The sequence below is a fragment of the Ruditapes philippinarum genome, unplaced genomic scaffold (assembly GCF_026571515.1).
Source record: "Ruditapes philippinarum isolate M1 unplaced genomic scaffold, ASM2657151v2 ctg3351_1_1_1_1, whole genome shotgun sequence".
Lineage (NCBI taxonomy): Eukaryota > Metazoa > Mollusca > Bivalvia > Venerida > Veneridae > Ruditapes > Ruditapes philippinarum.
The window spans coordinates 5,737-77,825 of NW_026852378.1; the positions used below are offsets into that span (position 1 = coordinate 5,737).

Genomic DNA, 72,089 nt, shown 5'->3' on the forward strand with positions numbered 1-72,089 from the left:
CGTTTTGGATTATAAATGAAACTTCCCTCACCCGTGTACGAGTTTTACAGTGCCGTTCTCTCACCCGTTACGACAGATAATGACTTCGCTCTGAATCTTTGTGATAATATATGACACTTCTCTCACTCATTTTGTGTTTTATAGTGCCCTTCCCTCACCCGTTACGACAAATAATGACTTCTCTGTCAACTTTTTGGATTATATATGAAACTTCCCTCACCCGTGTACGAGTTTTATAGTGCCCTTCTCTCACCCGTTACGACAAAAAATAACTTCTCTTTCAGCCCTAATATGACATTTCTCTCACTCATTATGTGTTTTATTGTGGCCTTCTCTCACCCGTTAGGACAAACAATAAGTTCTTTGTCAACTTTTTGGATTATAAACGAAACTTCCCTCACCCGTGTACGAGTTTTACAGTGCCCTTCTCTCACCCGTTACGACAGATAATGACTTCGCTCACAATCTTTATGATAATAAATGACACTTCTCTCACTCATTATGTGTTTTATAGTGCCCTTCCCTCACCCGTTACGACAAATAATGACTTCTCTGTCAACTTTTTAACTTCCCTCACCCGTGTACGAGTTTTACAGTGCCCTTCTCTCACCCGTTACGACAGATAATGACTTCGCTCTCAATCTTTGTGATAATATATGACACTTTTCTCACTCAAAATGTGTTTTATATTGCCCTACTCTCGCCCATTAGGAAAAATAACGACTTCTCTCTCAACCATTATAATAATATATAATGATTTTCTCGCTCATTGTGTGTTTTATAGTGCTCTACTCTCACCCATTAGGAAAATAATGACATCTCCCTTAAGCCTTAAGATAATATATAAGTGTTCTCTCAGTCAATTTGTGTTTAACAGAGCTCTTCTCTCACTTATTAGGAAAATGCAAAGTCAGGAAAATAATGACATCTCTCTCAACCCTTAGGATTAAATATATTAGTTCTGTCAGTCATTTTTTGTAATATGGTGCTCTTCTCTAATGCATTAGGAACATAATTACATGTCTCTCAACCCTTAAGATAATATAAATGTATAGTAGTTCTCTCAGTCATTATGTGTAATATGGTGTTTTTCTCTCACCAAATAAGACAAAATAATGACTTCTCACTCATCCCATAGGATAACATATGATATTTCTTTTATTTAGTATGAACATCACTAAACAATTGTAGGCAAATGCGGCAATTACTGTTTGGTTCGGTGGCGACTGTTATAGTCTGCACTGTATTGGGTGGTACCGTAACGTACGCTTATCAGGGTAAATTCACGGATACGGCTATGTTTGTATCTCGTGCAATTTTGTGATTTTTTTTTGTTTGTTCAGTCGTTTCGTACATTGAATGAAAGGGATTTGAGAGAAAGTTTTACTTTTTTTGACATGTTATTTTTCTACCATATGACATATCTAAACTCTTGGTCAACACATCTTAGCTTTAACATTGTGGAATGGTCAAATACGTCACATCTATCTTTTTAATAATTATTATTTGTTGCACTATAATCATCACATGTGTATTATGATAATTATCTAGCAAAAATCTGTAATGATAAACATGAAGTACACATGGTATTTTTCAGCAATTCAGAAATTTATTGTGTTAAAGATATTTTTATTATTATTATTTTCATCTTTGAGAATAAAAATTATTTCAGAAATTTCTTGAATTATACAAAAATTCTGACTTAATAATGTCTAATTTTAAAAACGATATGCAAAAAACTGAGAATGTGAAGCTTCATTCAATGGTCAAGTAAATAAGTAATTTTTTTAAAAGAAAAAAAGACGTATTCATACTGTAATTATAGTTATTTATTAACATCATTAGTCTTTGTCAATGTGCATCTCAAAAGATATTGTGGGTTAGTTATTTGTTGAGGTTTTTTACAAATTCTATTTCTTTTATGTGTTGTCATTTAAATGCGTTTGTTGAATGCATATAGTTACTAGTCCTTTTTTAATTGTGCTATCAAATCAGAATTAGCTTATGTTATCTTATAATTGTTTTGTTTATGTACATTGACATTTAATGTTCTGATATTTTATGTAATTGTATGCCTGAGAAGGCCCATGATTGGTAATAAAACATTATTCTATTCTAATCTATTCTACTGTGCTCACCTGGTGTTCAAAAGGTGATACAACTACTTATATGTGTTTACACAAATCATGTTTATTTTACCTTTGATAACAGACTATGTAGTGATAATTATCAATATATTTCAAAGATGACCATAATTTACATCTTTGAAAAGTAATCAAATCTAAAATGTTTTATTTTCTGATTGGATACATGTCTGCATTATTTCTGGCCTTACTGTATGGAAGTTTCTCTATTTTTTAAAGAATTATTTCTAAAAGAAATGTCATCTTTTTCTTTCATTAAACCTGAAGAAAAGAAAGAATCTAGAATAAAATGCATTGAAGATGATTTAGCTCATTTAGAAAAGAATATCTATAAGCATTGCCACGGATTTACATTACATAAATCCGTGGCATTGCCTAGGAACACGGACTGACAGTCAGTCTGTAATTAAAATACTAGTTACACATAGTTTGTCCACGGAACTAAATATATATAGATATATCTGTGGTTTGACCAAACAATATAATTTCCCGATAACTATTGTGACATTTTTTAAAGTCATTATAATCAGTATTGAAGTGAAATTGATTATAGTTGGTCTGGTTCCCTTCCCTCCGTCAGTGAAGACTATAAATGCTAGCATACAGAGCATCATAATAAATTTGGCGACAAAAGAAGGCAGAGCCGTACTGCAACAGAGGCGGAGCAAATGAAGTGATTGACACTCTCTCAACCGTTATCTCTCTCAACCGTTAACTTTTAGAACGATCGGGAGAGCGCAAGCGGAAAAGAATCATTTTGTAATAAGTTGAGTATTCGATTTGGAATTTGCTTATGCATTCATTTAAACCTGTTTATAATTGCTGAATCCTTCTAAGCAAAGATCTACATACATTTATTTATCATCTGAGAGACGAATTTTATTGATTTTATGTGAAAGTTTGTCATTTTTTCTTGTCGTCTGCAAAATAGCTAGAAGGACTGTATCATGGTTTGACCGGTTTTCGATACCATAAGGTTTTAACTAAGTATTTTGTAAATAAAACTAACTCGAAAAATAAATCAAGAAGATAACCTTTTATTTATGCCTATTTAAACTTCAATAAGACTGATTTATAATCAAAATAACATTTAATCAATCCAACATTTAAACTTTTATAGTCCCTATCAAACTACGTCGCCATTTGCAATATTTACATGTTTTCGATACTTTTTCTACCTTCATAACAAAGAGTACTAGTATACAGTCACTGTCCAAAAATATATTCCAATCTTAGAAAAAACAACACTGGCACTTCATAGGCCTATCCTGATAGCTTACATGTTAGCTTACTCTTCTGTAAAACTGTTTTCATGGCATGGGCAAATAAATTCATCATGGAGTCTGACTACTGACTGCTTACAGCAATACTTTAAGTGTGTCCAATGACCACATTCTGGATAGTCACACTGAGCCCATTTAGTAAACACAACTGATATACAATTTCTAAGTTCTATTGGCTGAAACCTAGAGCAAACACAACACTTTTCTTCTTCTGTATTTTCTTCTTCTGAAGAGTAGTTAGAGACAACATATGGAGACGTGATTTTTGATTTCCTTGAGGAACAAGGCTCAGTTCACGTTTCCTTTTATTGCTGGTTGAAGTAAGTGATACACACTTTTGCTTTTTCCCACTGACACTTTTTAATGATGATTTATTTTTCATTTCAGATTTATGAGCAATAATTTGTTGCCGGACAGTGGGTGAAGAAATGCATTTACCAGAAACTAAACCACTGATAGTTTTGTTCTGTTTTTTATGTTCAAATGTTTGTTTATCTGAAATAAATTTTTCAGCATTTTTGAAAAATTCAGTAGGCAATGGAACATCTTTTGCTGGAACAAGTTCAGTTGTTACAGATTCTGGAGCTGTGTAAGCCTTTGAAGGAGCAAGTTGTGAATCCAAAATGGCATCCGGGTTAAATGGGTATATCCCTGTTCGCTTAAAAGATGACCTCAAGTTAACCACTGATAAAGCAGAGTTGTATACATTACATGCCAGTGAGCATACATTGTACCTGTTAATCTTGGAGGCTGGATTTTCTCTAAGAAACTTGTGGCACTGAGCATTATAAATGTGCTGCATGGGCCCAAAGCAGCCTACATCAAGAGGTTGAAGCACATGGCTTGTGTGGGCAGGCAATACAAACAAATCAACATTATGATCCTTTGCCCAAGCCATGACTGGTTCAGTAACATGTGATTTATGTCCATCAAATATAAGTAATAATGGCTGGTCTTCAGTTGAACGTTGCACATATTTCAGAAAATGGGTATCTAAGTACTCTAAAAACACATCTGAATTAGACCACCCACTTTCTGTTACTGTTCCTTTTGTTCCAGGACTTGCTCCCTCTAAGAGTTCATTCCTCATGCGCTTGCCTTTGAAGACAAAAAAGGAGGTATCTGTGTGCCTATTGCATTGCCACAACCTAGTATTGTTGTAATACTAGTTCTTGCAGACGTGATTGCAGGTGTTGATTGCTCTGCACAAATAACATATGGAGGGTTATGTTCAGTTTGCACACCCTTTTCGTCAACATTATATATAAGCTCAGGTTTGTCCATCAAATTGTCTTTTAGTAATGCAGATTTTAAGTTATTGAAGTAGTCAGATACCTTTTCTTTCGAAGTAGCTTGTGCCCTATAATTCACAAGTGCCCTTGGTTTTACTTTTTTAAGTTCAGGCCAGGCCACCTGGCCATGAAAGACCTGTACCATCTGTCACTCAATGGATGTTCCTTATCTCGTTTACCAAGGAATGTAGCATAGTTAGAGGCTTGGTCAATCAACTCACTACGTGAATAGCCATAACCCAACTGAGCCATACCCTTTATATGTTCAACAAATATGGCCTCTTCATATTGACTTAAAAGTGACTGGGGTCCTGACGATGTTGTTTCAGGATCAATTCTACCAAGGACTCTATCATGCAAGGTTGTCTGGGGAATACCAAATTGCCGTGCAGCACTCTTAATTGGCATCTTCATTTCTTTTACTGCTTGATAAGCATTTTTCATGGCTGTAGGTGAGTACATCCTATACTTTGAGGCAGAAGAAGTAGGATTTACCTGAAAGAGAAGAAAAAAAACTGATTTAATATTGCAGATCTCAGTATTGTGGAGAGAAAAACAATAAATTGATAATCAATAATTTATTTCATATGAGATCAGGCACTTTTTTATTAAAAAAGATATACAGTAAAGGAATTTTTGAAAACACCCTGTAGCAAAAATTTGACGTCATGGTCACATGACAGTCACGTGACTTTGAAGAGCAGACGAACGGGGATTTCCCCCACCAGTAGGATTTATTTTGATGATTTTATAATAACATTAATGCTGAATAATCTAAAACTATGAAAAAGTAATAGCAAAAAACATAAATTTCATCATCAATATAAAAAAAGAAAGTTTACTTACTTGTTTTTGTCGCATTTTTAAAAAGTTTCACGGTGGCTCGAAAGAAGTCAAGTACGTTATGTTCTGTAAACAACAAATGACGTATTTCGTCTTCCGGTTCAAAGAGCATGCGCAGAAAAGTGAAAGTATCGAAAACCTGTACGTATCGAAAACATAGCAAACCACGATACTATACATGAATTTCATTTCAAACATGTTCTCATATTATAAATAAAAATTGAATTTGACCGATTTTGAATTTCTAGTTTCTGAAATTAGATTTATTTCAAAGCATTGAATTTGCTGAACTTTACATCTATTTCCCCACCCACTGCCAGTCCCTTCCTAACGTCAAGTGGAAGTGTGCGACAACATTAGAATGTAACAAGATTTGGGATAAAACTCTTATTATATTTAACGGTAACCTTTTTTGCTTACTGCTCACATAAATATAGAAATAAATAAAATCTAATTAAATATCATATAAAAAAAGAAACATTAGACATATGATGATATGGAAAATTGGAAGTGATGTTTAAACTTTATTTTTTTTTTTACATAGCAGTTGTGCTGCTGCAATTGATTGACAAATATCTTTACAATTCCCATTTCATAATATTTCTAAATTTCATATTTTTGCCAGAAATTCTTGATTCAAAATAGGCATGCTTCTGTTTATAAATTTAAACATATCCTAGCCCACCGGAAGTTCGTGACCATAAGCGCATAACAAGAAATAAATAAATAAATAACAGATATATAACCAAACTTGTACACTAACCTGTTAAAATAATGTATTTTCTTCCATCAAGTCCAATTATTAACAAGCAGCATTTTTCAAAACATATTCAATTTCATTTTAAAGTAGGTCATCATCCGCCATATTGAATTCAAATTTTCCCCCTAACTTCGTGACATGTAGAGTAGTCTCCCTTGATAGGCCACAGTACACTAATTCAGTGTTTTTCAGTGAGTTTGTTAAAAAATTACAACAGTTAATAAATTTAACTAAATAACAGTAACTGTCAAAACTTGTTAACTATATTTATTTTATTGTGTGTTTCAGTCAATTACTCTTCATGTCTAGAAGAGCAGTGAGGACAGAAGAATTTTTCTGTTTTATCAACACTTTTTTTATTGGTACAGAATCCCAGATGAGTCCAGTGCTTACATGGGACATGGTTTTTGATACCATCACACTGTGCCCACTGTACAAATGTTACAGATTTCTTTTTAGCCAGGCCAACAGGCTCAAAGTTACTACAAACACAGCAGACTTCACTGTCAATAATTGTTTCTGTATCAGAGTCTGAAGATATACTAGCATTTACTGTTATATGGGAAGGGCCAGGCTGAGGTTCATTATCCATCTGAGCATGCATGACACTTTTTTTAATTTTGAATGATTTACTTCCCTTTTTTGAAGTTGATTTTTTATGACCTTTCTGATTTATTTCATGTTGTTTCATAGAGTCAAGAACAGACTTAGCTGATAGATCCTTCCCTGAGACAATTCTACTCATGGTATTCCTAACCTTTTGCTTTGGTTTCTCACTCTTCACCTTCCTCAAAGTCATCTCCCTTTCCAATAAAAAATCCCCAGATGCATCCTTATCCACTACAATACCCCCTTCAACAGTAGCCTGACTATCTGCATCAGTACATTCAGCCATATCAATATCTTGAAATACTACTGCTGGAACAAGACTCTCCTGAGGTATAGCAAATTTGTCAAATGGACATATTCCAGTCTTCTTGAAAGCTGACTGAAGATTTTCACTGGAAAGTGATTTTGTATAAGCCCTACATGCCAGTTGACAGACATTGTACCTTGTGATATTGGTAGAATTCATGCGCATGAACTTATGACACTCATTGTTATATATCTTCTGGAATGGACCAAAAACAGCTACATCTAGGGGCTGTAAGATATGTGAGGTGTGGGCTTGAAGAACAAATATTATAATATTTTGACTCTTAGCCCATTCTACCAAGTCTACAGAGACATGAGACTTGTGGCCATCAAGGAGAAGTAAAACAGGCTCTGCAGTACCACCAGGTAAGTACTTGATAAAATGCTCCTCAAGGTAAGTCCTAAATATTGCACTGTTAGACCAACCTGAATCACTTACAGTCCCACTTGCACCTGGAGAAGAACCTTCTAGTAACTCTGGGAGCATACGCTTACCCGGAAAAACAAAATACGGTGGAATAGCAATACCACCAGCACTACCACAACCTAAAATAGTTATAGTTTTACTTTTCCCAGTAGTCACAGCAGGTGGACCAGTAGAACATGAAACAATGTGAGGGGGCTTATGATTAAGTGAAATTCCCTTCTCATCCACATTAAATATTCTATGTGGTTTGTCAAGTAAATCATTCTTTGTGAGAGTAATAAGTAAATTACTGAAGTAAGCATTGACTGTTGCTTCACTTGTCATTTTAGCTCTAACATGTTCAATACTTCTGGGATTTGAAACTTTCACTTCCGGCCAACGTTTACGAAATCCATCCATCCACCTTAATGTCAATGGATTGTCTCTGGTTCTTTTACCAACACTAACTGCATACTCAGTTGCAATGTCTACACACTCTTGCATGGTGTAACCATAACCATAATTAGCCATAGTTTTAATATGCTGTACAATTTTGGCCTCTTCAAACATATTCAAAACAGGTTCTCTTCCAGTAGTGATACATTCAGGGTCTATCTTTCCTAACACCCTGTCTCTTAAAGTTTGTTGAGGCACCCCAAATAATTTACTAGCCCTGAGAACAGGTGTTCCACTTTCAACAACAGACTTGTATGCATTTTGCAAGGCTGAGGGTGAATATGATCTGTACTTGGCCTTCAAATGCACAGGCTTTGCCTACAACAACAAGAAAAAAACACTTAATTTTTCTGCTTGTTGATAAGAGACATGGGGTACAATTGATCAATATTTTTTTAGTTAGCCTTAGAGTAAACATTTTTTCAAAACGAGGCTGTCAAATCTAAAATGTAAATACAGCAGACGGATAACTTTTTAAAACTTGAAATGTTATTTTTCATGGAAAAAAATACTTTTTAAGAGAGGACATTTTTGGGAATAACAGAAAATACATTTTTACTACTGGTATGTGTATAAAGGTTGGTTTTTACCTGTTTAAAGCGCATTTTGGCATATAAATATCACGATGACATTTGTGACGACATGACCTAGTTACATACAGTTGTTTACATCTCGCAGGTGCGCGCGTGATTTCACTGGATTGGTTTACAAAAAAGTCACGAACTTCCGGTAGTCACGAAGTTAGGGGGAATGACGATATTGTATGTTGCAAAATGGCATCCAGGCATTTTAATCAAAATATTTCACAAATATGCATTTTTGTTAAGCCATAATGAATAAAAAAAAAATTAAAAATCATGGAAGTAGAGTCAGAATTTCCCTGCAACATGTGTTGTTTTATTGGTCATTCTTTCAACACTTTTCGCAATCATACTGTACGGAACCATAAAAATGATCCAAATTTTTCAGTAACATGCTGCATAGGTGCCTGCTCATTTACAACTGGCAAATGGAATACATTTCGTTCCCATTTATCTAGAAAGCACCCAAGCATTGAATTATCTCCATCAACTGATATTGGCAGTAGCCTTTCACAAAACAATTACTTTCCTGATACAAATATTCAGAGTTCATTTAGCAGTTCAGAAGAACTGAAATATCAAAATGCTTTATATACTGATTACTCTTTCAATGCAAGTTAGCCATAATATGGCAGATTCTGCAATTGACAATGTAATTTCCTCAACCAAATTGTTACTTGAAAATAATACAAAGTATGTAAAGCAAAAAATTGCACAAAAACTGGCAAGCAAGAATATTTCTTCAGATTTTCTTGAAGACATTGTCATTGATGACATGTTACATGACCTGGATACAGCTGCAAAGCGGCATAAATTCTATTCATCACATGATCGCTTGGGTTATGTTAAACCTGAACAAATTATTCTAGGAACTTACTTCACCAAAAGAGCTGGTGTAATAACTGAGAAAGAAAAATGTGGGTATTATGTGCCCTTTCAGAAGTCTGTTTGTAACATGCTTAATCTATCTGAAGTGTGGCATTTTATTCAAAATCCACACTTTTCTGATGATGAATTCATGCATGACATCAGTGATGGTGAATATGTACGCAGTAATTCACTTTTTCAACAAAATCAGCGTTACAGATAGTTCTGAATACTGATGACCTTGAAATTGTTAATCCACTGGGTACCCACACCAAGAAACATAAATTAACACTCTTTTATTACCATCTAGCAAACATTCCACCTCAATACAGGTCAAAACTTTCATCAATACAGTTGTTAGCCATTGCAAAGACATCTGATGTCAGGGAAAAAAATGGATTAAATCTTCTCCTCAAAGATTTCATTTCTGTAGTAAATAGGATGTCTGCTGAGGGCATATACATGAAAGTTGAAGGTGTTTTTCAAAAGGTTTGTGGCGCATTAGTGCTTGTTCCAGCAGACACACTAGCTTCTAACTGGCTAGGTCAGTTTAAAGAAGGTGTTGGCTTTGCTTTTAAAAATTGCCGAATGTGTGAAATAGCTGCAGTAGATGTTAAAAACAGGCTTGTAGACCATAATTTACAATTACGAACAGATGAAAGTCATAAAGGTAGATGCACAGCACTCTTATCATTGTCCGCAGGTGCCCGAAAGTATTGGAGTAAAATGTGGGGGATAAATGGAAGTAGTTGTCTATTAGATTTGTCCAACTTTTCCATTACTACTTGCCTTGTTCAAGATCCCATGCACATTTTACTTGAGGGTATAGTTCCGGGTGACCTATCTTGTCTTCTTTACTACCTTGTCCACACAAAAAAGTTGATAACACTACAGTGGCTCAACAGCAAGCTTAAAGCATTTCCTTATTCTTACTTACATGCAAGTTGTAAGCCTGAGACTACATTTTCTAAATCAAGTTTAGATGAGAGCACCACTGTAAAACAGTCTTCTTCATCAATGCTTACTCTGTGTCAGATATTGCCGCTTATTCTTGGACCTAAAGTTCCAGAAAATGACCAACACTGGATGAACTTTCTTAGGCTTACTCAAGTCCTTCTATTGTGTACTAGTTCATATTGCCATAGAGAAACTCCAACAATTTTACGGGTTATTCTTGGCATTTACCTATCAACAAGCAAAGAATTGTATCCAAAATCTTCATTCATTCCCAAAAAACATTTTGCAACTCATTTCCCTAGGCAAATGTTGTTGTTTGGACCATTGCGACATCACTGGTGTATGCGTTTTGAGGGAAAGCATGGCTTCTTCAAAAACAAAAAACTTAAAAATTTCAAGAATATTCCCTATTCACTTAGTAAACATCATCAACTCTACATGTGTTTGCAACAGTCTGGTTCACTTAGTGAAAGATCAAACAATTTCTTGTATGATGGAGATGTAGTTGCAGATGGTGAAGAGTTTGATTTTGCATCCAAGTATCCTGAAATGAGAGAAGAATTGAATTATCTCTGTTCAATAAATGCAGAGGAACAATGTATATTGTACAGGACAAATTCTGTTACTATTCATGGATTACAGTATCAAGTTGGTTGTTGCATAGTTACTGATTACATTGATGATACTCCAGAGTTTGGTATTCTAAGAGATATTGTCATAGTCAAGAAAGAAAAATTTTTTGTTCTTGAACAAACACAGTCCCCAGCTTTTTTCAATCAGCACATTCTCCATTACACTTTGTATCAAACTGGAATTTTGAAGATTAGACCATTTAATGCTCTCAAATTTAAATGGCCTTTAAGTCTATACAGGTATGAGGGAATGCTTGTAGTAATGAACAGAAACAGTCATACTTGTGAAATATTTTAAACAAGCAATAAGTTGTTATTCATTCAAAACTATGGGGGCTCCCTGCTAATTAGTGTGTTTTTGCTTCAAGCCCCGCCATTTTTATTTTGTTTATTCTCAACTTTCCGTTTCGTGGGGTTGCGGGGCAAAAACACTTTAATAAGCGGGGGCGTTGCAAAGTTTTATTTATTTAATTTCACTCCTTAGAACCTTAGAATTATTCAATATGACAAGTGTTTTTGCAGAGGTTCTGACAACTTTAGTAATTAAATAATTCATTAAAGGCCCATTATGCCTCGGAAAAGCTGTATTATATTTTTTCCAAAAACTTGTTAAATAATGTTGGTGTACTTTTATAGTTATAGCTTATTATACATTTAACTGTACAATACTGAAATAAAGTTGCTTAAAAATTCATATTGGATGATTGGTTAGATTTATTAAATATATTATAATAATATCCAAAATGGTACTCATTGACAAATTACCTGGACAATATTTTTCACCTGTTGTTTTTTAGATTAAAAGTCAAAATAATACTTTGTTTACAGTTTGCTACTCTTTTACATTCTTCGCTACTTTCTTCAGGTGACAACAAGCATCTAATTTTTTTTTTCAAAACCATTATTATTATTTAAACATTATAAAATTCATGTTTGCCTTTTGGAAAGAAGTGAAAATAATTTGTTTCTGAGACATTATGTGTCAGTGATTTTTTTTTTTCTCTTTCCAAAATTCTTACTGACGGCAAGATACATCAATTGTTTCTTGTTTTTAAGTTAACCAATATGCTGTACAGTGTTCCCTGACTGGGTCATTATTTCATAGTATGAAATACTTTAGCAATGTTTAATTCTAATGTTACCTTGACCTTTGAAGGACCTTTAGCAATGTTTAATTCTAATGTTACCTTGACCTTTGAAGGACCTTCACTGTCAAATCAAGTATGGAATTTGAACTTAATCCTTAACAAAAAAAAATAAAAATTCTAGGAGGACTCTTTAACAATAACTATGATATTTTTCCATTGATGTATTTAACTTTACAAACAGAAAAAGTTGAGTGTGTCAGAATGACTTTGTATGAATGGAATATAATGGATTTATATTTTGTCCCGACTACTTGTAATACTAAACAAGTTGTATGTAATTTGACAGGATTGTTTGGTACCCCAAGCCCTCATGAATACTTAACAGGTTTTCTGTTTGAATATTTTTAGGCTGAGTTACTGAGACCCTTAAAAAAAAAAAACTTCTCTAAAAGTACCATGTTCAGCATCATTACTTGGATAAATTCTTACTTCCTACACATTACATAAAACACTTAAACATTCATACAGTCAAATTATATAAATTGCCAAAAACACTGATTAATCACCCCTCAATACTATAAAGGATCATACACTGGCTGCCGGTACGTACCAAAATTTCTGGCTTGAGGGTAACTGTTTATGGCGGTAACGAGGCTCTGCCCAGTAACCGCTTAACAGTTACCCCAAGAGCTAGATATTCCGGTCTGTACCGACAGCCGGTGTTTGATAGTTTTTTCTTGCATGTTACAAATTAATGGTATTTTGAAAAGAAATTATAATAACTATAGTACTTTCATTTTTAACTTTTTTCTTTTAGTAACGTATGAATTTAGAACTTCATAACGGCAAAATGATGTCATATTAAGAATGCAATTCATTCATAAAAGGTGGGTTTGAATGACGTCATTTAAAACAGTCGACTTGTCTTACATTGGTGTTGTAAGACAGGTTTTTCTAGCACTGGTGTAGACAGTAGATAACCCAGTGTTTCATATGCAAGAAAACTGCTAAATTGCATAAGATAATTGATAGTTCTTGCTACAATTACATACAGTGTACATTGATTTAACATCATAATACATAAATATAATATCCAGATAGTATTTTTTGCATGTAAAGATATATAAATCAATTTTCAACTATTTCTTTGAAATGAAAATTCCCTTTGACTGTGAAAGAGCCTCAAGATGTTATTGAATAGACTTTTGTTTTATGAGTGCATAGTATCTTATTATAAACTATTTTTCAGAAAATCATTACAGTTATACACAGAGGCTGATCATTCTATAGCCTGTATAGAGCCACTTGAGATGCCGGTATTCAAAGTAACGAACAAAGACCGCTCTCTAAAGAAGAGCTTAATTGCAGAAAACTTAACCAACTTAAAATGTTATGGTAAGTACGAATGTTTATCAAAGGTTATCCTTGACTAGTATTTAAAGCCCCTCAACATAATTATCTGCCTGGATTTAATTAGGGATCAGTTGTTTATAATATTTTATTATTATGCACATTTTACACACAATGTCCTGGGGGACATTGATTTTCCTTTTATGTGTATAGCAAAAACTTAAAAATCTTCTTTGAAAAAACCCAAATAGCTAGAGTTTAGATATTATTAATTAAGCATGAAACATCTTCTAGTAAGTGTCTACAAAGTTTGATCAAATAAAAGCCCTTGGGTCAAAATTGGTCCCGCCCAGGGGTGTCATTGCTTTTAACTATAATTATTATGTGTATAGTCAAAACTTAAAAAATGTTTTAAAAAAAAACTCAACGAGCTAGACGTTAGATGTTTAGCATAAAACATCTTCTAATGGGTGTCTACCAAGTTTGTTCAAATAAAAGCCCTGGGGTTTAAACTGGCCCCACCCTGGGGGCCTATATATGGTCAAGGTAGCTAGTATATAAAAGAAATAACAGATCCATTTTGAAATTATAGCTTCAAAAAAACTAGAGATCACAACTGATCCACACACATGCACAGTTGTTTTGGAATCAGATGGGACAGAAATAGAGGATGATGAGGTTCTAAATGAGTTCAAGAAAGACATGTTAATGCTATAAGAACCTGGTGAATTATGGAGTGTCAGCCTTGAATTGCCAATGCCAACAATAGAACAACCAAATTCTGACCTGCTACTGGAAAAGACAGAAAACAAAGAAAATCTTGGTATAAACAGCCTTACAGTTCCAAAAAGTAAGTTAATTGATCATCTGGATTATTTACTTCGTGTAAAGTAACATTCATTTTCTTTGAATAAGTGATTAACATTAATGGTCATAGGTAATGAATAATTATAGTTTACGAACAACTGGTCTACTTTTATTATCGATAACTGCATTGTAAGCATTGCGATGTGCAATGTAGTCATCTTGTCTCATTTGTTTTTGCGTTTCAGAAGCTGCTGATTTACAATTACCACAGTTTTCTTCATTAGTTACAACACATTTGATTGAGGGAAATGTTGAGCTAATATGGAACAAATTAGTCACTGAAACAGCAAACTTTTATTTTGACAAACTAATTGACAGCCACCAATACCAAGTAATTGGCGAAAGAATTTATAGTAAGTTCCCATGTATAAAGATGGAAACCGGTGCTCAACCCTGGGTAAGTACATTTATACATCCCCAAGTGATTTGCATAGATTTATATAAAACTATAAAGCTTGTCTTAAGCATCATTTTGCCCGAAGCAACAATGCCCTAGGCTTATATATATATATATATATATATATATATATACTGAGACAGAGAAGCCTGGGGATATTAGTGTCCTTTGTTTGTTTCTTTTGGGTTTTACGTCACATCGACATAGTATAGGTCATATCGCGACATTCCAGCTTTACTGGTGGAGGAAGACCTCAGGTGCCGTCTGTGCATTATTTCAGGCATAAACGGGTAACTGAGTAGAACCACCGACGTTCCGTAAGCTAGCTGGATAGCTTCCTCTCATAAAGGAATCCAAAGTCCCTGTCGGGATTCGAACCCACAACGGTTAGGGGCAAGTGGTTTGAAGTCAACAACCTTAACCACTCGGCCACAGACTGTCCTTTGGACACACATTTCTAGTTAAAAAGTGAGAAATCAATATTCATATTTGTTTACTCAGATTATGATACACAAATCTGAGGGCAGTCAGACAGGAACTATTCCTGATTCAGTGTCTAAAATCTTAGTAACATGGTAAAGTTTACTCAATGGGCTGGCATGATCTAGTTATTACATAATCACTATCAAGCATTGCATGAGACTCAGTGTTTTTTTCCCTCTAATTTGGGAATGGTGCCAGTACCGGTCAGATTGGGGAAAAAAATCCATCGGTTTGACTCAAATTGGGAATTTTACATAACATACAAAATATTCTTTGGGAATTTCTTTTATCCAGGCATGAAAATTATGCATAGTAAACACTTTAAAACCATGTATTATTGACTTAATGATTATTTTTGCTTCTTGAGGTTGAAAAAAAAAAATTGATTATCAAAATAATTGTACATAAATAATGTTTAGGTATGAAACACTAAAAGTACAAAATTTTTAAACTGGGTACAAATATCACTCATGCAGTTAAACTTGGTTTTAATCACATATAATTTTTTTCTTTTTTTTTTTCAGTGTTACTTTGGGAATTTATAATTTTTTTTTTTTTTTTTTTTTTTTTCAGTGTTACTTTGGGAATTTATCAGTCATGAATTGGGAAATTTGCTGTCTATTATCTTTTGGTAATGGTGCTGTTTTCCGGTAGCAGTTATATAAGGAAAAAAACACTGAGACTACTGACAGATCTATCTTTTTTTTAAATTGTATTTTTTGTTGTTTTGTTTTTAGTCTTTCTTCACCAAATGTGTATCACAAAAAATTAGACATATGGCCAGAAATTCACTGTCCAGGAATTTTTGTTACATCCAGAACTTTTTGGTTTAAAATGACCAAAATACTCCCATTTAATATTTAAACTCATTTCTTATCTAGAATTCAATATTTCTGGATAACTTTTCATGTGGGCTGAATGCATGAACAATAGTATAATGAAAATGTTAATCATTTTTAGCTCGACTTTTTTTTTTTGAAAAAAAAAGTAGAGGTATTGTTATAGTCAGGTCGGCGTTGCCGTTGCCGTTCCCGTTGCCGTTGCCGTCCGAAAACTTGTACCTGGATCATAACTTTTTTATTTCTTGGTGTATTGTCTTCATACTTGGCCACAACAACCCTTGGGACAAGACCTTTCAGTAGACCACACTAACCTTGACCTTCATCCATAAATGACATTGACCTTCAAGGTTAAAAGTCCAATTTTTGCTTGTTCATGCTGTTATTGGCTGTTACTTTGTTATTTTTGAATGGATTGTCTTCAAACTTGAACATAATAATCTTCAAGGATATCCCTTAAAAATAACCAGTCAGACCTTGACATTCACTCATCAATGACCTTGACTTTGAAGGTCAAATTATTGAAATTTTCATTTTTTTGGCTATTATTGGCTGTAACTTTGTTATTTTTGAATGGATTGTCTTCAAACTTGAACATAATAATCTTCAAAGATAACTGTTAAAAATATTCCGAAAGACCTTGACCTTCACTCATTAATGACATTGCCTTTGAAGGTCAAATTATTGAAATTTTCATTGTTTTGGTAGTAACTGACTTTAACTTTGCTATTTTTGAAGGGATAAACTTCATATTATAACAGAACATTCTTAAGGACCAGACCTTGTTGTTTATCAAACCCAATTTTGCTTGGGCTCTTTAATGACCTTGACCTTGAAGGTTATATTACTGAATTTTCTCAGATTGTGCATTTATTGGTGTATATATAAATATATATATATAAGTATATGCATATATATATATATATATATATATATATATATATATATATATATATATATATATATATATATATATATATATATATATATACATATATATATATATAATATATATATATCAAATAAATATATATATATATATATATATATACATGTATATGTATACATGTATATATATCAAATATATATATATCAAATATATATATACAATATATATACATGTATATATATATAAATAAATAAATATATATATATATATATATATATATAATAATTTTTTTTTTTGAATATATACATGCATATATATATATATATATATATATATATATAATATATATATATATATATATATATATATATATATATATATATGCATGTATATATATACACACACATACACATATATATACTATATATATATATATATATATATAAATTCCGTCATTTTTTCTATTTTTAGAAATTGCGTCATTTTTTTCTATTTTTAGAAATTGCGGCATGCTTTTCTATTTTTAAAAATTGCGTCAATTTTTTCTATTTTTAGAAATTGCGTCATTTTTTTTGCTATTTTTAGAAATTGCGTCATTTTTTTTTTTATTTTTAGAAATTGCGCGTCATTGTTGCTATTTTTAGAAATTGCGTCATTTTTTTCTATGTTTAGAAATTGCGTCATTTTTTTTCTATTTTTTAGAAATTGCGCCATTTTTTCCTATGTTTAGAAATTGCGTCATTTTTTTCTATTTTTAGAAATTGCGCCATTTTTTCTATTTTTAGAAATAGCGTCATTTTTTCTATATTTAGAAATTGCGTCATTTTTTTCTAATTTAGAAATTACGTCATTTTTTTTTTCTATTTTTAGAAATTGCGTCATTGTTTCTATTTTTAGAAATTGCGTCATTTTTTTCTATTTTTAGAAATTGCGTCATTGTTTCTATTTTTTAGAAATTGGGTCATTTTTTCCTATTTTTAGAAATTGCATTATTGTTTCTATTTTTAGAAATTGCGTCATTGTTGCTATTTTTAGAAAATAAGTCATTTTTTTCTATTTTTAGAAATTGCGTCATTTTTTTTCTTTTTTTAGAAATTGCGTCATTTTTTTTTTTTTTTTTTTTTTTTTAGAAATTGCGTTATTTTTTTCTATTTTTAGAAATTGCGTCATTGCTGCTATTTTTAGAAATTGCGTCATTGTTGCTATTTTTTAGAAATTGCGTCATTGTTGCTATTTTTTAGAAATTGCATCAATTTTGCTATTTTTAGAAATTGCATCATTGTTGCTATTTTTAGAAATTGCGTCATTTTTTTATTTTTAGAAATTATGTCATTTCTTTATATTTTTAGAAATTGCGACATTTTTTCTATTTTTAGAAATTGCGTCATGTTGCTATTTTAAGAAATTGCTTACTGTTGCTATTTTTAGAAATATGCTTAATGTTTCTATTCATATATATATACAAAATATATATACAAAACTAATGTGACAAGATAGACCAACTAAATTTATAAAAAGGAAACGTCAATATATGTTCAAACCTTTCTTTATTTTATGCTTTTCAGTGGATTACTGATTTATCCGTGAAAATTATATTTGATAATTTCACAGTGAAAATTATCAAAATATAATTTCACTTTTTTCAATGACGAAACTACTTTTTTAAGATTTTCCCCATGTTGTACCTCAATTTTATTTTTACTGACAATTCTGACAATGTCAGGCTGTTAAAAGAAATAGCAAAGCTGAAATAGATAAATAACTTAAATGTCAAAAGTAACACAGAGAGAAAACTTACTTCTATTCCTTCAAATTCCAATCACCAAATTTCGACTCTAAATTTTTTTTTTTTCGTTTTTACAGTCTGAAAAAATACATTCCTTCCCCATGCAAAACTGCTCTTGATGACATTTGGGCATATTAAAGTATCCTACAAGCAATAACTGCCGTATGCTTTATGAAAAAATTGAAAAGCATTGACAGCCATCACTCGTAAAATAAGTAAAATAACCCAGCGTTCCTTCAGCAAGCTTCCAAGTTTTCCGTTTTCCTAGCTCCTTTTCTGAAAGTTTTCACTTCTGTCAACACTTATTTTTTGTCTGTTACAATCCTCAAATAAGTTTTCTTTCTTTTAAAAAGGTGTATGACTAACAAATCCAAATTATATCCTTCTGAATCTTACACAATTATTTTCCTCCCATGAAATACACAACTTTAAAAAATGGCTGCCGTTTACATTTTAGAAAAGCCAGGTCTAATATAAATTCGCAGTAAGTAACAGAAATTTGGATGGATGGTTGGAATTTTCTCCTGCAAGAATTTTTTGTCTTTATTTATTAAAACAAGCGATCATTCATATTTTTTTTAATAAAATGAATACATATCACCGTCATTTAACCTTGATTGGCGGACTTCTTTTTCAGCTCAAGACTTCTTGTTTTAAATGAGAAATTCCGTCTAAATGGGGCTCTCAATGGGGGAAACAGATTTTAATATTAACGTTAAAATTATGGAAATTTCGTTTTAACTTGTTTTTAAGCATAAAATAAAAAGAAAATTTGTCTGTTTGTTGTGTAAGATGTAATTGTATTTCATCTCGTGAACTTTAAAAACAGTATTCTCACTCGTGGCTACGCCACTCGTGAGAATACTGTTTTTAAAGCTCACTCGATGAAATAAAATTTCATCTGACACACAAACAAACAAATATCCTCTATATGTTTGCGTTTAGAAAAAGTAAAAAGTCGAGCGTTGCCCCCGCCCGGCGGTGGCTCTTGTTATACAATATTGTTGGACAAAATGACCACAGAGAAATGACTGTTGGTAATTTCATGCAATCAGTGAATTTGTGTTATTGTTATTTTGATGCACATGCTGGATTTTTTCTAATTGTAATTGATCAATAATTACAATAAACTTAAAACATACTGAAATTTTAAATGAATAGATAAAAAAATACAATATAAGTTAATGCTTGGTAAAGCGTAACATTTCGTGTCAAAGTAAGTTACGACCGTAACCACTGGTTTTTCTGGTGTTTTTTCTTACAATAATACATTTTTGTCTATTAACTTACTACCATATATTATAAGAATGTTCTAGGAGGGATTTGAAGGTCCTTTGTGCCTCCCTAGCAGTTGTTAGTGCATCTGAGCAGTCCTTAGCTGTCCGACAACTCTTCAAAAACATGAATTTTATCACTATAATGATATTTTTCCTTAAAATTATACATTTTTTGTCACTAAACATACTACCATGAATTATAAGAATGCCCCAACAGTTATTTTAAGGTCCTTTGTGCCTCCCCTAGGAAATATTTATAGGTCTTTGTGCCTGCCTAGCCGTCCTTTTTGCCACCTGAGCAGTCCTTAGCGGTCCTGCAACTCATCGAAAGCATAAATTCTATCACCAGAATTATATTTTTTTTTTTTACAATAATACATTTTTTTCTATTAACTTACTACCATATATTATAAGAATGTTCTAGGAGGGATTTGAAGGTACTTTGTGCCTCCCTAGCAGTTGTTAGTGCACCTGAGCAGTCCTTAGCGGTCCGACAACTCTTCAAAAACATAAATTTTATCACTAAAATGATATTTTTTCTTAAAATAATACATTTTTTGTCACTAAACATACTACCTTGTATTATAAGAATGCCCTTACAGGTATCTTAAGGTCCTTTGTGCCTCCTTAGCAGTCTTTTGTGTATCTGAGCAGTCCTTAGCGGTCCGACAACTCATAAAATTTTCACCAAAATCATATTTTTTCTTAAAATTATAAATTTTTTTTCACTTAAAATAATACCATGTAATATAAGAATGGCCTAGGAGGTATTTTAAGGTCCTTTGTGCCTCTTTAGTAGTCCTTTGTGGCTCCTTAGCAGTCCTTAGCGGTCCTTAGCAGTCCTTAGCAGTATTTAGTAGGACCCTGGTAAAGCTGGAGATGTCAAATCTCTCAAAGTTGAGTAAGTTTTAGACCCTACCAGGGCCAGGAGAGCTGGTACCCTTTTGTCATCAGCAACATCATTAATTATGAAATATTGATCTAGTCTTTCCATATAACAAGTCCAGGATTCGCCACTAAAGTCGAATGGATCAATTTTGCCAATTAAAGATGACATGATTTCTGATAATCAATTTCGGATACAACAAAGTTAAGTAATTTTCGTTGCATATAATGTTCTTAAACCACAAACCATTTAGCAGATAATTTGCTATAACGTTTTTCCTCGTCGCCACTGTAGAATTCAGGGGTCAATAAGGTTCTAAGGGGATTGAACATTCGTTTTTACTCTGAATTGAGAAACACGTATTGTTGTTGTTGTACTAGTTTTTATTATATAGGCACAAGACCACTATATTTTTAGGTAACAACATTAGGTTACAAAACACTAAATCAATTACAACAGTGAATACCTAACACTTTCAACTAAAAATATTTCCACTAAAAAGAGTAATTTTAAAACAAAAATACTTTTACCATATAAATGTATACGTTCTGAATGCGAATGAAATATAGAAAAGAAATATTTCATATACAAATGCGGAATTTTATCACATTAATTAATATCTATTTTTACAGCATACATGTAAAGGTATAGAATCATAAATTTTTTTTTTAATTTTGGAACGTTCCACGCGCCATATTATGTGACATATGTGACAAAAAGAACACATCTAAAATGTTTAATCGTTTCTACTGTAATTGCAGGCAGCCAAGCGAGGCATTGGGCCACTGCGAGAAGCAGCCCAAGTAGAATCGCTTCTTCTTGGAGATGACTTCTTGTGCGACCATACAGCAAAAGACGCAGTCTCCATATTAGAATCGGACATAGACCCGATCGCTAAGATGATCTTACAAAATTTCACTGGCGAACACGGAAATCCCCTAAAAACAAGTGGCAACGGTGATTGTTTGTTCAATGCGGCTTCTTTATATCTTGTTGGAAACGAAACAAAGTCAGTTGAACTCAGGTATAAAACAGCTCTCATGTTAATAAATGAGGAGAATGTTATTCGCAATCACAAGGACAAAGCCAGTCTGAAGGATCTGTCACCAAGTTACGACAGTGCTGTGCGTGATTGTGCCCAGATAGGAAAATATTCTTCCCAGTGGACAATAATTGCACTAGCAAAAGTGTTAAATATGCCAATTAAAGTGATTTACCCGTCTGTGGGTGGACATAAAGGGCTTGCCCACAGAACGTTGAATGCGGTCTATAACGTAGGATCGTCAGAAAGTGCATTGCTAACAATAATGTGGACTTCGATGAAGGGCCCCCAAACCCCTTTAAATTTAAATAATTGGGCCAAAAGGGGTTTGGTTTCCCCAAATCCCCTTTGTTCCTGTCTTTTCAGCAATGGAATTTTAATTTTGTCATAAAACAAAAAGATGAAAATTAGTGCCCCCGGGGAAAGAGTTGTCCACCTCAAGTGTTGAGCACCTTTCTTCTAGCACCGACGTGCACTACAGCCCCTCACTACCTTCACTGAACGAACCTGAGTGCAAACACGGAACAAGTGATAACATCGCTGCTGCGAAAGGGTTAAACACAACAAGCATTCCACACCTGGCTTCTAGCCCCGACATGTGCTGCACCACATCGCACCAAAGTAGCCCGGACTGCGTCGACCCACCTAGTAAACCGCCCCAGACATCAACGCCTAATGAATGGCACAAGTTAATGCGGAAGAGGCGTTCAAATGTCAGTGAACTTAACTATGAACCAATCAAATTGTGCAACAGATTTACAAGTCTCTCGGATTTATGTGTCAGTGATATTTCAGATTCACCTTCAACTGCGCCTTCCCCAAAGCGTCACAAAACAACAAAACGAGTCCGCGTGCGACCTGTGGACACGTCAGAGAATAGTTCTAATGGAATAGTTGGTTTAATTGAAAGTGATGTTGATACTCATTGTAGTGTTAATGAGGCAGGTCATGACTGTGCCAAGAGAGGGACCGTTCAGAGGACCTTTAATCAACGGAAAATTTTTGACCTCAAATATACTCATGGACATGTTTAGAAATCACGAAGGTACGTTGGATGCTGTTCCGGCGGGCATCAAAGAAGACATTTACTTCATTATTGACAAAACCTCCATGGACGAACGTGAACGTGCAGGTTTAAAACGTGAGTTCTGGGACGATTGTGGTGCATGGGCAAAAAGCGCAGCTCCAGCACAATACTGCTTGCCTACTGATGGAAAGCTTTTGTTTCTTACAAAAAGACATGGACAGTTTTGTGTAGAAAAACCCGGAAAAAAATTTGAAATTTTGAGCCCTCAACCACAGGCTAAGGACTTACTTGTGATCAATAGGTCATATAACAAACTTAAAGCAAGTGCTGAATACAAACGACGTATCTCGTGGATTGGAAATGTTCCATCTGGCTATGAAGACTTACGTACAAACTGTGTCATCTATGAGTATTCAGGACGTTTCCCAGACAGAAGGGTGCATGAATTAACTAAATCTAAGAACAATTACCAACCCTACATTCGAGCAAAGCCAGCTCTGAAAGTAAAAGCAAAGGCGATGCTAAAAACAGACAGCGCAAAAAATGTACATGACCATCTGAACAACGGCAATGATATCCACGAATTGCCTAGGAACTTGAAACAAATGCAGAACATGAAATATAGTGAAAATCGTAAAGCTAGAAATGAAAAGGACACTCTACACCTACGAAACATTGCTGATCACATATTAAACATTGAAAATAAAGTTTACTTGGGACATAGCTTCATTAGGTCAGTGATACATTCACCGCCAGGGCCATCCGTTGTACTTTACACGGATGAGCAGATTCAGGACATTAAAAGATTTTGTTGTAAAGAAAACGGATCTATACTTGGTGTTGATAAGACATACAATTTAGGACAATTATTTTTGACTACAACCGTATTTAAAAACTTGTCTGTGGTTAGGTGTGATACAGGCGCACCACCAATATTCTTAGGACCTTCATTTTTACATAGAAAATCTGACTTCGAAACTTTTAATGTATTTTTCTCTAATGTGGCCTCGAAATTCAGTGACGCGGAATTAGATAAATTAATAATAGGATCAGACGACGAGACTGCGTTACGGAAGAGTCTAAAAAGGTCCTTTGTTGGTGCGACCAAGTAATCTGTACACGGCATCTTCGGCAAAATGTTAAAGAATATCTGATAAAAAAAGTAGGCGTCGACGAAAAAGAACGTAAATTACTTATAAATGAACTGTTCGGAGAAGACGGCGTAGCAAATGCTAGCGACACTATAGTTTATAACCAGAAAATGGATAATTTATGGGGCATCGTAGATACGATGGCCCTAGGTTCAAGCCGTATCTTCAAACTCGCATTGAAGCCTTTGATACGTGAATACGTCAATCTTTCCGGGAGATTAAGACATATCGAAAAACAGTGGTCTAACAATAATGCCGAAAGCATGAATAATATACTTAAAATCTCGGCACTAAACCACAAATTGGAAGATTTAACAACTCTTATTGAGACAATTCAAACGATTTTGTCAACTCTATGTACAAAGACGTGGGAAAAAGCACTTGTAAGTGTAGGCAATTTGAAATTGCTCAAAGAAATTTTGAACACCATTGTTTAAGTGTTGATGTGTGGGTTAATAAAACCACATGAGGAACGGAACACACTGCTTTGAATAAATTCTACCGAGATAAAGGGCGCTCTAATACTGTAACATCAACTAATGGATGGCTTACTTTACCAAAACACACCGAGTGCAGGAAAAAAACCGCATTCAACGGCGAAGAACGCGCAGCTGAAAGAGCAACAAACCATAAGTAATGGACAATGTATAAAATAGTCAATATATATATATGAATTAAACGTAATATATACTGTTTATTTGTTATGATTGAAAATGATATTTATTTTTTGAGGCAATGTTCTCATATGTTTTAAAAGAAAATTCATTAAATTCTAAAAATTGTCATATTGAAAAAATAAGATAATACTATGTTCAAATGTGATATTAGAAAACTATTGATAATTGATACACATTCTCTTTGAATTATATAAAAAAACATGTAGGTATGTGGTGTTTAAAACTCTACACACTATAGATGGTCAAACTATGAATATATAGTGATCAAACGTACTTGACCTGCAATAGGGAATGCAGCTTTTCATTTTACATTCATTCTTTTTTCAAACTAGACATATTAAGCAAGAATTTCATACGATTTCAATACATTTTTGCTATTAAAAATATTTTACTTAATGATGAGCATAGTATATCTTTAATATAGCTATAATTCTATGAATTGAAAGAATGTTGTCAAAAATGCTCATTAAATTAATTATTATTTCCTTTACTTTGTTTCCCTTTATAATTTTTAAACGTCCATTTTCAGAATACCATTCATATGCCAATAAGATGTTCAGTTACATTGATACATATGCGTATCAGCTTCACTTGTGTATTTGTTTTATGTGGTCATTTCCTTGTTCAATGTTCTATTTTTAAAGATGCTAACAATTTTTTGTTTCCCTATTAGTAATATAGGAAATCTACTCAATTGTCGGGATAATGTTAATTATTCTATAAACATCTTTTCAGTTAGACATTCCAGAATACATTAGAAACATAGTCATTTTTTGAAATTATCTATAAGTATATCACAAATCATTATTATACAGTTGATGGTTTTGGTAAATAACTTTTTTTAACCTTCCCTTTTTAATCCTATTTGGTTTGAGGATTCTTTGATAATGTGATAATTTTATGCTGATATGACAATCATTTTAATTTCGAAATTAACAAATAAGCCATACAAACACGAACATTGCAAAAGTTGTAGCACACTTTTTTTATTTTGTGCATTTAAAGAACGTCTTTGTAAAATTTATTGTATTATCTAAAGATATATACTTATACATGCTTTGAATTTGTGTTGTGTTGTACACTGTAATTGTATCTTACATGCCTTATAATAAATGTTACTATTAAACCTGCATACATGTTTTTGTATGTGACTTAATCTTATGTAGTGAAACATGTGACAAGCTAGTTGTAATCTTAGCAATAAGCTGTTAATATATAGTAACATGTTAAATCACCAGGTCTATATTGTCGGTCTTTAGTTTCGAAATTTTCGAAAGGCTGAGCGATTATGTCGAAATACAGTAATGTTTCATATCTTAAAAGACCTTAATTTTTTCGATCTGTTGTCGTCAACATGCCCCAGAATAAATCATTATATGAATTTAAGTCCTTACATACGCTCTGTATGGCTTTAGATAAAGTTATTAAATAAATTAATTGTAATAGCTGCACATAATATTTCCCGATACTAGTTGGGCACACGTTTCACGCATAGATATTCAATTTTGCCAGGGAAGGGAAACGATTCGCACACTTGCAGAGTTCTCTCCCTAAATACATTTCTGATTATTATGCACACTGATTTTGTTATCTAAATATTAGTATGAATGCTATCATATATTATTTTTATGTGATTGGCATTCCTCGGGCAGAGAACTTCTCAGTTCGAAATATATATGTATAAATGTATGTACTTCTAGGTTATGAAATCCTGTGTCTCACTTTGCACTGTAAATCGACTATGAATTTGTTGTTACTATTTTATTGTTGAATAAAAGTTATGTTATGTCAAGTTATATTATGTTATGTTATGTATAACTGAGATAAAAATGAAAACATTTCCTCAATGCCGTGTCCTAGAGTATTCCGGCCTCCCCTACTTTTTTATTGTTTTTGATAAGAGTTAAGTATGTAAAAAGAATCCTTTAATCCAAGTGATTACCTATTATTATTTATTTTAAATAATTAAGCGTTTTCTTTTACCGAAATAAACACTTTATATTTACTTTACGCCACTTTACGCTTCTTTACGCCACTTTACGCCCCTTTACGCCACTTTACGTATTTTAGGCACACCGCACTCCCCTGTACTTGACAGGTAAATAACAGTAAACATTCCAGGTATGTGTATATACACGTTTTATTTTTGCTAAGTTAAATTCCCTTTAAGCCCCATTTTTAGGCTTAAATTAAGGGTCATATGATTTAAGGTTCATATACTGATACTGTCAAATGAAAATCGAAACCAGTTGAACACATGCATTCATGTTTTATTGGCATACATACATGTATAATCAACATTGCACAATTTCCTGATCTGCTGTCATTTATATGAAAAATAATTACTTTGATCTTTTTAGAATTAGCAAAATCTCAGTTATTATTATACATGTTATGCATTCATTTGTTATTGTTTGAACTTATCAGTCATAATTTCCTGATAAGCAAATTCATGAACAGACTTAATCAAACCAAGTCTGCAATTTTCATGTAATTTTGTTGTTTTCATTACTTCTGAGCTATAACCACTTTTTCAGATTTCTTATGCTTGACACCACATGAATATAATGTACAGTGGCTGTGCCATGTGGCAGCTATAACATATTGCCTCCTACTTCACTTTGAAAAGCTGTTGAACAGTGCTGTTATATTTTTTCTGGTCCTTTGGGATCATTGGTTCTAGCACATAAAGTGTTGAAGATTGAATACCGCTTCACAATATCCCGCACAATATCCATGAACTCACCAGGTGCATGCTGTCATATAGCAACAACTCTTTTCTTCATTATTTTTAAGTATGTCCAATATTTACTGCATGTGGTGTTAACTATTGCCCATAAGTGAATACTGTTTTGGATACAAGTTTGAACTGATACATGTGATATCTAGTGTGATGGTTTTTGTCGATGCAATTTAAAGAACTGTTTTTGAACAGGGAACTGTACTCCTGCAATGTCCCTCGAAACCAACGTTGGTCAAGTGCCAGCATCTCAGTGTAGTGATTTTTTTTTTCAATTTCCAAAACAATCTGCAGCTTCCTGTCAGGGGTAAATTTAGCACAATATATCTCAAAGGGGGGGGGGGGGAACCAGAAATCAAATTCCAACAATTGAGAATGGAGTTTATCTACACATTTGGTGAAAAATTTCAATTCAATTTAACATGCATGGTACATAGCAGAGGCTATTTTAGGGGAAAATATAGCATTTTTATGGGGAAATATATCTATTTTGGACTAGATTAATCAGCCTTTATTTGGCTATTAAATGTAGGAAAATATCACTGATCTATTTGTGTTTTTTCCAAGTGTGTGGCCGGAATTTTTAAATTTGTTTGTCTTAGTTTTTGCTCTAAACACTAAACATTTATCTAATATTATGTCATTTGAATTACAGTTAATGGGCCATCGTGTTGGAAAAATAGTCTTCAAGGGTTGTGTAAGACAATCAGCTGTAAGATCGTCAATAACGTCCAGTGCCAAAGTGAACACAAAAGGTCGTACAGCAAGTCAGCCACCAACATATCTCAGCCAACCACAACAGCAAATTTCATGTGCTAGAAACTTAAGTACAAAACAATTCATAATGAGTTTACATATGAAAGCTAGATGTAAAATTTATCCTCGAGAAAAAGAGGTTTTTCGATGTCCAGTTCCTGATGATAAAGTGCCATGGAGTGTTGATTTTCTAGACTATGAACCTGTAAACTTCACAAGTAAGAGTGTATTATCACAGCCTGTGTGGGCAGACCCTCCAGATCCAAGGTATATTTTTAGTTAACTAATGTTGATCTTAAAGTTAAGATAAGTTTTATGATATATGAAGTATTGATACTGTCATCATACATCAAACATGAATAACGCAGTTCTTTCAATGAAGCGACATCACTGAAATATGAAGTGTTTTATGAATAACTAGGGAATCGAGAAAATGGGATGGCGTTGCAATGAGGCAATGTTAAACTTTTGCTAGCATCTGAGTGTCCTTGCCGTTAATTTTGTTTTTGTGACTTATCAGTTTAAGATATCTAAGTTTTCTAATCAGTATTCCTGAAATGGTATAAGAAATTAAGAATTGATCAACTGATTTCTTTAGCTATAAATTATAAATGGTGACATTAACACATTGCAGATTATATAGCAAAATAATAATTGTGATAAACATGAACAATCCGTTGAAGTACAGGACAGAAGTACATATTTGAAAGCATTGCAGTGATTATTGTCATGCGGAATGAGAGGGTGCTCTGTGACTGTCCTGCTGCTTTTTTCAGTCAGCCCTTTTTGTCCCAAGAAAAAACACCATGCACACTGCTGTCCCCTCCATGTTAATATTATGAATTATCCCAGTCTCAAAAGTAAATATTATAATATATAAAATATGTATACTTTATTTTATAGTGAAATTCAGGCTTTCAATACAGTGGATACATCATGCAATGTGAATAGAAAAACTTACGAGGGAAAGGGCTATGAGGTGGTTGATGGATATCCAAGGTAAAGAAGGTTTTTTTCTTTAAAAAAGCTCCAATGAGGTCAAAAAGCAAAAAAAACCCATAAAATTAGAATTTCTTACACAGATGAGCTGGGGCACTGAAATACACCACCAACTTAACCACTGATACAGTAAATTGAAGTTTACTTCAGTGAAAAAATATATTCTTAGACTTTACTTTACTTTAATAGATTACTATTGCATAGTATTACATGATTGTGAACTCTCCTGCTTTGAGCAGGAGACTCCCACTTTCTGCAGCCATGTTTTTTGAAGACTTCTCGTAAAATAAGGGATATTTTCAAAAATTAAAAAAGTCTCCCTCTTTTTGATGTCAGAACTTCCTTCTTTGTTTATTGCAAATTCTAAAATCTCCCTTTTTTTGAAGAAATATCTCCCACTTTATCAGCTAAAAAAGTTCACATGTATGCTATTCCTAGATATTTTTTGTTTTGTTTATGGTTTATTTCAAAATGTCATGTTTGATGTCAAGTCAAGTTTGATTCATTCACTGTATATCAATGTTTGTAGAAATCCTCGAGGTCGCACAGGCGTTACTGGGCGTGGATGTCTTGGACGTTGGGGACCAAATCATGCTGCAGATCCCATTGTAACTAGGTAAGAGATATCGTTTTGGCTCAATTATTCTAAAAACAGGGAGAGCTATTGTACTCACACATGTGTTCATTCATGCAAGGCCAATTACATGGTTTCTGAAAGAATTATGGCCTTTTTTTTACTTAGAAAATTATACATTATCTAGGCTTTTGTTGTATTATCTAGCACTGAGAATAGTCTAGCACGCTCTCCTACCAACAGCTCTTATTTTGTCATAAATATAAGTCATTGTGGTTAGCCGAGTAGAGAGAGTATTCTGTCTAAAGGGGTCAAGTTATTGAGTGTCCATGGCATGTAGGTCAATCATGCATGGATCAATAAGAAGGGGGTCGGGGGTTAAGCCCTCACTGAGATTTAGCTTGGGGTGGGGGGGGCAAAGGGTGAAAATCAAGTTCCAGATCCCCCCTGGAAAACTAGTACTGATGCCTAACTAAACAGGTTTTTAGTGAAACATGATGTAGTAAAACTACTTGGGTAAATATGTATCATAATAAAATAACCTAAATACTGGCCAACTGTTGAACTTTCTTTGAATTGTAAATCTAATGATTTTGAAAACAAATTTTAGGATTAATCAACCATCATCGTACAATTTGGTCAGAGTTTACTTACACTAGAATGAAGCTGAAGCAAATTATTTTGCAGCTAGCCAAAACATTGTTTTTATTGTATTGCAGATGGAAGAGGGATGAGAATAATGAAATTGTGATCGGAGGTGACGGGAAACCTGTCCTTCAGTTTGTGTCCGTACAGAGAAGGGACAATGGTGAATGGGCTTTACCAGGGGTAACATTTTCTTTTGTGTCACATGACTTCTTTTGTTTTCAAAGTTATAGAATCATTAAGCATTTCTTTATATTACACATTATATAAAATAAATGAAACCCTTATACAATAAAAAATATTCTGTTCAGTGTCTTGTTTATAAATGACCATTGCATGATTTTTTCCTGTCTGTAATTATTTGTCATCATGGCTATGAAATATTGCCTTTATGTAAGTATAGGTTATATACAGAGTTTTAAGAAATTAATTTTCGAGCGAACAAAGTGAAGCGAGAAAATTAGTTTCTTAAAACTCTGTATATAACCTATAACCGACTTACAGTAAGCCCGCCTATTCAAACCATGTGCACTATGTAAATAGGCGAGGTTCATTAAATCGGCTCATTTAATGTATTTAATACATACAGTCGAGTTACAGCACTGTATGGAAAATACTTCGGCAAAATTTAAACAAAATGGAGCAATTTCATTGGTAGACAAACTTTGGCGAACTGTAACAACAGCGTAGTGTTAGACTTTGAACACCTGCCTGCTTCTGTATATGTTTTGTCTGATTTTTCATAATTTCTAAACGTCTAATTAATTAGTCAAAGTTAAAGACTTTTTAGAATGTGTATCAAATTATTGATTGACAGAAATAAATCAACAATACATTGATATTGTTTCTATCGATGGCAGCTCTATTTTTATTTATTGTGTTTTAGGGAATGGTTGATCCCGGTGAGAACAGAACGGCGACCTTGATACGTGAGTTTGGCGAAGAAGCTCTCAACTCGTTAGAAAAGACAGATGAAGAAAAACAAAAAATTAAGAGAATGCTCACAGATTTATTTGTTAATAAAGGAGAAGTGGTATATATTATTAGTTTATTACTGTTGCTTCAGATCTTGCAATTGGTATACTGATTCTGAAGTTTCAGATTTTAATTTTGTCATTACTTGCATTATTGCCGGTGAAAGGTCCATGTAAGGGCTATCCAATGTAAGGAAAATCCGATGTAAATATTAGTCTTGCTATCCTTTATTGTGTTTAATGGGGTAAATTCATATCACATAACAGTTGTTCTATGAATTGCGGGGGATGTTTCAAAAAATTTAAATATACTTTGCAAATTTAAATACACTTTTAAGATATACTAGAGGATATGTTGAATGACCCTCGTAACACGGACAATTCATGGATGGAGACGAAGGCCATTAACTTCCATGATGATGATGGCACTGGGGTGGGAGCTTTCCAGTTACATGCAGGTAATTTACCTTAACACTGCTGATTTCGCGTAACAAATTTGCCCTGCTTTGAATTTGGAACAGTCCATTTAAAGTTGAAAGAATTTTCATATCATAATATAAAAGTGGGCTACCAACAGTAGAGAGCTTGGTAAGGATAAACAGATGTGCATGCTGGCCTGGCTCTATACTAGTGCCAAAGGCTTATCTCTTCAAGATCCAGCAGGTCAAGAGTCAATCCAAACAAAGTCTCTGTGATACATTTTAAGCTTGATTATTCTAAGAATAAGCACAGCTACCAGGTATTGTAGTTGCTCCTGCATGGGCAACATACTTTTGTTAAGTTTTTACGTGCAAGTTAGTATTTCAAAAACTACTGAAGGGAATTGGTTGAAAATTTACACACTTATTTGAAAGCACAATAGGAGGTCACCGTCCAAGGTACATAACTATTACATGGATTTTGACAAAATTATAGCTCTTTTTTTAACTTTCTATAATCAAGGCCCTTGTTTTACTATCCAGCACTTTGAATAGTCAAGCGTGCTGTCCCACTGACAGACCTTGTTTCATACATAAGTTGGAAAGGAAATAATAGTCATGTGCCTTTAGTTTTGTATTTAGGTCATGTGACCATAGTGACTCTTTTAGGTCATGTGACCGCAGTGTTTTTTCAAACTGTCTATTTAGAACAACTGTTTGGTGAATTTCTGTTTTTAAAAGGATAAGTTTTTGAAAGGGGTTAATAACATAAACTGTATATAAGATATCTGTGTATACAAAGCCATTCTTAATTTTGAATAGTGTTATACTCTTAATTTATATTGCAAATCCTTTTCTCTTGATGGGTTGCAAATCCATTCAAATATTCAATGTCTGTAAAAATACTTTTCCTTCATCTGCTGATAGTGAGACTTTTAACATTAAAACAATGATTGCCTTTGTCAATCAACAAGATATTGGTGTATGTTTTGAAGGTCAAAGGTGAATGTCATATTGGTGAAGGTCATACTAAATTTTATGTCTGCTCTTGTTTTAACAGGTGATGACGCCCAAGCAGTTCAGTGGAAGGACATAGATAGTGGTCTAGAACTTTACGCAAGCCATAAAGATTTCATCAAAGAAACGGTCAAACGAAGAAATGCCCACTGGGATAGCAGTCCGGTTTAACAAAAAATATAAGCTATACATTTATTGAATTCCATTTTTAGATATCAGACCATGTGACCCCCACCTTACAGTTTATTTTGGGCTGGTGGCAGTGCTCTAAGAGTTTTCCATATCGTTATATTGTTGTGAAACTTGTCATAGTCTGCAATAACAAATCAAGTTCGCACATAGATATTAAAATTGTTATCATGATTATTATTATTTTATATATATTATAGAACATTTTTTATGAAAATAGAGTTTTATTATACATATATATTCATGTTTAGATTTCAAACCTACTCAAAAGCTTTTTGACTTCACATGACTGTAAAAAAATTCAAAAATTTATACATTGTACTTCCAGAATGATATTGATTTAACAGTTGAAATAAAGTGATGTGGCATTATTGTTTTTTTATACTAGAATAGAAATATAAACAGGATTAGGTGAATGAAAGTTTCAAATTTTGAACTAAAAACGCCAGCACTAAAAACTGGTTTTCATCAGAAAATTTGGTGATTATCGTTTGTATGTAAAACATAATTAATACAACATTGTACTGTCCATGAGTAATGATTAATGTTATTTTTTCTCTCTGAGTCTGAGTGACTGATAATCAATTGAAGAAATCACTATAAATGATACACTTTATCATATATTTGTTTATATATATCAACATTACAGTGCTATGGCCTTTAGTAAAATTTTCATTATATCATCATTAAAAAGTTGTACAATGTTGTTAAATGCACCATTAATATAAATGTTGTCCTTTCACCAGGTAAATTTATATAGGAAAATACATACTTGTGTTATTCTAACATTTTTCACAAGGAAAAATACCTTGTGTTTTTGTAACATTTTTTACAAGGAAAAATACCTTTTCTTTTTGTAACATTTTTCACAAGGAAAAATACATTGTGCTCTTGTAATGTAGAATTCATATTGAACAATACAATGTGGTCTTGTAACACAGAGTTTACAAAGTATAATATACAATATAATTATTATGTGTTTAAACAGAGAATTTTTAACATGCACTTGTAAAATATATTTTACTGTGTCTAAAGGACGTGAAAACATTGGATGTGTCTGTGGATACTCTAGAATTTGTTTGATGAAGCTCCCTAGACAAACAGTCATAGTTTTTTTTAATTTTTAGCTCGACTATTTGCAGAATAATCGAGCTAATGCAGTCACCCATTTGTCGGCGTCGGTGTCCCTGTGGTTAAGTTTTTGTATGTAAGCTGGTATCTCCATAACTACTGAAGGGAATGGATTGAAACTTCACACACTTGTTCTCTGTGATTATCTAAGATGATTGGCACAAGTCCCATAACTCTGATTTGCTTTTTGTCATAATTATGCCCCTTTTTCGACTTAGAAATTCTTGGTTAAGTTTTTGTATGTAAGCTTGTATCTCTATAACTACCGAAGGGAATGGATTGAAACTTCACACACTTGTTCTCTGTGATAATCTAAGATGATTGGCACAAGTCCATAACTCTGATTTGCTTTAATTCATAATTATGCCCCTTTTTCGACTTAGAAATACTTGGTTAAGTTTTTGTATGTAAGCTGGTATCTCCATAACTACTGAAGGGAATGGATTGAAACTTCACACACTTGTTCTCTGTGATTATCTAAGATGATTGGCACAAGTCCCATAACTCTGATTTGCTTTTTTTCATAATTATGCCCCTTTTTCGACTTAGAAATTCTTGGTTAAGTTTTTGCGTGTAAGCTGGTATCTCCATAACTACTGAATGGAATGGATTGAAACTTCACACACTTGTTGTCTGTGATTATCTAAGATGATTAGCACAAGTCCCATAACTCTGATTTGCTTTTTTACATAATTATGCCCCTTTTTCGACTTAGAATTTCTTGGTTAAGTTTTTGCGTGTAAGCTGGTATCTCCATAACTACTGAAGGGAATGGATTGAAACTTCACACACTTGTTCTCTGTGATTATCTAAGATGATTGGCACAAGTCCTATAACTGTGATTTGCTTTTTTACATAATTATGCCCCTTTTTCGACTTAGAAAATCTTGGTTAAGTTTTTGCGTGTAAGCTGGTATCTCCATAACTACTGAAGGGAATGGATTGAAACTTCACACTCTTGTTGTCTGTAATTATCTAAGATGATTGGCACAAGTCCCATAACTCTGATTTACTTTTTCACATAATTATGCCCCTTTTTCAATTCATAAATTCTTGGTTAAGTTTTTGTGTGTAAGCTTGTATCTCCATAACTACTGAAGGGAATGTATTGAAACTTGAAGGGTTTGTACCTTTTCGGACAATTTTATGTATTCATATAGGTAAGCATTATTATACTCAATGAAACACCCTTGTGACAAATTTTTGAATAGTTGAGCGTTACTGTCCTCCGACAGTTCTTGTTTTGAAACAGGTTAATATTAAGACATACATTGTAAAGTTATATAATAAAAACAATCACTTAGTAACATTATTATTATATATTTGGACTATGTTTTTTAGTAAATTGTACTTGTATAATATTGTAGTGGCTTTCATTTACGTCTTAAGTTCTTTGACACTGCATGCCTTTAGTTTTAATTTGTTTTCATTCTTCAACAAGAACAATCAAATTTTCAGCCTTGCAACACAATCATGCTTTTCAGGTCATAGAGGAAAAAAGTAATTTTTGTATTCAAAGTGTAGCTCATATAAAACATTGATCCTGCATGCTACATGAAGGACAATTGATTAACCCCAGTTTTCCTTAATTACGTTATAGATAGATACATTTGCATGTGTGTTAAAGGGACTCAGTTACATTTGCATCTGTGTTAAAGGGACTCCACTTAAGTTTTTCGACAGGAAAATTTTTGTTGAAACTTGTGTTATATTTAATGTATATAATGTAGGTCTGGACTAATAACTTGTTTTGCAAAATTTCAGATCATTCCCTCCCTCTGTTTTCCTAGAATAGTTTTTTTTATTGTGCAAAATGACCAAAAAATGGTCAAAAATGAAAAAGCGTTTCAATGCTTTTCACTCAATCTGGGCTTAAAATCATGTAAAGTGAGAATATTTCTTAACTACCTTTTTCGGAAATTTCTTCCATTTTAATAGTAAGAATGTCAGTTTTTATGTTCTTAGTTTTTCTGACATCAGTGGAGTTCCTTTAAGCAAAAATGTACATATATGATATACTTGTAGAACAAAAGAAACATTTTTGTTATTTGTAAAATGTTTGGTTTTTCTGATACGTACATTGCAATTTTTATGTCACATATGATATACATATATGATGAAAGAAAAACAGACAGGGTTTACTTGAGAAATAAAATCTCTAACAACCATGATATTTTTATATACATGTATATACATGTATAATTTGTACATGTATGATTTTAGATCTTGACTTTTATCATGATCTATTACCAACAGAGATTATTTATGTGCTAGGAATAGAGCAGAGTGTCACTAATTTAGCATTATTTGCTTTGCCAGAAACGTTTCCTGAATACCTGACTGCCCATGTGTGTACATGCACCTTAATACAGAATGTTGAGCGGCTCAGTCCATGTTAATAACAATAATTTGTTCGGGTTTTTTAAATCTGGGATTTCAAAATTGATAGAAATCTGTTATGCCTTATTTAGCTGTCTTTGTTTTTATTGGGTGAAATGAACTAGCTTCAAGTTGAAATTTGAATAGTTTGTACCTATGAGCAGATTTTTTAATGGCTGGAACTGGGAAGAACATCAGAAATATTGTTTTCAAGATTGAGACAGTAGTAAAATTTAATATTACCCAAAATGCTGAAATAAAAAAATAATTCTGTGATATAATTTAACTGGACAAGCAACTGGAGATTATCTTTTCATCCAAATCACAAAAGAATTATAATTATGAGCCGCGCCATGACAAAACCAACATAATGGGTTTGCGACCAGCATGGATACAGACCAGACTGCGCAGATTTTTTGAATTACAGAACTAATCTTTTTAAAAACTTTTTAGAGCTTGTGTGATAATATGTTGTATACCTGACTTAAAATAGAAAGAATCATATGCCATTTTCATCATTTAATTGCTGCTGATCTAGAATTATCATTTTAATCATCTAGTAACATAATATTCTATCTGCATTTAAAGGCACATTAAGCCTAAGAAATCCATATTTTTTTTTCAATTCTTCGGAAAGGTCAAACATGTGTTTTGTAACGTTTTAAAACAATGGATTTAGAGCATATTAAATGAGCAACAACTAAGAGATTTGCTCTGAATGTGCAGTTATGTGCCCTAAAGATAGCAAAATGTAAACCAAGTAGTATTTTGGCTTCCATACAAAATACTTATTCAATTTCACTATATTAAATTGTACTGATTGCCAACACTGAGCTGAAGTTAAATGGTAAATGAATATTATTTTGAAACTGTGATAAGATTTAAAAAAAAAGTTTTTTGGAAATAAAATTGTAAGCATTTCTGAGACATAATGGGCCCTTAAATGAAGGATGTAGATGGAATAATATTGTACTTGTACAAATTGTGTTTTTTCATTTATTGTATTCGATATTAATGACGAAGATCATTAGAAAAGTTTATTTTATTAGTGCCAAACGCTTACCTTTCATCGCACGTTTTCATTTATAAATCGCTCGTTTGTAATCTTTTGTATTCTATTTCATTTTTGTATGTTTTTTGAGGGTTTTTTTGTTGTTTTTTTTTTTCTAAAATGTAATTTTGTTTGATAAGGGGGAAGATATATATACATTGTATTTTGATTAGGTTTAATGACACCAAACAATTAAGTTGGGTCTTTGATGGTTGAAGATCACTGAAAATAAGATGGGTCTTAAATAAGTTTTCAGTATACTGAAAATGGATGTTTGATAAGGTTGAAGTACACCTAAAATAAGTGGGTCTTTGATTAGGTGTAAATAAGATAGCTTTTTGATTAGGTTGAAGAGCTCAAGAAAATAAAACCTTACTGGTTTTTTTGAGGATGTAAACAAGATTAGTTCAAGTAGCTGAATGTTTTCTGCACAGTCAAGCTAAAATATTAATGAGTTTTACTTTAAATGAATGCTCCCGACTACTAGAGCAAAATGTTACTCCGTGTCTGAAAAAAGGTGTCAGGGAAACTCAAACCTGTTGGAGCTAGGGAAGTATATAACTGTAAACAAATCTGACTCAATATAATTTATTTTTCAATCATAGTTTTTCAGATTGTTAAAAACCTTTCAAGCCAAAATATATTAATAAAAGAACAAATGAGAATAATGGTCTCTTTTCATGTGACGTCTCTCATTTCATATAGCCTTGCCAACTCAATGTTGTAAACACAGGTACTTTGTTGTTGTTGTAAAAATTGTCAGGAAATATGTTGTAAATATAATATGTAATTTATATATAGTGCTAAAACTTATTTATTTTTACTTTTATTAAGCTTCCCAAGACATTCAAGATAAAAAGAGCAAAAATATTTCCTTGAATGATGGCTTAGTATTGGATGTACTTGTTTCTCATTAAAGAGGTTATATTGTCACCTTAGTGCAATAACTGGTTAACTCCTATTGAATTTAGAAGGATTTAACTCATTACTGCACTTAGGTCACGATATGTCAGAGCCATACACAGGTCACTACTAACATTTCTTGTTACTGATAAGATCGGAAGTCGTCTGGAATGTGAGAAGCTGCAAGAACTTGTTCACAATTAAGCTTGAATTAATTAGTTATGTGTCCGAGTGGTTATGGTCACTGACTTCCAAGTCATTTTCTCCCCACTTCAGTCTGTTAATTTTGATTCCCCATCAGGGACTTCGAATTCTTCCAGTGTGAGGAAGCTATCAAGCTAAAATGCCAGTAATCAATGGCTTAAAGGGCCCCAAATGTCTTCCTTTACCAGTAGGAGCTGAAAAATCACCATAATTATGACCTTATTACAGTGTTGACTTTAAGCCTACTTAGGAAATAAACTTATACTAAAGTTCAGTGTTTCTATATGACATGTTTTTTTCTTTTTTTCTTCATGAATATACTGTACTTGGGATATTATTTGCATAAGGCAATCGCTTACATCTGATGTACATGTACTTTATAATGATATTATCTGCCTTTTTGCAAGACATTTTTGTAAGACCAAGTCTCTGGTTAAAGGTACTTGCCTTTCTGTGGATGATTTACATTGAATGTAACATGCAAATTAATAATTTCTTCCTTCTCAGTTTAAAATGATGTACAGTGTATGTTCAGATAGCGGTTCTCATTGGCGAGTACAGTAAAACTCAAATTTTCCTGTCAGTAAATGATAGGGAAACTGTTAAACTGGCAATTAAACTAATCAGAAACAGGGAATTGTAATCTATCAAATAAAGTTTATATAAACATTTATATTTGTTTAATAATATTAATAAATGTTATTATATCACATGTTTGAAAATGTAGCTTATTTCTTATTGACTGTTATACTATAGTTTTTGTATTAGTGTTAAAGAAGTTTATTACACCTATTAGTTATGGAGATATTTTACAGATTATATGGTCAGGTCATATTAGTTAGTTTATATAACCCAAAGCACCAGATGCTGGTTATATAGTAAATGATTGTTTTAACTTGGACATATAATTTGTCAAAAATCTTATGACAAATTTACGATACATTGCACTACATTGATACTTAATTTGATTGAAATACGAATTTATTTATAAATTTATAAAGATATGAATGTTGATATTGAAATCACTGTTACAAAACTGCAGTTTAAAAAGTTTGATGTATGTTCCATAAAGTACAAACTCTGCAAAGCAATACCCTTTGTCAGTCAAATATTTTGGTTGTTGTTGACAGGTGTTTCTCTGGAGGTTAAACTTACGGAAAGATCCAAACTGTTTTTGTAAATGTGTCATTGCTATTTTGTCTTTGAGGATTGATGGAAAAATTCATACCATTTTTCTAAAGTTAAATACTTCATTCAAAGAACCAACTCTGCAAAGGTCGCAATGTACACAATTTTTATAAAACATAATTATTCAGAATGCAATAAATTGTAAAATCTAGTGTATAGTGTTAGAATGTCTATACTTGTGTTAAAAGTCCAAATGAATATTGTCCAATTTTATAGTTATTGTAAGTCTTAGATATTAAATTTGAATGAAAATGAAATGGTGTTTTTATTGTATTGTTATACTCCTACCACATAGTTTGTTGGCAGAGGCTTTATTGAAACAATTTTGTCCTATGCCATTCTGACCTATGTATGATATTCAAAATTCTCAATATTGCAGTTGTTGAGACTTCTTTTATCCTAAATGACAAGAGCTGTCGGTAGGACAGCAACGCTCGACTATTCTTAGTGCTTGATAGTAAAGAAAAATGCTTGATACAGTTACCTCCTCCTGTTTACAGATTGGCGTAATGATGGTGAACAAGTGTGCAAAGTTTCAAAGCCATATGTCAATGGACTTTGAAAATATTTGATGTATTACAAAAACTTTAACGTAAATTCTAAGTCAAAAAAGGGGCATCATTCTGTCAAAATGTTTGATACAGTTACCTTCTCCTGTTAACAGGTTGGGGTAATGATGGTGAACAAGTGTGCAAAGTTTCAAAGCCATATGTCAATGGACTTTGAAAATATTTGAGGTATTACAAAAACTTTAACGTAAATTCTAAGTCAAAAAAGGGGCATCATTCTGTCAAAATGTTTGATACAGTTACCTCCTCCTGTTAACAGGTTGGGGTAATGATGGTGAACAAGTGTGCAAAGTTTCAAAGCCATATGTCGATGGACTTTGAAAATATTTGAGGTATTAAAAAAACATAAACGTAAGTGGTTACGCAGACGCCGACGCTCAGGTGACTATAATAGCTCTACTTATTCTTATTGAATAGTCAAGCTAAAAACAATATAAAATTTTCCAGTTTGGCAGATCTCCTAGAAGGGTGCAAAAGCAAATTTGATGTTTTAAACAAAAATTTTTTGATTAAAATTCCTTTAAATTTTTTAAAAACAGAACCCCACAGTAAAAATGAAAATAAATTTCCCCCTTTTTCTTATTAGAAATCAAAAACCAAGGGATAGTGGCAGAGTGGTTTTGGGCAAGGGTTTAAACCCCCCCCCCTCTAAACCATTAAAGTTTTAGCCACCCCCCTCGTCTTTTCCAAATTTTTTTAAATTTAGAATTTTTGAAAAGCTATCCAGCTAGCTTACAGAAAATTTCCCTGGTTTTTACCAGGGGCAACCCCTTTTTTCCTGAAAAAATGGGACAAAGGGGCAGAAAAAAGTTTAAAGGGCCCCCTTTTCCCCCAGTGGAGCTGACCTATTCGCCATTTCACCTATACTGTGTTATTGTCTGTGACATAAAAACCCAACCAAAAAACAAAAGCCCCTTTAAATTGACCAAAATTTCAAGCAAAATTTTTACTTTTAGAGAAAACTCTGTATTTTATTTTGAATTATCATATTCTACATACGATATATATGGTATAAAATTATGACAATATTGTCATAGTCCAGATATTTACAAATACAACTAATATGCACTATGTTTAAAACGTAATCAGTGAGTTGTTCAAAATAACATAAGTAATTCCATTCAACAGAACGCCAGATATTAAAACTCATTGAAGAGATGCAAAGTTGAGGTGTTTGAGGGGTTTTCCGGATGATTTCCTGTCAGTAGCTAAGCTGTAATCTGGGTCTTTGAAACTTGAACTGAATCAAAAAGTAAGGGCGTAGCATTTTTCTTCCATCCTACAGCACATTCAATCATCCTCATCAACTTCCGACATAATTCGATCTTCTCTGCCTGTTCCTACAAAAAGAATTGTAAATAATTTAGGGGACAAATAGCAACTGTTGCAATTCAGTCATAAACGAGTCTTAAAAATTACAAAAGTTGGGAGGACTTCATCTCACCAGCTTAACTTATTAACGAAAATTAGACAAAAATGCAAAAATGAAAAATGCAACGTCAATAAAAACTATTTGGCAGACAGTTCGTTTACATTTCGGATTCCAGTCAACAGGAGCACATTTTTTCTGGATTTTGACAGTATACAACTTCAACCAGGAGAGAGACCAGAGGATTTATACCAGCGTTTATCAAGTTTTATCGAAGATAACACATTAAAGAAAGATGGTGGCCTATCTCATATGGGAACTGTACCAGATGAAGACGAAGAGATTACCCCAACAGTCGAAAACTTGGTTGTATTTAACATGGTTGAGATTAATAGGATCAATCGTTTGCCGGCAACTAAGTAAAACACGCTACGGAAAGGGAACTTCGGTTCAAGGACTTTAGCCACACTTAAAACCTGGAAAATTTCTCCGCTTTTGACAGTTTGCTAGACGAAATACTTGCCCTAGCTTGGGTGCAAAAAAATGCGTTCTGCTTTTTTAAAAAATTTTAAAGACAACGGGAAAAATTTTGATCAAAAAATTTTCGTGCCACCCCTTTTGGTCCCCTTTTTAAAAAACTGGCCGGGAAAACATTCAATCATTTTTTCCCCAAAAAACAAAATTTTTACCTGAGGAAACAAGGGTTTTTTTCCAAAGGGTTGTCAAACGGGGGCCCGGGCGAAACCCGCGGGGGGTTTCCGGGAAAACGATCAAGAATCTTACGAAGATGAAACCCAATTTTATGCTATGGTATACATTCGGCTACTTCTAGAACGTGTAAGCACCAAACAGTCTCCAACATTAAAAACATTTTATAAACATTTTCCTCTGAATGTTACCCTAGATACTGGAGCAGAAATCAACATGTTGAAATTGTCTGTTGCACACTATATGGGGAGTACCTATTAAGAAAAGCAATCAACGTGCACTCCAGGCAGATGGTTCCACCCCATTAAAGGTGGCTGCGAGAACACATATAGTTCTTACTCGTGGCGAACAGAGTTTAACTGTTGAGGCATTAGTGGTTGAAAACTTAGATGTGGATTTACTTGGTGGAATACCTTTCATGGCAACAAATGACATTATGGTTAGACCTGCAAAGCAACAAATTGTTATTCATGGGTTCTGATACAGTGTTTTATGCACCAGAGGTACCTGAACTCGGTTTCTCACAGTGTTCGAAAGGACCAAAAGCTTTTGTCCTTAGGTCAAGTTCCAATATGTCTTCAATTACATGGCCGGGATCTTACCTGGAGGTCACTTTGCCAGACAACATTGATCCAGATGGCACACTTGCCATAGAGCCCAAGTTCGGAGCATCCAGTAACAAACAATGGCCACTTCCACACAAGTTATTGAAGCAGTGTCTGGTAAAGTAAGACTACTGAATTCAACGACCAATCCCATCCATGTGCATAAAAATGAACATGTTTGTCAAGCTCGCCACACTGTTGACTCTTATGATACAAAAGCTCAAGACTTTCAAGACACACCCCTGGTTCGTACTTGTCATGCCAAGAATGACTACCAATAATCATTTCTCTGATACCGTATCAGTTGACCCAGATGCTATACTACCTGAAAATAACTCGCCAGTGTTTCCAAGAACATCTTAGAGCAATATGATTAAAGGGATTTTATAAACTCTGTCGGATATAAATGGTTTTTCTGGGCCCTTTAAAGCAGGTTTTTAACAAAGGCCCGTTCAACCAACCCCAGCGGGAAAGGAACCCCTACCTCAATAAAGCAAGAGATAAAATTAGTTTAGGGTACAAGAAACCTTTATGATTTTTGAAAAAGCAAGGGGGTTTTTTTCCCCGCCCAAAAAAGATATTTCCCCAAATTTCAGTTGAAACTTAAACCCCTTTTTTCTTGGTAAAAAAAAGGGCAGGGAGGTTTTGGTTTGGGTTCCCCAGGGTTTGCTGAGTTGGTTTGTTTTTGCTAAAACCCCAGCCTTTTAATCAAAGCCAAAACGTAGACACTTTTACTTCGTAAAAATTTGGGCAAAGGGCATAATAATAGTAAAATGACCTAAAAGGGGCATTCTAAAAGCCAAAATTTTCCCTTTTCGAAGGAGTCCAAAGGGAAAATTGCGGATAAACGACACCCTTTAAAAAAAGGCATAAAGCGTTTATAACAAGATTCCATGGGATGCCAAAGGCCCCAAAAAACAGCATTGGAAAAAACCATGGGGTTTTGTGTTTAGGTATTATTGCAAAAAAGGGTTTTGGCAAAAAATTGCGATGTTCCCCTGGGGGAAACCTACAAAACGAAACCCCCTTCCCAATTTGGGCCGTGTAATTTGATCTTTTCCCGAAAAACAAAATTGAAAAAAAGAAGCCCACAAAAAACCCTCATAATTTTCCCAAAACCCTACGACCCTTGGGTGGATATGGGCCAAGGAAAATTTTAGCAAGCCCCAAACGTATGCTTCTCTTTCGGGTTTTTCCCCCCCCAAACTGTCCATGGGTTTAAAGATCATACATTTTCGCTTACAAAGGGGTTGGGGCGGGGTTTTTAAACCCGGTTGTTTTGAAATTTTATTGCTCCACCGAAAACATTAAAGCTGGGAAACCCCCCAAAAAAAACGTTTGGAAACCCCAAATTTAAAAATTTTTAAAAAAACTCAGTCAGACTAAATTAAACAAATCAATTGCCTTCCCAACCAAAAACCAACTTTTTTTGTTTACGGGTGGGGCAGTCAAGAAAAAGGGCTTGGGGGGCCCACTTATAAAGTTCGGGGGGATGGCCCAAACCCGTTACCCCGCTGGATTCCCTTTAGTGCCCAAAATTACGAAAACAAACCCGGTCCCTTGGGTTTCCTTGTGAGATAGGGGGCTCTTGGCCCTTGGCAAACCGCCGTCAAAACCCCTTTTATCCCCTACATTAAAAGTCCAGTTTAGCAGAAAGGTGTGCTAACAGACAGTAAACCGTGTGTTCAAGCAATTGATAAGTTTATGTAGAGGCGAGTTTTTTTGCTAGTCCAAGAGTGACATCCTTTCTTTCTGTTGTTAGCCGATATCAAGTACATTTTAAACATCTTGCTGGTTTCTGCAATGTCCCATCTGATTTTTGCCAGCCGCAACGCACCAGAATGTGAAAACCCCACTTGCCAAATATGTACATTTATTTCATATCACTGAGGATTCTGTTGTTAGAGCGATTAACATAGAGGACTGTACTTAACAGTAAGAGCCGCTTACCATTCACATCCAGATCAGCTTGGAAAGATAATTCAGTCAGAGTGCCCAGACCTTAGACGCGTTCATTTCACATTATTACAAGGCACTAGGCCTTCAAAGAAACTAACAAATGTTAAAGATGTCAAAACGTTACCTCAACTCTGTATCTATTGCCAGGATGGTATACTTGTCGTAAAACATACTGACTCCCTCTTGTGTCCTCGGTTGACCTAATTGTCGTTACCCAGAAAATCCTGCCATTGATGGTCTTATCACCCCGCCTTGGCATATCAAAACTTGACCATCCATCAAAACATCAAATACTTCCGGTTTGAAGAGACATATTTTATTCCTTGGACAATGAGCCAAGCAGTTGAAAGAGTATCTGACATGTGTCATAGCTGGCGCGTTCTTTACGTAAACTACCACCACATGGGTTTTGTACTCAATCCTCAGAAGAACCCTCCTGAGGTAGTAGGGAATGAGTTTTCGCTGCAGACGTCATGAAACGTAATAAACAGTTAGTACTTGTGTTAAGAGAAACATCAAAACTTCATACACTGTTGCCTCCAATAGTAGAAAATGAAAGAAGAGAATATAAGAGATTCCTTAGTATGCCCCTGTCGCACTGGAGTTACATCCAAATCATGGACCTCCTACTGCGTCCATTATTGACCTGCTCCAGTTTTTTACATCTTTTAAATAAACCCCAAAAACCCCTCTCTGAAATAAACCCTTTGATTTTTGGGCGCCGTGAAAAAAAGTTAACAAAAAACCCCGTAGGAGAAAAAGCCAAATTTTAAGGCCCTTGAAAGAGAAAATCATCCCTTTGGCCCAGAAAGGCGGGTTTGTTTCTAAGGTTTAATTTGGGGATTGCCTTTTCGCGAAAAAGAATTGTCGCATCCCTGTCGAGAAAGGGGTTTTTCAGCCCAGAGGTTGTGGACCCAAAAAAATCAGTTTTCTCATAACAACTCCCATTTCGGCAAAAAATTTTTTTTAAACAAATCACAACCCTTTAGAAAAAACACAAGAAGTGAAAAAGTCCAAAACTCAATCATCTGTTGAAAAACCTCTCAGTTAGTGAGGAAGATTATAGTTTAACCCTTAATATTCTGAACAAGAAAAATTAAATTCCAGGCAAAGATCCTTGTAGTGTCAAAAAAGATAAATTGGTTTTACATCAACAGGGAAGTTCATTCGGTAACCAGTTAAACGCCGCTTCCCGTATAAAGTGGGAAACAAAACAATGTTTCCCGCGTTCCGCCCCCCAAATACAAAAATTTTAAATCTTTCTAAATGCAAATTCCCAGCAAGACAATGTAGGCGACGATATAGACAGTGACATTTCGGTTTTCCGCAGGACAACGGGTTCATAATCCGGCTTCATTAACCTGCACCACTAGGAGCTAACAAGAAATTCCTGAAGTTCAGAGTCCCCGAGGTGTTAGTGGGAGAAAATGGACAACATTAACCTGACAACTGAAAAATTCTTTAGCCCTTACCGGACAGTCCAACCTAAGTTTAAAGTTAATACTAATGAGGGGACTGAATTAACATTCAGAAAAGACCGAAGAGGCTCCGCAAGCAAAACCTAAATACCTTGAAATGATTAATTAACATAAGACACCATAAAATTAAATTAATAAGTTACCCATTTTAAATAACCCTTTTTAATCAATGGTTTTGTTAAACTTTTGGATTTGATTATTAAGAGTGTCCTTCAATTAATTTAGACACTATATTTCATCACTTAAGTTTAATTCTTAAAAAGGAATATGTAATATCCGTTAAATATTAAATTTCAAAAAGAAAAGAAAGGTGCGCCATATGTGTAGTCAGGTACGGTTTTGGTCAGCGTACGGTAAGGTACGGACATATACAGAACATTATTGTGAAAAGAGCGTTGTTCCCCTTCGTATTAATTGTCCGGGCCATTTTTGCCGGAGTTCTTTAGGCAATATTAATTTAAAATACAAAAAATCTATATTGTTGTTTTTTATACCGAAACCCCACTGGGTTTTTTGAAAAATAAAATTTAAAAATTTTAAAAGGGTTTTTAAACCAGGAAAAAAAAACAGATGTTCTGAAATTTTTTTGTAATGCGTCCAAACTAATTTTAAAATTTAAAATTACATTTATTTCTTTCCAAAAAAACTCAATTTTTTTATGGGGTTTTTAATCATTTAAAAATAAGGATTTAAAAAGAAGATTTATCAATATTGTAAGTTCCAAAAAAACATTATTTTTAAAAAATTACCGAATTTTTATTTTTAAGTTTAAAAAAAGGGAAAGGGAATTTAAAAAATTTTTTTTTATATAAAGTTTTTAAGGGCAAATTTTTCAAAAAAAAATGAAATGAATAAAATTTTAATGTTTTCATATAATGTGGAAAAAAATTTTTGCAGTACATATTTTACATATTCTTCGATGTTTAAATATTGTTTTAGAAGCATAATTATAAACATATGTAAAATTTCACTTAAGTGTGGTAACAACCTTAATTACAACATACAGGATCTTTAAATTTTCACTGACTATAGAAGATAAAGTTTTTACCTCAGTATCACAGAACAACACCTGTATGTCACATTTAGTAGCTAAATTTTTAAGCTGAGTTCTCTCTTCCCCCTCGTCTGTACACTGTCCTGTAGTGAAATATAAACCGATATCATTCATCACATTAACAAATTTTGTTTATCACTATAATATAATTTCCCTTGATACTAAATATATTGAGTCCAAATAAGAATATATATTATTCTAACTTTGAGAGCATTATTGACTGATATCACACAATTTACTATTTCGATGCTTCTACATCTTTATTTAGATTCACACAATATAATTATTATGTATACAAAAATAAATCAGGTTTCCTGCGAAAGGAATTTAAAACAGTACAAAGTTTTGAATTCTTAAAACAGTACAAAGTTGTGAATTCTTAAAAATGTGACTAGCAGGAATACATTCTGTATACATGTAAATGTTTTATGCAAAGTGGCAGCATTTGAACTGTTATGTAATTTAGGAAGAAAGTGTGTAAGCAGCCCAAATACATGTAGCTCAGTCCATAGAGTCATGAAACATTACCAAGATACCCAGTTTTGAGTCCCAGTCAAGCTGTTTTTCACAACACACTATGATATGTTATACCATGAACTGTTACCTGTGTCCGTTTCACTTACAAGCAAATCGAAATATTCCAACTTAACAAATAAGTCTACCATGAATGTTAACACTTCCTCTCTCTAACTAAAAGCATGTTGTATGCATTGTACATGTGATTTGAATTTTATAGAAAAAAAAGAACATTTCCATACCTTTTGAGTTAGCAACAATTATCGACTTCCCGATGAAGTATGAAACATCCAGCTGCCCCATGCTTGCTACTAATCCCTTCATACTGGAATGTAAACCTTGGAAATAAGAACAGGTTGCAATAACATTTAAATTTAATCTTGAAATAATACAAACTCTATACAACTCTATACATTTGTTTTTGCAAATACAAAAAAAGCGTAGAGGAACTAATGTCAACACCCAGTCAAGTTTACACTATATTATTCGACTAGTTTCGGTTGAACAACAACCTTCATCAGGAATATATTGCAATTAAAAATCTAGCCTTAAGGTACTGTTTTTCCGCACCACCATTTTAGTTGATGTTACTATAAATAGATTATTATTTTGGCACTGTTCCAAATTTAAAATAATATCTTTTTTGTATTTGCAGTCTAAAGTTTACAAAATTATTGTTTATATGTCAAGAAATAATAATTCGAAAATACCTTTCTGAAAGAAATGCCTTTGTAATAGGAAATAGAGAGAAATGAACATCTACAAAACGCATTGCTTTAACCCTTTCCCCCATGAGCATATTGTGAAAAATGGCCATTTTCACTGAAAAGCCTCCTCTAACAAGTTCAAACTGCTATGAAACTATGAAAAATGCTTCAATACTAATCAAACTTGGCACAAATGTTGACTGGACCATTGCCTTTGTAACGACATGCTCAGTCTTAAATTTCCTGTTACCATGGCAACGAGGGGACATCACAAAATTGCCAAAAATCACTTCTTTGCCTCGATTTTTTCCATCAAAATTTACTTCAAAGTGCTGCAACTTCTCAAGGGATTGAGATAGAGTCAAAGGCTTTTCAGCGTTGGTTACACGTTACCTTATGATCAACCTGGGGTCATTTTAAGCCTCTCACAAGTCCAAAATTTTCTTGGCGATGAGGGTGACTCCGCCTTCAAACCCCCCAAACAGAAGGGGGCACATCCCCCTTCTGGCAACCCCCTGATGTATTATTTGGATGGGGGACGGCGCCAAAAAAATGGTCACTTTTTTTTTACAACATTTCTCAAACGAAAAACAGTGCTTGGGGTCTAATTAGGACATTTTTTCACTGTTTGAGGCCTCAAAAAGGGGGGGGGGGGTCAAAAAGCCGTCGAAACACGCTTATATAAGGGAAAAGGTTAAATAAGAAAAACATTCTGTCATTTCTTTGTTTTAACTCTTTTTGAAAATCAACCATAATATTATAATTACTGTTCATAAACTTTATAAAAATATTTCATGAGATACTGCTTTATATTCTTTAGAAATATGGCGAGTATTTATTAAGTCAAAATCTACAATACTGTATACATGTATATACTATATAAGGCTTGAAATATTATTTGATATTATTACTTTTTCTGTTATCCCACCTTATTTTCTGTTGGCTTTTATAATTAAATTATTAAAATGAGAATAATCAAGATACGACAAAGACATTTTTATGTTGAAGCAAAGAAATAATTTATTATCAATAGAGCAAAAGCCTTACATAGTTTTATTAAAAGACACATTTTTTTGGCTAAATTTATAAAATAACTTAGGTATGTATACATCATTACCTAAATTACATCAAATAATTTTTAACCATGACCAGAAAGACAAGAGTTCTCTCAAAGTATAGTTTAGTTTTAATATTGAAATTAACTGTTTCTTCTAAAGTAAATATAGAAATTAAGTTGTTTTTTATAAAAAATGTAGAAAATAAGTGATTCTTATAAAATTAATGTAGAAATTAAGTAGCTCTTATAAAGGTAAGAAATAAATTAAATGATTAATATAAGTGCAAACTTGTGCCTGAAATAATGCAGAGCAAGGCACTTAATTCCTTACTTGACAGGTGTTAATTCCTGAAAGTACTTAATTATTTAACCCATTACTTCATGAGCATTTTGTCAAAAATGGCTGTTTTCATTGAAAAGTCTCCCGTTACAAGTTCAAATTGCTATAATACTATAAAAACTGCTTCAACACTAATCAAACTTGGCACAAATGTTGACTGGACCATTGCCCTTGCAACAACATGCTCAGGCTTAAATTTTCTGTTACCATGGCAACGAGGGGACATCTCAAAATTGCCAAAAATCACTATTTTGCGTTGATTTTTTCCATCAAAATTGATTTCAAAGTGCTGCAACTTCTCAATGGATTGAGATAGAGTCATATGCTTTTCAGCGTTGGTTACACGTTACCTTATGATCAATCTGGGGTCATTTATAGCCTCTCACAAGTCCAAAATTTTCTTGGTTGGGGGGCCGCGCCGAAAAAGAGGTCACTTTTTTAACAACATTTCTCAAACAAAAACAAGTGTTGGGGGCCTAAATAAGGCATTTTTTCACCATTTGAGACAACAAAATGGGGGGGGGGGGGTGACAAAGGCGTTAAAAGGTGTGTATATAACGTAATGGGTTAAACTTTTAATTTCAAATCTAAATTGAAGCACAAATTTATAATCAATTGACATCTTATAATTAAGTTATAACAATAATCAAATAATTTACCTGTCTTTATTAGCCATATGCATTGTAAAACATACAAAGTGAATATTTTCATCTGATAAGTCTCTATTGTCTGGTAATGGTAGACAGGTGCAGGTCAATCTGTTGTTGATAATAAAAACAAAAATAATGTTATAAAAATACACTTTAAAACAAAACACAATTATTCATATATAAACATTATTTAATGACAAATTTCTAACAAACATTTTCTTGATGTCTTGATGTCTCTTGGTCAAGTTAAGAATTTACTTCCAATGCACCATTGATTTGTATTCCTAAGTGACCTTAAACTCAGGGAATAGAAAAGTCTCTGACTTAAGATTTTTTTAAACACTTTTTAAAACTTAACCAGCATCAAATGCCTCTGCAGTGTCTATTCTAGGATTCAAAAAACAGGGGGATTTTTATTGAAAAGTGAGAATTTATTACATTTGTTGATCTTATTCCTTCTTTCTCTATGTAAAATTTCCCCCTTCCTCTCAAAAAGTAGGGGTGAATACCTAAAAATATGGGTGAATCCCCCCCATCCCCCTTCCTAGAATAGACCCTGGCCTCTGTCTGCTGTAATAAAAGTATAATAGTGTTGTCACAGGGTGAGAAAAATGTGCAGCCTAACCAGGACTCGAACCCGGGACCCTAGGAATACCGTTCCGCGGCTCTACCGACTGAGCTATTCGGCTGCTTACACATTTTCTCCCGTAATAAGTGAACAGTTCTGAACGGTGACATACTCCCCTGCTATATTGAAATTGTCCTTGAATTTCACATTGTTACAGAGCAATTGTAAATTAAACTCGGAGCTTTATCAGTCACGGTCCCCCGTTGGGCGCCAAATGTCACAGGGTGAGAAAAATGTGCAGCCTGACCGAAACTTGAACCCGGGACCCTCAGAATACCGTTCCCCTGCTCTACCGACTGAGCTATCCGGCCACTTACACATTTTCTCCGGTAATAAGTGAACAGTTCTGAACCGTGACAGTGTGAAACAGACAGAAGATAAATTCTTGCCTCATTTCCTCCCACTGACCAGCAGGAGAAGGGCATCATTTTACATCTTACTGTACTACTTCAGGGTTATTCTTATGAATATTCTGTATTACATATAATACAAATATAACCTACACTTTGAGATTGATGGCTTTACCCATATCTATCAAACACTTGGAGATATCATGTTTTCCAGTACCCTCTGACCCGACAAGCTGAAATATACAAAAGAATGAGATAGATCAACAATATTTAGTCTTGTACTAAACTTGTAGTATGCTTTTCCAGTTTGGGGCCCTTAAATGTTTTTTGAAAGGTGAGCAATATGTTGTGTGATTGAACTGCTCATAGTTAAAAATAAAGCAAATTCATAATAATAAAAAAAAATATATCTTTATTTAAAGAAGGTTACACATTAAGAACATACAATAGCAATCATATATATCTTATTTCCAATGTGGCTTTCTGAAATAGAAAACAACAACAACAGAACATGCATAGGTAGAAAAATGGGCTGAATGCATGAAGACTTTGAAAATAAAGCATGAAGACTTTTAGTTCACGATCTGCAGACGGATCATTCAATTAGTTAAAATTACCGTCATTAAAAAGTCAATGTATGAACCGTATTCAGTACTTACCAAAATATTTGTCTGTGATGAATTCATCTTTACAGTAGCTGTCAAAATCTCCCGCCATAAAATATTGGTAAATATAATTACGAATACATGTATTGTAGATTCCCATCATCACTGATTTTGTTCTTCTTTAATATTTAGATATATAACATAATGTAAAATGATATATCACTTTTATCATTGAAATATGTTAAAATATTGTTGAGTTTTCATCGGTTTTTCAACCTATATTTCTTTAATGTACACACTCACATTTGGATGGATGTATCGAAGTACGAAACTATCCACTACTTTGTTTACATTCCTGAACAAAATGGCGGACGAAGCGCTTTCGAGAGCAGGATTACACTTTGATGAGTTGAATAAGATAAGAGTTCTTGAACCAGAAGTACAGTCGCAGACAACTGAGCTTAAAGAAGAATGTAAAGACTTTGTTGACAGTACGTGAGACGGTTTTTACTTATAAACCTTTATGTAAATACACTACTTCTATCGGACTTTGTTACCCCACCCACTAAAATTTATAACACAGATGTAGGTTTCCAAATTTTCAGGACGAAAAGTCTTACCTGGGCAGACTGATTGTAAATACGGCAATGATAATTAATAAAAAGCTGACGGGACAAAGTATTTCTGATATTTCATAATTTGATATGGGTCTAAGCACTTGGGTAATGTATCCTCGAGTGACCAGTTTCGACGCCCATAAGGATTGTTTTGTATGCGTCTATAAAAACCATGTGATTGTGTTGTATAAAATGTTTTAACTTTTTAAAAAATCTCTAGTCTTTATGAAATGGGTAAATTTAAGCTGTTTTCCAGCTATTCCTTTTCATGAACAATCCTACTTTCACTTCATCCAGGAGCGGCCATTTTGATTGAGAGTGCCCTAAAACGACGCTATTGATTGGCTAATTTAATTACACACTACAGGAGACTGTACACCATAATACTTTTACTTACGCTATTCACCAATATCAAGAGCATAGACCTGCAAAGTATCAACAAGTGAAAAATAGTTTATCTATTCTTTATTTCTTTCATAAATAAAGCATAATTATATATGGCAAATGCTATTGTTGTATTTTTACAGTGGTTTGGATGGTTGCCCTAGTCTGTTTGACCTCCTCTGCTGAATAATATAGGTTGAAAATAGCACCTTTACTTCTTTTGTTGAACCTGCAAAAACAAAATAATACATTTAGTAGAGCAACTTATTAAAATATGGCAATTCATTCCATCAAAATAAGATAAACATATCCAATTAATTTTCAATTAACATTCAATCATCGATAAATAACCGTAAAAAAATCTATAACACGTACAGGTTGCTTTAGGGTGAAAAAATGCGCCAAAAACAACACTATTGGGTAATTTTTACTGCCACGTGACCTGAGAATAAGGAAATGAGGTCAGCAGACAGGGAGGTATTTTCCAGCCGATTTTTTCAAGGAAAACGTGACATAGTAAAGTGAGGGTCAAAATTGCATTAGTGAAATCATACAAAAATCTCTTAAATAAGGTATAACATGCTAAATATTACCTTTGGGTGTTTTACTTACTACATATTGTTACCTAGAACCAACTAGAGGAATCCCCTTTTGCCATAGCGTAGTACAGTAGTGACGTAAGCGGCCGCTTATATCATTTATGAGGCAAAATATAAATGGCGTCGAAATAGGGCAGCGTAAAAACGGGTCACTCGACGATAACAATTCGCCACAGTAACAATTCGTCATAAAATGGAAAAAAAAGGTTTTCATCAACAGTTTGAAGATAGGGACGAAAAGGTTTGTATTCGATCATGTAGCAAATTTTTATTTAACTGTGGCAAATGGTTAATTCACTGTGGTGAATCATTATGTGGTGAATCGTTATTGTTGTGAATCTTTACTAATTCAGCACTTGCAGTGACTGTGTACAAAAGCTGCCATGATTTTCCAAGGATCATTTTCCCAACCAGAAACCTTATTTATATCCCCTCTATATATAATACCACAAAATTTACTTTATACCGCAAATGCCAATAGACATAAAATAACAATTCCAAAGACATCTGTAAACCTTTTATCGTCCGTGTTTACATTGCGCACTCACCACTGGCAACTGTTATACCATTTCAGCAGGAGATTTTGTTGTTTCTACAAGTATATTCAGTTTTTATTTTATATATGGTCATGGAAATAAATAAAATAAGCAGTTTCATTTTCTTCTCAAGCAAACTGTTATTTTATTTTTAACTATCAGTGATATATACATTATGTGTTTTAGTATGACATATGAATGGCTGGCCAAATAAATTTACTGGCATAAACTAACACAGTTTCTGCACATCTGATTGGTCAATTCAAGGTATTATGTATGGAAGTGGCTAGCCGTACGGGCCCGTACGGCTAGCCAAAAGTTCTAGTCATACGTGAGTCACGTACGACTAGCCTGGACTCACTGTTTTGTCTAGCCGTACGGCACTTTTAAAATTAACATGGAGCTAAATATAAGATGTTTATATATCTGTAAAATTATATATGGAAGTCAAACATGCATATTTTGTTTTGTGTCTCATGATTATGATTTGTTGTTTTATTTGTATGAAAGGTGATTTTTTGTTAATCGAATAAATAATGATCAGAGTGGAATAAATAAAAAGAACATTGAAGAAAAAAAATAAAACGGTGAAAAACAAAAATAATTGTATAATTTTCAAATACAGTAGATAAATATCGAACATAAAAGCACAATCAATTAATAAGCCTTAATTAAAGCCTACCCAGGGACTTTCAATAGAATTTTAAAATGCGTTTCACGGAACATGCAAACTCGTTAATGATAAACAAACTTCTATACCGTCGGTTATTGACGCAATTATCAGATCCAAACAACAACAATTTTTCATTTTAAAGGTGTCAACCATTAAACTTAATTAAACAAAAACGGATTATCATCAAAATCAAAATTTTGTAAACTATTTCAATTGATGTTATTTAACTGCGATCAAACGCTATTTTTTCTCAACGTACGTCTTGAGTGACAAAGATCGATATTCGTACTTTTTTTACTGTAGCCAACAAGGCGATTAATTAATCTCTAAAAAGTAAACATACGAAGACAATTGCTGTTTCTTGGTTAAAATCTTCGCTTAAAGATATAAAATAACATACATGTAAGCATTTTCGACTTCCATCTAATTTTGAAAATGCCGTACGGCTAGCCAATACAGTGTGTCCTTGCTAGTCGTACGTGACTCACGTAGGCTAGAACTTTTGGCTAGTCTGGCTGGTACGGCTAGCCACTTCCATTATGTATACAGGGTAAAAATCAATATTGCTGACAACATCATCATACAGTACATGTTATAGTTAACAGTTTGTTTATTGTTTTAAAAGGTATGCTTTCTAGAAGTTACTTTTAGAATGATTACCTAGGACTATTAAGTAACTTTATGACTGATTATGATTGATGTCATTTTGTGTGAATATAAAGGTATTACCAGAATAACATCTCTTCTCAATGCCAACTACTACTCAATCACCTTCTGATAAACATCATACTTTGGATTTAGCATTTCTTAATTAATTTCAGAAATTGGAGACTTTCAGAAAATTGTGGGAACATTTATTGAAGTTGTAGACAATGTTTCAAAAGAAGTTGAAAAAGAAAAAATGAAGGTAAGCATCAAAATGTTGCAAGTATTTACAGAGTATCCACACAATTGTGCATATGAATTTGATCATATTCAGCCCTTACTTAGCCTTCTGGTGGCAACAGATTCTGCCAGTGCGACCAATTGTATAGTTGTATACCAAGATTCAGCCAGCTCATCCTTGCTTTTGTTCAATACTAATGGCTATTCTGACATATAGTAGTACTTTTGAATTATTTTTAAAAATTTCCATGAAAAGGATGAATGGTTGGAACTTTTGTCCACATTTAAAGATAAGACAAGTTTAAAAAAAAAAAGATAAAAGTTTACATGTACAAATTGAAAGATAGACAAGTTTATTCAAGAAATTTAGTGATAAAAATGGATAGAAGTTACATGTATATAAAATAAATTTTATAGCAATTAACTAAGATATTCATGTTTGAATTAATACAATTTTTGTATGCGTACATTTCGTATATATATGTAAGCAATAAATCTTGGACTAGGTTTTTAAATCCCTTATCTAGAAATTTACTTTGTTATATCATCATTAGAGCTGTTTGTACAATAAAGAAGTCTTTCTTACAGCATAGTATTACTAGTTTGTTAATAGTGATATGGTGCATTGGTCCAGGAATAATTCTGTTCTGCTAAACATTCAGGTTCAAGATTTACATGTTTTTCTAATGAGACTTTACTTAAAAAACAGAGGTCCATTGTAATGATGCTTTACTCCTTGCACAGTGCTGGCAGCAGCTAAATTTACCCATGCAACCAGTAGAGACACAGATCATTTGCATATCTCATAATCTGTGCCACATGAACATGGTTTGCACTGTTTGCTATTCATTCAGTTCATGCTGCATCATGAATAAGTTTTGAAATTGTCCTTGAAAAATAGTTTTGTCCTGATTGATTGATGGGAAAGTCCATTTAAGATACATGGTGGGATTAGGGTAAAAATCGAGCTGGTTTTCCTGGTATGAAGTAGTATTTTTTTATATCTGTTCAGGACTTAAAATTACGTACAGTCATCTGGCGTAATTCACTATTATAAGTAACATTAAGTTTCTTCTTGTAACTACATTTGTATATGAAAATCACTTAATACATGTCACAGATTTTCAATGATTTTGAGATACAACTGTTATTTGCTGTTAAAAATAAATAACCATAAATTTTCCAAACTTTTTCAGGCGATTGGCTCAAGGAATTTACTGAAATCTATTGCTAAACAAAGAGAGGCACAACAACAACAACTTCAGGCATTGATAGCTGAGAGAAAAATGCAGCTAGAAAGGTGAGATGAGGATGATGATGATGTTGATGTAACTTTGATGATGATGCTGATGATAATGATGGTGAAATTATCATGATGATAGAGCCAAAGTGATGATGATGGTGGTGATGATAATGATGAAATTATTATGATGATGATGGTGGTGGTGATGATGATGATGATGGTGGTGGTGGTGATGATGATGATGATGATGATGATGATGATGATGATGATGATGATGATGATAGTCATATAGAGCAACACTTTGTATATAATCCTTGACATATGAGATACTATTTTATCTTGCAAAAAAGTTAAATAAGAAAAACTTCCTGTATCGATTCAGGAAGTTTTTGGTAGTTACATGTTGTATTTGAACTTCACAAACTTTATTGCTATTTCTATGTACCAGCATCATAAGATGTGAACCCAGACATTAAACCCTCATTGCTTGTAAAAAATGTTATATTAGTAATTACTAGATTGTGTATTAAGACTAATGGTATAGTAATGCCCTTGGTTTATAGAGAATTTATTTTAGTTTGATTGTGTAAGAAGCTATAAGCTTACAAACACACTTTGGAATCTGTTCCTGAAACCAATTAGTACTGAGCAATCAGTGTAAAGATTCTAACTCAAGGAAACAACGGCTTACTCCTGAGGGGGTTTGAACCCATGTTGCTAGCAATCATTAGATTACTAGTCCGATGTGTTAACCACTTGGCCATAGCGCCCCTTCTACTGCACTTATACAGGTAACAAAGAGTTAAACATGCTTAAACTGATAAAATGTCTACAATCAGTTTTTAGTATCTTCTGATACATATAATTGTAACTTCTTTCTGGTTTTTCAGATTAAGAATTCAATATGAAAATTTACAGAAAGAAGAAAGTGAACAGAATGAATTTATAGAACAGTTTATTCTGCAGAAATAGTTGTGAACTGTTTTCTATGTTGTCATATAATTTATTGTGTTTCACATCTATTCCGTCCATCATTTCATAGAGGGTTGATTTTATTGTTGATATACCAGTATATAATTGAACTGTTTCATAGAAGAAAATGTGATAAATATGGGTCAATGTCATTATGTGACAGAAATTTATTTCATTCTCTTGGCAGTACATAGATATACATGTCTTGTCGTTGAGGCAATAATATACTTTAAAGGGAGACACAGGCAAAATTTTTATTTCTTAGTTTTGAATTTTTCATTCAATATTCTGTAAATGTCCTCAAAATGAATACACTATACAGTCACAGGAACAAAAATGTTCTGCTTATAAAGAATAAAATGGTGGTTTCCTAACTTGACCCACATGGGTCAGGTTAGAGCATTAAATTTTCAAAAAAGTTGCCACAGTAACTCTCGAAACGTTTAAGAAACATGTCAAATGAATGATTTAGGTTTGTTCCTATCATACAATATCCACAATATCTGTTATTGTAACTTCCAGGGTTTGTTCAAGTCACATCATACTTGGTGATAATGTTGGCATCTTAATTTCGTTCAACATATATAAATATATTAATACGCTTGAAACCCAAAATATATAGATTTTTTGGGACCTTAACAAATGTCATTTTAGCGTGATTTGAGTACATAAGATAATTTTGATATTTTTGTCATTTATTTGCCTGTGTATCGCTTTAAAGGCATTAATGTATAATTTATCTTTGATATTTTATAGATCTGAAATGTTAAATTTTCTTTAAAAATCATATGAAATTTCAGATGACTAAAGAACCATGCTATAAATTATTAAGAATGCATTTCATAAACATTTCAAAACACTTAAATAGTGGGTGCACTGGCATTGGTTTCAAGCCATACTTTGGATAAAGTATTTCAAAGAATATCTGAATAAGCTATCCACTACCTTACAGGATTAATATCTGCTTATTTCAGAAAAAATATACTGAAGGACAGTTCCTCTTTATTAAGGTCTTCATCTTTTGTAGTTTAACTCAAGAGGACTGAAATAATGTATTGATTGCCATCAATAGCGAATGAATAGAAGTATTTCAAGATGACATAATAACTATCCTATGTATTCTTTTCCTAATTTAAGTGATAGTAAAAAATTGCAATTATGTTGAGGGGAAATAATAGCATTTTCTGACAATAAAAATATATATTTATACACTTGCGAAACAGCGATACTTTAAGCCAAGAAAATTATGCAGGAAATTATACAAATTAATTTATTTAGAGACACCTTAAGACTAGGAAATTAAATCACTCGGTACCTATTTTGTTCTTGTCATTTCTCATTCATTAGCCATGTGTTGAATATTTAATTATCATTTTATTTCTTTTTCATTGTGATACAATAATGTTGTAAAAAAACATTGTCACTGGTACATGTATTTAATTAAAATAATACAAAAACACATGCTGTTTGTCTTTTATATTGCTGTATTTTCTTCATTGTTCTAATGTACACTTATGACACTCATGGTTTGTGTTTCTTGGTTACTTTGGTCATATTATCGTATGGCATTTTGATGTCTGTCTGTCTGTCCATTAGTCACATCAATATTTATTTAACAACTTGAGGACTGTCAAGTATGCTGTTGTCATACTTGTAGGATGGTCGTGGCCAGTACATGACCCAAATTGATTTTGAGGTCAAGTCATGGGCACAGTGACAGTTAAAGTAAAGTACTTTACAGATCAATCACTAGAAAAGAAATAAGCCCTAAGTTGATAAAAAAATTGGTAGGGAAATTGCCAATGGCAGTAGATGACCCATAGTTGGTATTTAGTTATAATGACACTTTGTGAAAAAAAAAAATTTACACTCAATAACTTGAGAAAGAAAAAGCCTGTATTTGTATAACTTGGTATGGACATAACCCATAGTCAACAAAGTGGTGCTTATTGGAAAATACTTTAATGGCTGATAACTTGAGGAGTAATCCTTAGTTTGTGAAACTTAGAAGGGACGTAGACCCTTGCCAGTAATAACCCCAATTGAATTTGAGGTCAGCGACACTTTATGTAAAATCCTTGTCAATCAATGAATTTTTCTGGTTGTTTTTTTGAAAAAAAAAGTAGAGGTATTGTTATAGTCGGGTCGGCGTTGCCGTCCGCAAACTTGTACCTAGATCATAACTTTTTTATTTCTTGGTGTATTGTCTTCATACTTCCTATGTAATCTGGTGTTTGGGTAACACTGGTTAAATTTTTACGTGCAATTTTTGTACATGATATCTCAAGTACTTAGGATATTTCCCTGTTACTTACAGGGTCTGGCTTACATGAGAATTTACTATAGATAGTGTTTATAAAATGGGTTATTGCTTTTGTGTTATCCTTGCTCAATTGTTAGTGATATAGGGCACAAGTTAAAGATGAAATTCTGCAAGAGAATTTCACATTTCTTCTGAATAAAGAAAATCCCTGGTGCCAATTTTGTAACTTATTCCAGGCACAAATGGTTTAAAATCTGCAAGATCAGGTTTCCGAGTAAAGAATACCCTAGGGGCCTCTTATAATTATGTTGTATAGTATTTTATAGCAGATTGTCTCACTGACACTTTGTAAAGGTCATTATGATGGTTTTCCAGGTTTATTGGAGGAGGAAGACCTCGGGGTGTCTCTCGCGTGCATTATTTCTGGCATGAGTGGGCACCTGATAAACCACAGGCCTTCAGCTAGGTTCCTCATATGAAAAAATCCCTAGCATGGTGAGGTGCAAATTACAAGCACACATGGTTAGTTTTCAGGCCATATGGCAACAATATGGCTAACCTCGGGTATTAAAGCAACACCTGGGATCAAAACCATCCCACCTGCTGGAGCTAAGAGATACACAGGCTCTAGCTTCCATTTAGTCACTCTTATGATCATGAAGGGATAAATGGTGGCTGCAGTTCTAATGCCTCAATACTTAAAGGCAACACTCGGCCACAAAGGACACATATGGTCAGAATTCTGTAAAAGTACATACATTTATTTGGTCATAGATCAGGTATCAAAATGTAAAGAATGAAAAATATCAACAAGAATTTTTCATATTTGTTTATTCATACCAACCTTTACTATATAATCAACAATGGATATACAACAAATTAACAAAGTCTGAGATACTTGATATGGCATTGTACAAAATGGTCAGCTAAAATATAATTCTTATCTCTAAATATATATACAAAATTAATACACTATAAAGCTGTATTAATGAAAAAGTCATGTACATGTAGTCCCCTTTTGAAAATGTAGAAAATTTATACAATAAACCAGAAATACATAAATGTCAAACATACGAAAACAAAAAACAATGTACTAGAAAAACATGATGTCAAAGATCTTTAAAAAGAAATGCACTGTAAATACTGTTTATGAACATAAATAATTAAAGCTTATCAGAAATATACAGGAAAAAACATTTTCCAAATAAAAATATAAATGTTCTAAAATATTAATAAAACAAGAGTTAACAGAGTATTATCTGAAGATGGAATAATTATTAAACCTGGAATACACTTAAAAATCATTTCCTCAGATTTAGTTCATCTAAGGGGGGTTAGTTGTTGTGGCACATCAACTTAGGGCGGTTAGTTCATCTAATGTGGGGTTAGTTGATGCCTGGCGTCAACTATGGGGGGTTAGTCCATCTAAAAGGGGGTTAGTTGATGCAACTAACCTGTATATAGTCTAAAGTCAGGAAATGATTTTTAAGTGTATTCCAGGTTTAATAATTATTTCATCTTCAGATAATACTCTGTTAGTTCATAAAAGTACATGTATACTTTTTTTTTCTAAACCATGCAGTGCCCTGATTTAAGAATTATTTCTAATTACATAATCTGAATAACAAACTAGAAATGTGTCCATAGGACACAGGTGCCCCCACCGCGCCACTGTTCTGTCAATCTTTTTACTAAGTCAAGGGAAATAACTCTACAAATACTGGATAAATCCACAAGCGAAACCCCAGGTGCAAATCTAAATATGCTGAGCAACCTGCCCATAGGGTTTAATGACTCTATGTCAAATCCTTTTTGAGTAACTTGCGACACAAGTTGAAAACTGCAAAAAATTTCTAAGTCAAGGGCAATAACTCTAAAAATACTAAATAAATCCAGACGAAAATACCTGGTGCACAACTGCACATGCTGATCTATATTCCTGTGAAGTTTCATGACTCTAGGTGAAATACATTGAGTTACGTGCGACACAAGTTGAAAATTGCAAAATTTTACTAAGTCAAGGGCAATAACTCTAAAAATACTAATTAGTTATATCCAGACGAAAATACCCAGGTACATAACTACACATGCTGATCAACATTCCTGTAATGTTTCATGGCTCTAGGTGAAATACTTTTTGAGTTACGTGCGACACAAGTTGAAAATTGCAAAATTTTACTAAGTCAAGGGCAATAACTCTGAAAATACTAAAAATATCCAGACGAAAATACCCAGGTGCACAACTACACATGCTGATCAACATTCCTGTAATGTTTCATGACTCTAGGTCAAATACTTTTTGAGTTACGTGCGACACAAAAGTGAATGGACGGAAGGACGGACAGACAAGGGTAAATCTAAATGCCCGCCACTAAAGTGGGGCACAAAAAAAAAAAATAATGAAAATTTTAATACAGTAATTTAGTCATGCTTCAAACAAAATGTCGACCAATAGGCTCTACACATTATACATAACCTTTAAAGGCACAATTTAAACCTTGGCAATGAACACAATTTTTTTGTCACTCACAGTGTTATATTGTTTTGATGATAAAATAAGAGTGTGTTACATGTTTAACATATGAATGAAGCAGTGCTAAATATGAAATAACATGTCATAAATGTAATAACACAATCATTAACAGAGGTATTTTGAATCAATACAAAATATTTACTTACTAACTTTAAACTAATGGCCTAAAAGCAAAGGAGGTTCTACAATTTGTCCAATCAGTACCATATCAGACACTAAATCAAAATAACCCCCAAAAATAAATATTGAGGAATATGAAAATAAAAGCATTTTCAGTGTTTGCTGGGCTGTTGAAATAAAATGTGTAAATGGCAATAACAGTTTTTTCCCCAAGTTTAAAATTTAAAGCCAGGCCATAATACATCTGTGCCATATGCTAAGATTTTACACTGGCTGCTACTTCATTTTACTTTTTCTTTTTTACATTCAAAGGTTGAAATAACTTTTAAAAACCCCAACTGAAAAACGCAATAAAACTGATAAAGTTATAAGCAAATGAAAAACAAAAACAAAAAAACTTGACAATGCGTATTATGTCATAAAGAATATACAATATTGAAATGTTTAAAAATAAAAGTTATGAGACTAGTTTAATTATCCAATAACATAGTTCACAATTTTAAATAGTCAATCACAAAAACTTTATCAAAAATGATATAAATAACAAAACAATATTTCTTGTAACAATGTCATAATTACAAAAATACCTGGAATATCATTTAAAGCAAATCTTCAAAAAAAAGAATGAACTGGATATCTTGATTTATAAATACAGTCCAAAATAGTAAAAACAATAATTGCAATATTGAGAGATCTAAATTTGTTATACAATACAATCATGCAACTACAAACAATTTACAAGAGCTATTCAAAGACAATGCGCTCAACTATTCTCAGTGCTTGACAGTAAGAAAAGGGGAATAATGGTAGCTCACGAGTTTTCAGACCCGTGCCAATCATGTCAGTCACAGAGAACATGTGTGTGACATTTCAACCCATTCCTTACAGTAGTTTTGGAGATACCAGCTTACACGCAAACTCTTTACCAAAGTGTGACGACTAAGCCAATATACGTCTCCCCATTCTTTGAATAGTCAAGCTAAATAACATGTTTATTGTTGTTATACACTAAAATATATATTTACATAAACATACATACAGCTTCATTTCTAACAATAAATCACCAAGTTTTATCAAAATCTAAAAGGCTTTAAACACAAAAGAACAGCCAAGGTTCTAGATGTTGCTTTCATTTAGCTTGTATGCATTATATCTAAGACTATAGTTTATTTCAAGACTATAGTATATAAATAACATATGGGTTTGTGGGCAACAGTAAAAATATCAACCCAAGGAAAATAATGTTTACAGTTACCCGATGGTAACGATGCTAATACAAGGGATGATATTTTTACTGTTACTTACAAACCCATGTGTTATTTATTTTATTACCCCAAACAAATTTTATTACCCTAAAGAATAACTGTGATGATTTTAATCAAACTGAGGCTGAATGGAGAAAAAAATTGCAGCCATTTTATTTCATTTCTTTAGAAAATAGGCCATGTGACCAAATTTTAATCTGTTAAAAAAATATTGTTATCCAGTAAAAGTATTAATTTCTTAGTCACTTGGTACACTTGAGTAAACAGTATAAATAACTCCCAGTAGCCTATGGGAATTTAACATTACACAAAAAGTGAGGGGTATAGGCGCCTGACAGGCCCAAAATACAAAGAACAGCTATACAATTAAAGCAGCATGCCCTCAGATTCATGCTAATTTTCATGAAAATTTTGAAAATGTATTTCAATGGTAAATATTGTGAAATGAACAAAGAAAGTAATTTTCACATTGCAAAATAATTTAATGGCACTTACATTCCACATAAATTACCAAAATTAAGTCAAAGTATGCAAAATTAGCCCTTACTGCAGAAATATTGTGATAAATACTTCAAAATAATAGTCATAAATTGAATATAACAATACATGATATTTCTTCTATCATACTAACTAATTAATTGTTGTATACCCAGAAAAATATATACAGTCAAATAAAAGATCCTTGGTACATTTATTTTGAATCATTGACAAAACTCACATTTTCATTATAAAGCTAAAAATAACTAAATCTTAAGCTCAAACCTACATTTTGTTTGGAGCTAAAAAATAAAATCAGAAACATACATGTAGGGTACATGATCAACAATAAAATGATAGTCAATTAAACACTAATGTTAAAACAAAATATAGTGTGCTTTTGGCCTTCAGAATTTAAACTTGTAAAAAGCCTTTTACCATATACATCACAAATACATCTTTATTACTTAATTTCATAATTAAGATTGATTTTGCATCGTGAAAAAAAAAACTAAAAATTTTTTGATTTTTTTTTTTAACTTTATATACACATTATTGCATGTAAAAGAAACATAAAACATCGTAAAGAAACTAGAATGTACAACAACAAACTCTTTGGTGCATATTTTCTGCTCAATGTAATTGATGGTAATAATAACATAACCTAAGCATGATTATCACATTTTATGCTAAAATTAGAATAAACACTTTTACCCTTAATCACATCTCCAAATTTAATTAATTGATGTTTGATTTTCATTTGATTTTAGTAAATAGCCATGGCTAAAACATAAATTTAGTCATGGTGAAGAAATTAAAAAGAAACTTAACAGTTCATAAATAAATGTGTCATGCTAAAACATGCCTGTTTTGTTTATCGGGCTTTTATTCCAATCTTAATACATATTTCCTCATGTCTACAAAGTCTGTACCATACACTGTGATGGGGTTCATTAGCCTTGTTATATTAAAGCAGCATGTTACAACATTTGGAAAAAATACTATCAATATGAATTTTTGTACACAGACAAATTTTAAAACTGCTTCATCAAGAAACAAAGATGCCAGATTAATGGGATTAATGGGATTAAAACCCGCGACCCAACGCCAATAAATATTGGTCATGGTCATCAATGTACTATAGCACTATTGAAAATACTTGAAACAGAATAAACAACAAGTCAGAAGCTAAGACTCTAGAAGTTAATGAATTGTTCTTAGAACTTGTAACATGTTCAAGAACTGTTCTAAAACATGTTCTTGAAATGTTCTTGAACAATTTCTTGAACTTGTTCCAGAGTTGAACTTGTTCCAGAACATTTCAAGAACATTAAATGGCAGTTCAAGAACTAAACCATTTCTAGAACTTTCAAGAACATGTTCAAGAACTGTTCTAAAAAGTATTCAAGAACTGTTCTTAAACTTGTTCAAGAACTGTTCTTGAAAGTTCTAGAAATGGTTCAGTTCTTGAACTGCCATTTAATGTTCTTGAAATGTTCTGGAACTAGAACAGTTCTAGAATTTCTCGAAGGAATCATTTAACTGACTTTACAGGATAACTAAACAATAATTACTAATTTCTCCTCAAGTGACAGACTACTAATCCCACTTGATTTCTAAATCAGCAGCAAGAAACAAATGATTATTAGACTAACTGACCATGATCAGTTGTCCTAAAGAAATTTGGTCTTACCAAAGGATCAAACCATTGACCCCTGGCTTATAAATCTTATGCTGGCCTTTAATTGAGCTAAACACATTTAAAACATTTCGGACAATCAAAAATATTCACAATGTGAATTATATGTTTTCTATGATAGTATTAAATTATGAACATAATCTACTAACAAGAGCACTTCATGCCATGTCAACACTTGTCTGTTAAAAATCCTAAATTAAAAAGGTCCATAACTCCAAAAATATTGCTTTCAGAATAATGCCCCTTGTCTGTAACAAATGCACCTTGTCATGATATGTAAGTATTTAGTATTCGAAGTTTCATCTTGATAACTTCTAAAATGTTTGAATGAGGAGCTACATTAAGGTTTAACGTATAACATTTTTCAAGTACTAACAAAATACGAGTTTGAGGAAATGAAAGATTAATAGAAACAAGTTGTAAATGAACCTATTGTAAAACAAAAACAACAATATACACTATTATTATCTTCTACTCTATAAAAGAAATGACCAAAATGTCATTAAAAATTCAATATCAACAATTTTTGACAGCTCAGCATTATTGTCATTCTTTAAATATAAGGCTAGTTATTATTAATATTACAGAAATTTTTCACAACCAATTTCAACTTGTTTGACACAATCAAAAGTCAAAACCAAAGCCCAGCAGATTAAAATGTAAAATTTAGACCCCCGACCTATAGGCGGACCAGTCTTATAGGTAGGTAAGTACACATACAATGAATCTCAATGTACACTTTGGTACCAGCAATTTGTAAAAAGTTAGTTTTGTTTATAATAAATGTTACAGCAATGAGGTGACAACAAAGTTGACTATATACATTCCATTATAATGGCTTTCCACTACTAAGATTATTAAGATGCATATTCCTGCACTCTCCAGTAACTTAACCCTGTACCTGCTAAATTTGTATAATGGTTTAACCCAGCTTTAAATGTAGAACAGTCTGTTCAAAGTTTAAGGGATTTCAATATCAAAAAAACAATAACTGAGCTATACCAACAATTTAAAGATTGGTCAGAGTCAGACTGTACTGCTGCGCAGGCTGGCCTGGCTCTATACTAATGGCAAAGGCTTATCACTTTGGGTTCCAAAAGGAAAAGGAAGCCTGTTTGCAAATACAAATACAATACTTTTCAAACCTTGTTAATTCATAAAAATGAAGTACAACATTTTTTTTTTTATTTAATTTTTTTTTCTGTATCTTTTAACATTCATAGCATTAAGTATACCTGAACACATATTTTAGGGTATAAATTTACTATTTATTAATAATATTACAATGAATTTACTTCTCATATATAATTTCATCCAGCACATTATGATCTCCCTTGAGGGCTTCACCCATTACCAATGCTGCCATAACATAATTATCAGTTTGGTCATAACAAGGCTTTTTACCAACCGGGTATGGGAAAAGTGGCCCCATTTGTGTTAGAAGCAAAGTATGATTTTCTTCAGTTTGCTTAATACTGACACTGTTGAACAGCTTCATGATTGATGAAATTATTTCAACATGCAAACAAGGGATAAATGTGTATTGGTTGGACTATAATTGTCAAAGTGGCCAAGCCCCAGCCGACAACGATATTTCTGATGAATGAAAACACTATTCCAAAGGTACAAAGTATTACAATGTGCCTTTAAATGACAATATTAAAGGGAAATACACATTGATATATGCCCATCTAGAAGCACTTAATACTTAGCAACGATAAAGGAACCCATCTATTGAGTGCAATGGAAAGAGATGAAATTATTTCATGCATAGCTATCGATGAAGCACACCTGATACTAAAATGGTAATTTCTCTAAATGTTCATTGAACAGTGTAAGCTAATAGCAGGTCTGCCTTATGGCCAATTCCTTAATAATTTACATGCATAACTTTTTGGCAATAAATCATGAATAATTAAGGTATTAATTTTTTTAGAGCATAATCATTTTTTTTTACCACATTTTAACTTTAAGATATACATGTATGTGTAAAGCATGCTGAAACTATAATGTATCTCATGCGACCACTTACTGGTAGCTTAAGAATTAACAACATATCTCACCCCTACCACCGACACCAGTAAATACATGTTCACCAGATGCAGTAACCAGCACATCATCAACATCTACAGTATGCCTGGACGAAACATTGATGTTTAGTGACACTAATGAACAAATTATTTGCGTATCATCCATCTTTGGAACATTCCAAAAATAAGAGAACACGGAACTCAGAAAAAAACTATGGTATCTTTATTAATTTGATTATTATATACTGTATATTATACACAATTAACAACATTCTGGGACTTAGCCAACTTTCATTCTATTTTTAGAAATTTTTGATACTATTTTGGGTAAGTCATGTGACTTACCATCCTATACATTTTCAACACTTCAGACCCAAAATTCTGTTAATTTTTTATCCTGATGAAGACCTCACAGTAGGTCGAAACCGGTAGATACTAAAATAATATAAACATCCCTGGTGTTGACGTGTAATTTTATTTCTAGTTACCATATCTTGAACATATATAATTATGTAAATTTATCTTTATTTAAATCAACTACAAAGACAGCGAAGTGGACAGCTCAAATGAATGACTCATCATTCCATTCCTGGGAAGAATAATGTATTGGTATTAGAAGTCTAGCAGTTACATATGTATTTTGGAAAAAGACTATGCCAACATAACTTAAGTAGAGCAAATAAAGAATGATTGAGAAACAACAAATATAGATTTTAGATGATGGCAAGATTTCCTTCTAGTTCAAAGAAGAAGAAACAGACAATGGAAAAGATGAATTGCAACCAAAAACTTCTACACAACAGTTTGCTACAATGAATAAGACAGTTTTTATGAAAACCAACACACTCATTATTAACATCGAAAAAAAAATACAGCCAATAGTTACACAAACAATAATGTAATTTAACAAGAACTTGACAAAATGCCCTGAAATGTCAACTAAATTTTCTATTTTTTAGCAACATGATATTATGTCTTTAAAAAAACAAAAACAACAAATTTTGTATGCTTTAGTTAACTTATTTTCATAAAGATGAAGAGAGACCAAATTAGCTATATCATACACTAGGTTAATGTAAAAACATCCTTTGTTCTCTCCCCCTCTAATTTTTATGTTTTATGTATGTCCATTTTGTCAGGCTTCAAAACATATAAACTGGTAATGCAAGAAGTCCTGGAAGAACCTCAGTTTTACTGAACAACCTTATAAATAGTCATGAGTTAGCAATGGAAATGCAGTAATGACAGTTCATAAATGTTACGATTCAATCGTTGAATATCTTTAATACAATGAAAGAAAAAAACGCATATTGAGATATCATTGCGGAAGGACAAACTAAGGATGTATTTAAGTTTCCTGCCTTAGTGATGAGCTGGCAGTTGTTGGAATTTTGAATTTTAAGTAAGCAAGCTGAATCCCTTGGATGCTTAATCAGTTGGATAGATTACATGAAAGCATTACCTACATGTAGAGTGTTTGAAGAGTGTGAAGGCTAAAAATGTAAGAAACTGCCTCATGCCAGTGATTAAGTTTATGTTTCTTGTTTTAATTTTTTCTTTGGTTTATAAGCATTGAATATGCAGTTATCAGATACATACAGACAGATTTAAATCATTTTTGGTCAAATTTACAAAATAGTCTTGACAAAAATGGTATTATTTCAAACTTAAGGGTTTTATTGATTGGACGAAGGTCCGTCTAGGCAAGGCAACAAAATAAACCCTGTGTTCTTACTGTTGTTACGCAAGGTTTTGACCACACTTACATGTCAAATTTACAAAATAGTCTTGACAAAAATGGTATTATTTCAAACTGAAGGGTTTTATTGATTGGACGAAGGTCCATCTAGGCAAGGCAACAAAATAATAACCTGTGTTCTTACTGTTGTTACGCAAGGTTTTGATCACACTTATAATACGGTCATTGGTATTCTATGTCCGATTCTTAGCTTCTAAACTTTTTGATTTTTTATATCAAAATATTCATCTTACAAGAATTTGCTGAATTTATCTTACAATTATTAGTGTGTGACAGCCCATTTCCAATGTTTAGATTCTTAAACTGTGAAAAATTTAATGTGTAGCAGGAATGCCTATCATTACATTTTTCTGATAGAATCTTATTTTCAGAATAAAATATAAACAATGAATATTTTCCTTAGCCTTATTTATACATTTAGTATCTTTTCAAAATCATTCAGCTGGCACTATTTTTTCTATCTATAGTAACAGTAAGCATAACTTAATGTATTATTTCATGATATTCATGCTATTCATATCTTATGTAAGGGTTTTATCCAATAGAGGTTGTTCGTTAAATTTAAACTTAATACACTTCAATATATTTTTAAAGCAGAATATTGATTCTTGATATTGTTTATCAATTTTGTAACATTCCTCTTTTTGTTATTTATTTTCAAGTCATGCATTTTTCATGAATTGTGTGATTGCAGAGAGAAGTGGCTATATAAGCCAGTATTTTCTGTCATTTCATTGCCTTGTCTACAGATGCAAAAGGTAGCGTATGCCTATTATCGCCTGACTTGGTCATTTCTCTCTATTTTCCCTATGAAGTTTTTTTTTTTAACTAATATTTTTCATTTCCTGACATTTTAGAAATCAATTTAATACTTTGGCATAGAAACATCTATTTTGCAATAAAACTGTTGAACTCTGAAATGCCCATGTTCTTCATATTTGAATTTTCAAAATTTAATCTTCAATGAACCTGGGTAAATAAACTAGGACGTTAATTGTGATCACCGTGTGTCCGTTTGTCCGTCCTGATACAAACGAAATGATTTCTGTACAGTTTAAAAGAAAAAGCTGAAGTAAGTTGCTGAAAACCTTGCCATCACCCCTTTGTCTCAAAGCACTTAGCAGGTATTTATTATGACTATTTCATTACAAAATTGTTTTTAACTTTAAAGTTTATAACTTTATAAGACTTTGAGCTTTAAATCTGAACATTTTCTTATTTCATTCAATTTAATGGCTATGTTGTATGTTTCAACTTAAATAAGATCATAGATATCTTGTCTTAGATTAATAGTACAATTAGTTTATTTATGTCACTTTTATACTGTTTTCAGAGGCAAACAAATCCGGAAGATGAAGAGACCCGTCGATTAATT

At 32.9% G+C, this 72,089-nt stretch overlaps 5 protein-coding genes across 5 annotated transcripts; 3 read left to right on the forward strand and 2 right to left on the reverse strand.

The window, feature by feature from the left end:
* Window positions 1-6,614: 6,614 nt before the first annotated feature.
* On the reverse strand, window positions 6,615-9,912 carry LOC132758487 (uncharacterized). The gene is made up of 3 exons (XM_060750168.1): window positions 9,878-9,912; window positions 9,034-9,187; window positions 6,615-8,417 (listed from the first exon to the last, which is right to left on the reverse strand). Exons 1-3 carry the CDS (start codon window positions 9,910-9,912, stop codon window positions 6,615-6,617), a joined length of 1,992 nt encoding a protein of 663 aa, XP_060606151.1.
* Window positions 9,913-9,988: 76 nt separating this feature from the next.
* Window positions 9,989-11,434, forward strand: LOC132758496 (uncharacterized). Its single transcript, XM_060750179.1, has one exon. The coding sequence runs from the start codon at window positions 9,989-9,991 to the stop codon at window positions 11,432-11,434; it is 1,446 nt and encodes a 481-aa protein (XP_060606162.1).
* A 15,539-nt stretch (window positions 11,435-26,973) lies between these two features.
* Window positions 26,974-33,853, forward strand: LOC132758479 (ADP-ribose pyrophosphatase, mitochondrial-like). The gene is made up of 8 exons (XM_060750158.1): window positions 26,974-27,016; window positions 28,291-28,658; window positions 29,295-29,390; window positions 29,920-30,006; window positions 30,684-30,792; window positions 31,496-31,655; window positions 31,931-32,041; window positions 33,063-33,853. Exons 2-8 carry the CDS (start codon window positions 28,294-28,296, stop codon window positions 33,188-33,190), a joined length of 1,056 nt encoding a protein of 351 aa, XP_060606141.1. The 5' UTR covers window positions 26,974-27,016; window positions 28,291-28,293; the 3' UTR covers window positions 33,191-33,853.
* Window positions 33,854-48,044: 14,191 nt separating this feature from the next.
* On the reverse strand, window positions 48,045-52,858 carry LOC132758505 (centromere protein M-like). Its single transcript, XM_060750190.1, has 5 exons — window positions 52,714-52,858; window positions 52,208-52,287; window positions 51,086-51,184; window positions 48,565-48,647; window positions 48,045-48,064 (listed from the first exon to the last, which is right to left on the reverse strand). Exons 1-5 carry the CDS (start codon window positions 52,738-52,740, stop codon window positions 48,045-48,047), a joined length of 309 nt encoding a protein of 102 aa, XP_060606173.1. The 5' UTR covers window positions 52,741-52,858.
* Window positions 52,859-52,991: 133 nt separating this feature from the next.
* LOC132758516 (intraflagellar transport protein 20 homolog) lies at window positions 52,992-59,788 on the forward strand. Its single transcript, XM_060750197.1, has 4 exons — window positions 52,992-53,150; window positions 56,290-56,375; window positions 57,550-57,653; window positions 58,487-59,788. The coding sequence occupies exons 1-4, from the start codon at window positions 53,024-53,026 to the stop codon at window positions 58,566-58,568; spliced, it is 399 nt and encodes a 132-aa protein (XP_060606180.1). The 5' UTR covers window positions 52,992-53,023; the 3' UTR covers window positions 58,569-59,788.
* The last annotated feature ends 12,301 nt before the right edge of the window (window positions 59,789-72,089 follow it).

Excerpts from the sequence above, each read along its gene's own strand:
- LOC132758505 (XM_060750190.1), bottom strand. The coding sequence starts at position 52,740 with ATGAATTCATCACAGACAAATATTTTG. Across the intron at positions 51,185-52,207 it reads AAAGCCATCAATCTCAAAGT|ATTGACCTGCACCTGTCTAC; the intron begins GTAGGTTATATT and ends TATCAACAACAG. Across the intron at positions 48,065-48,564 it reads AATTGTTGCTAACTCAAAAG|ATGTAGAAGCATCGAAATAG; the intron begins GTATGGAAATGT and ends ATCTAAATAAAG.
- LOC132758479 (XM_060750158.1), top strand. The coding sequence starts at position 28,294 with ATGGGCCATCGTGTTGGAAAAATAGTCTTCAAGGGTTGTGTAAGACAA. Across the intron at positions 30,007-30,683 it reads GCAGATCCCATTGTAACTAG|ATGGAAGAGGGATGAGAATA; the intron begins GTAAGAGATATC and ends ATTGTATTGCAG. Across the intron at positions 31,656-31,930 it reads AGAAGTGGTATATATTATTA|AGGATATGTTGAATGACCCT; the intron begins GTTTATTACTGT and ends AAGATATACTAG.
- LOC132758496 (XM_060750179.1), top strand. The coding sequence starts at position 9,989 with ATGTCTGCTGAGGGCATATACATGAAAGTTGAAGGTGTTTTTCAAAAG.
- LOC132758487 (XM_060750168.1), bottom strand. The coding sequence starts at position 9,912 with ATGGCTAACAACTGTATTGATGAAAGTTTTGACCT. Across the intron at positions 9,188-9,877 it reads ATTGATGAAAGTTTTGACCT|GCTACTGCCAATATCAGTTG; the intron begins GTATTGAGGTGG and ends GTTTTGTGAAAG. Across the intron at positions 8,418-9,033 it reads CATTTTTATGGTTCCGTACA|GCAAAGCCTGTGCATTTGAA; the intron begins GTATGATTGCGA and ends TTGTTGTTGTAG.
- LOC132758516 (XM_060750197.1), top strand. The coding sequence starts at position 53,024 with ATGGCGGACGAAGCGCTTTCGAGAGCAGGATTACACTTTGATGAGTTG. Across the intron at positions 53,151-56,289 it reads ATGTAAAGACTTTGTTGACA|AAATTGGAGACTTTCAGAAA; the intron begins GTACGTGAGACG and ends AATTAATTTCAG. Across the intron at positions 57,654-58,486 it reads AGAAAAATGCAGCTAGAAAG|ATTAAGAATTCAATATGAAA; the intron begins GTGAGATGAGGA and ends CTGGTTTTTCAG.